The sequence below is a fragment of the Pongo abelii genome, chromosome 5 (assembly GCF_028885655.2).
Source record: "Pongo abelii isolate AG06213 chromosome 5, NHGRI_mPonAbe1-v2.0_pri, whole genome shotgun sequence".
NCBI classification, from domain to species: Eukaryota; Metazoa; Chordata; class Mammalia; order Primates; family Hominidae; genus Pongo; species Pongo abelii.
Genome location: NC_071990.2, coordinates 134,406,597 through 134,478,685, shown reverse-complemented (window position 1 = coordinate 134,478,685; position 72,089 = coordinate 134,406,597). Strand labels below are relative to the sequence as shown.

Genomic DNA, 72,089 nt, shown 5'->3' with positions numbered 1-72,089 from the left:
CCACCCTACTGAGGTCAGCCTTAGCTACAATGCTGCAGAGCCTGTTGGTGCCCCAGACTGCGGCACCTGTTAAATGACTGGCGGGCCCCCTGGGCCAGGTAAATCCTACTGTTGACATATTGGTGGCAATGCCCTTGGAACACCTTTGATCCATTAGCATACTCTCTCCATTCAAGGGTGTATTTTACTGTGTGTTGAATAAAAGCAACCAGGTACAGAGGAGTGAAGGAAACAAAGTGAGCTCCTACTGGAAGAATAAGCCATTTATACTTCTCTGCAGTAGATATCAGGTCTACTAGGACATCAAGTTTAAGGCAAATAAAGCCTTGAGAATTCCACTCTTTGGAAAGAACCACCATGGGGCCTCTGCTGCCCTTGAGGTGGTCAGTAGTAAACTGCCTACGAACCTGCAAGCTCACTAAAAGCCATGCTTTCACTGCTGAATGGCCTTTTGGCATGGATTTCTTTGCTTTTCCTTATCATCGCTTTGTCATTCTGTAAAAATGTGAGCTCTGTCGGCACAGTGACTGTTTAAAACAACCTTGAGTACTTGAATACACTATTACATAGTAATAGTGCCTGTAGTATCTGCTTGTATTTTTTAAGAGGCTGATAAAAGATCATATTCAATATAAGGGGGTGGGGGATTTCCTTTCCTTGATGCAATTAAGTACATAAAAATGTGCCAGATGGGAAACGCTAGATATCTGAATAATCATTTTATTCATAGACCGTCAAATGGCATCAGGCAATAATTCCTTAAATGTTCCCATTTTAAACCCTGCAAACATGCCACTCTCAGCCCTGACCTGGAGTGACCAGGTTAGATGGTCAGCGCTCTCAAATCCGAATGCTGATTCAGGCCTTCTCTCTCTGCTGCCAATAATAGTTTGTCTAGGTGCCAAATTCAGTGGTGGTTTCTTATGATGTGGATACCTGTCCAGCAGGAATTGGACTGTGACCACAAGCCATTTTCCTTAAGCCACAGAATAACTGTCAGATGGTAACTGCTGATAGTCACTGCTCGCCAGGCTCAGCAGTTTCCAAGTAAAAGACTTTTGCGCCCCCTATTAATCCCACAATTAAACAAATTTTGTCATTATGTAGAAATTCCCTGGGGTGAAAATTCAGTGTCTGATCTTCAATTATTTCAAAACAAAACAAAACAGAGCAACAACAACAAGTTCCCTTCTTTTCTCCCCCATGGCTTGATCCTTTTCTTCTTACTCTTGTGTTAATGATTTTCTGTTAAGCCACATCAAATTCTTTTGGGCATCACTGAGAATTAGAGTTTTTCAAATTACAAGTTTTATTCATGCATTGCATTCTTCTGCGAGTGAAAAGTATTTTTGAAATGTTTCTTGTACAGGTTCTGTCTTGTGTAGGCAGAGTACAATTTTCCTCCCATTTTGTAGAAGAGGGATCCAAGATACCCTCTCTGGAGTAGTACCATGCTAAGCAGAAGGTCATACTAGTAGTAAAGTGCCAAAACAAGAAAGCAAACAAAATCAGAGATATTGCATTGCTACTAATCATTTTAAGGGATGCTGAGGGCTCTACATGTACTTGTATTCTTGAGTTGAGCCCAGCAGACTTGGACAATGTGTTTCAGGTTAAGTGTTAACATGAACAGACAGAAGTTTACTCTGGGTAAGGCTGACTTCCTGAAGTAAATTTCCTAGAAACCCCATATTGTACCAATTTCTGTTTTATTTCCCATAAATGAATAGCAAGCATTGTCATGTATGCTAATACCTAAAAAAAATAGTGTTCCTGAAGCTACAAAGTAGCATAAGTTCTTAGTAGTTAAAACGTTTCAAATAATAAACCAAACACAAATATGCAAATATAACTTGTGTATGTATATGTATGCATGTGTGTATGAAGTGTGTATGTGTGTGTGAGTGTGAGTATGAAGGAAAACAGTAAAATATGTTTGTAACTGGAATGATTCACATTTGGACTCTGAAGTCTAGCGCACACTCAGTGAGGAAAGTAAACAGTACATTAAGCTTCCCCAAAATGCGAAGGAAGACTGTTAACCATTTAGAAGCTATTGTACTTTCCTTTGACTGAAATTGGCAGTCTTTCTTGAAATAAAAAAGTGTCACTATTTTTTATTAGAATAAGCTTGAATCTTCACGATATTTTCTCTCAGAAGCAAATGCATAATTGTAAAATTTCTGTATGTAAAGCACCCTGTCTTCCTGACCTTGTAGAATTTCGGAACTGAGGGACCTTGAGCTTCATGCAGGCTGACTCATTCATCTTACAAAAGAAGACTATGAGGCCCAGATGTGTGGAGAGAACTCTCCAAAATTCCATAGCTTGGGTCAAGACCCTGCAGGTGATGGTGGACTTCAACCTCTCCACTCTTCCTTCACTGGCTCACTATTTCAACAACATCATAAATGCTAAGACGTTGAGATTTCTCTGTCCCTGTATAACACCCATCTGGCCTCTTTTCTTGCATCTTCCCTGAAGAAAACCCCAATTTTAAAAAATTATGAACAAGCCCACTGGCTCCATAGATTCCTAGCTTGTTCCCCAAACTGCTGACTATAATTAATGTCTACTAATATTAAAATTGTCTTAAGCATAGACACCCACAAAAAGTTCTTCAAAGTTCTAAACCGTATAATGTACATTTTACCTGCCAACGCTGGAGTAATGAAACAGGGAAACAGACCGAGTTACCATAGGCCAAACTAGAGAATACATTTCAAGTGTCCTGAAAGTTTGAAGACTAAGAATGGGCTCCAAATGCCCTCTCTACATCCTCCTCTAGCACACCAAGAGTGTCTTGGAAATCAGTCTGATTTAGAATGAAAAACACAACCAGTTTCTGATAATCATTTCAATTGCTAAGTTTCCTTGGACACATTTTCAAAGTACTTGAATGGAGCCCCACATGCAAATTATCTTCCCTGAAAAGAAAGTCTTTGCCGGCAAGCAAGCTGGCTGTTGAGTTTTTGTGGCAATGGCATAGAGACACAAGGTATTTTTAACATTTTTGTTTTGTTCTTGTCTCAACTGACACTAGTAATTTGAGAGATGTTGAGGGTGTTACTGAATATAAATTTGAAAAAAAATAACTCTTCCACCTATATTATTAGAAGTAGAATGAATATTCAATCAAAGATGAATCAAAAAGCTTAGATTCTGTATATAGGCACTTACCTTCCTGAACACAGACTCTTCCCATGATCCTTTCCTCACATGGAGCATCCAGAAGAATCATACTGCAATTTGCAACCAATTGTGCTCTGGGTGACAGAAATCTGTCCCCACAATTCATTTGAAAGCTCCTTTTATAAAATTATTGCATTCAGAGCTAGAGATGACAGCTCTTTTGCAGAAGAGAAAACTGAGGTCCTGAGAGCAAAGCTATTTGCCTGAGGGTAAAGAATAAGTTAAGGCTTCTTTCATTTAAAGACCCAGATTCTAAACCCTTAGCTAAGAAACCACCTCTCCACCTTTCTAAATGGTTAACACCACCCATCTCTCATACTCAAAAAAGTTTTCTTCTATGTTTGTATTGAGTCGTTCATTCTTAAATTCATCCCTCTTCCTTCCTTCTTCTTTTCCACCTTCTTCTCTCCTTTCCTTCCTTCCTTTCCTCCTAGCTTCCATCCTTCCCCCCTTGGATTAATATTCATTTACCACATGCCAGTCATTGTGATGAGCTCTGGAAACTAAGAAAAGATATGATCCATGACTCAAAGAACTGTTCATTTTTAGAGAAGACTAACCTGGTTACCAACAGGTCCAAACTCTTTAATGTGGCTTACATGGTCCTCCACTCTCTGATCCCTAACCCATCATCTCTAGCTACTCTCCCTCTTCTCTATAATCCAACCTTACAGGATCCTTTGGGATCACTGAATAAATTCTTCCCAGCTGTGCCATCCCATATGTTCACTTCCTGGACATATGTGATGTCTCTCCCCTACCCTTCTCATTCGGCTGGCACCACGCCATCCTTCAGGTCTTAGTCTAGATGCTTATTCTCAGGGAGTTCCCTGAACCAAATGACCACATTAAGTCTCCCTGTTAATTTGCAAACATTTGCATTATGCCTTTCTATTTCTCTTCACCGGTGAGTTCAATAAGAACAATGATCAGTAACTGACTTATTCACTCTTATATGCCCATTTTCCTAGTTCAGGGCTTGGCACCTAGTAGAGACTCAATAAATGCCTATTGAATGAAAGAATCTGTTTAGCATACAGTGGGAACACAAATAAGAAAGTAGTTAATTCTATGTGGGGGAGCAGTCAGTTGGTGTCATCCATGTTTAATTCATTTGAAGGCTTAGAATGAATTTTATAAAATCAAATGGATACATAGCATGCCCAATTTCCCATCTTTCTGTTTTGGTAAAAATAAAAACCAATAAATAAGATGAGCTTTTGTTTACACTATGTGCCAATGATTTTACTAATATAGGTGCGCAATCCCTTCTCTACAATTCTAAAATCCAAAAGAAAATCTGAAAATAGAAAATTTTTCATAAGTGTGGGTAACAAACTTGCTGTTAACTGACATGCCGTTACAGTCTTTATTCTACTTTCTATGAATATTCATGCTTTTCTATAGAAATCAATATTATTAGTCTGTATTTATTCCATTTTGTATGAATGTTTGTTCTGGGCAGAAATGTTTTATTTTGTAGCTCCCTCAGGATGTCATGTAAATCCAAATTTGAGACGTGCCTGGCCCCCAACATTTCTGAGATGGAAATGTGAACATGAATTGCTATTACCACCTTGTGTTGCATATAAATTTAGCCCATTGAAATTATCTCTTTTTCCAATTTTTTCCCTGATTAAAATGCTTTCCGAAAGAGTATAACAGAACTAAGCATTACAGAATTTTAGAAACTGAAAGCCCCAGTAATAAGGCCACACGTATGAACCGTTGCTGGAACTGAGGTGGCCCAGGGTCCTAAATGAATGTCTGGAACCAAAAGGTTCTCTTCAGGCTTCATTTTTAAAGTTTATGGGATTAGTGAGATGGAATGTTCTTGCCCAACTGCCTCATTTTATGAGTAAAGAAAATTGAGTTCCACGCAGGAATAGTGACTTAAAAAAACAGCATGTTTACTGGAAACAAATCGTACCTGCTAGGTTCATTTATTACTTAGGGAGGTAACTCACAGACAATAGAAATTGTCCTATGAACAAAATGGATAAAACTTGCCTGGATGCTTTACAATGAAGTGGATTATCAATCAAGTGAAATATCAGCACTTAGCAATAGCACCGTGGAGGGAGGCCAGGGCTCTATTCTTAAGTCTGTCGTTTTTCACATTTTTATCAGAGGATGAAGTGATGAAGGTAGCAAATTTTCATTTGCTACAAAGCAAGTCAAGTGATACAGAATAAAATATTTTTGGAAAAGGAAAAATATGGCTTACAAAAAAACACAAAACTATCTAGTGGTTTAATTAAGTGGTTGGCAAGTTCAACATTCCCCAAAAGGAATTCATGCACCTTCACACAATTAGCACCCCCGAATGAGGGAGATATCATCCTTCACTGCTTTATTCTGATCAGACATTCCTGGGTCCTGTGCTCCTTTCTGGGAGCCATGCTGTAAGAGAGGCTGAATTCAGAGGGCCATAATTAGGAATAGAGACAGTGGTCAAAATTATATTTACTGGATAGCTGAGCAAGGTGGCTCACACCTGTGTAATCCCAGCACTTTGGGAGGCTGAGGAGGAAAGACAGCTTGAGCCCAGGAATTTGAGACCAGCCTGGGCAACATAGGGAGACCCCATCTCCACAAAAAAGTAAAAATCAGCTGGCTGTGGTGGTGCACACATGCAGTCCCAGCTACATAGGAGGCTGAGAGGCTGAGGTAAAAGGATCGGTTGAGCCTGGAAGGTCAAGGCTGCAGTGAGCTGTGTTCATGCCACTGTACTCCAGCCTGGGTCACAGACCTTGTCTCAAAAAAAAAAAAAAAGCAAACAAAAAATATTGGAAATTCTTAACCTCAAGGCAGGATTTCAGGAGGCTGTAATCACTGCCTTCACATAAGGGTTTGTCATGTGAGAAAGGGATTAGATTTGTTCCATGGTGTTCCAATTATCAAAACCTCAAAGAGACAGATTTTTGTTCAATACAAGCAAGTTCTCCAAGGAACAGAGCCTTATTGCCTATTTTCATCTCAGAGCTGGTAGCTGAACAGATCACTGGCTAAATGTACAGGAGTTTCAAACTGCAGTAAGTTATGCTTTGAGCAGAGATTTTTAAAGGATGATAGAGAATTGTGTCTCAATAAAGCTATTACCAAAAAGAACACGATAGAAGCAAAGAATTTGTCACTTTATCTTCCTTCTCTTCAAAATGTCGTGACTTAGTATAAAGAAATGAGATAAAATTATTACTGAAAAGCAAACAAAGTAAAAACAAGGTAGTCTAAAAATGAAGTGTTAATGTTAGGCTCTCAACTGTCTACCCTCAGCATGGAAACTGAAAACATGAACTATTGCTTATATTACTCCACCAGAGAAGCACAGAATGATTACTGGTCCTGTTGTTTGCCAACCCGTTTCTACAACACACAAAACCAAAGGCTACAAGAGTGTGAGTCTGATAAACCATTCATCCAAACTCCCTCTACACATAACTCTGAGTTACCTACACTAAATTATATTCAGATTTTGGCAGGCAAACATCTTGGAAATCAAATCGTTTTTAAAAGCACTGATTTTTCCATTAATCTCAAAGCATAAATGGAATTTTTTAAAATGTCAATCGAATGTCCACAGTGGGAACTTAAGAGCAACCCACACGTTTCCTTTAAATATGTATGTAAAAAGGGCTCCACGAATAAATGCATAATTCAAGAAATTCAAAGACGGTGAATTTTAAAAAATTTAAAAAAACTGTAGAGAAATAAAAGTGACAAATAATCTGCTCTGTTTTGTACAATTTTTAAATGAGACTGAATAAAAAATGCCACTTATTTAACATGCAACAACTACCAAATCAGTTCCAATACTAAGAATGTTGGCGAAGAAGATTATTTCTGCATCTCAGTCAATTTCTAAAAGAGAAACAGAAACTCTACAAAGTTCATTCTACCCTGACATATTTTTAGATTATGAAAGACGGCTGGGGGAAAAGGGGGCAGCCTTACTGTTATTTGATGAAGGTCATGAGTGGTTAGTAATTCTTTGTGGGAAACGTTATGGAAGATCCATTAGAAGAAGAACAGATTACCACATTCCTGTTGCCTCAAGATGGGTCAGCAATAATCTGGCCATATTTTCTGGGAAGAGAAGAAAACAGCCAGGCAGAGCCTTCTCTAATGGCAGTGTTTTCAGATGGCCAGAGAAGTCTCTGGGGCTTTCTGGTTGGCTGACGGCAGGGGTATTACAGAGCAGGGTATGCAGCCATGGATCATTACCGATTGGCACACCTATAGAGCGAACTACTGCGGTCCCAGATACGCTATGTTTGCTCAAAGACGTGCTCTGCAATATTCAGAACTGAGGGAATGGTAATTTATGGCATGAATCCATGTTTTTTTGGAATCACTAAATTTAAAATTCTCCAAATATATTATGAAAGTTCTGTAATATGTACCATTAGTTTCCCAAATAAGACTATATAGGTTTTTGTGTTTCTTTGTCTGAATGATATTTTTTCCCTTTTTTCTTTTTTTAGTACACTGGGCCAATAATGATAAAAATACACTGATAATTTCTGTCCATATTATAGTATTAATTATAGAAACAATGATACTCCAGAAATACATTAGTGAGATGGTCCTTCCCAAATGCCAGGCCAGACTGGTGCAAGACTATGATAATATTTTTACTAATACATTACAAAATAAGAAAAGTGTGGAGAATGTAGTGGTTTGTTTTAAAAGCTACATATATTCTAAGAGTTTATTATTTATTCTGATCATATATCAGTCCTATTTTGTTGGTATTTTAAAACAAAATCCCTCTAAGAATAGAATGATGGGAGTAGGGTGGGTATGCTATTTTGTGGCCTGAGGTTAGGCATAGCCAGGAAGTGGCAAATCTAGAATTCAAACTCAGGTAACAACACTACAGAGCCCACATTCTTAGTTAATATGCCCTTCTATCTTTTGTACCTCAGTTTCCTCATCTGAAAAATGGAAAGTGATCAAAGATCTCTCTCCAGGGTGTGAACATGACATGATTTACTATCTATAAGGTCCCTAGATAGTGCATGATACAATAGTGCAAGCTCTATATCACTGATTGTATTAAAACAACAAACAAATTATCATTTTATCCAAAGTCACACAACTAATAAGAGTCAGACCTGGGACCCAAACCCATGCAGTTTAGCTACAGCCTACATCCTTAATGTACATGCACTACTGCCTGGGAATCACACTGATTCACACCATTAAACACAAAATGAGTGTGAGAGGCCACTACTAAATTAACTTAGTAGCATACCCAGTTTCAAAAGTACCTGGGATAGAGATAGTCAACCATAGAAATGGGTAGTTGTCTTGTTAGCAACTAAGAGACTAAAATTTTCATCTGGGTGGGAAGAAAAGTATGGAACCAGGTGGGCTGTATTCCCCACCGGTCCCAGCACTTGTGCAGCTGTTCTTTGAGGCTAAGAGGCTGAAAATAGAATTGAGCACAATTGCCAACATGGCTCAACCCTGCTTCAGCCCCTGTAGAAAAGAAAATGTTTATAGAAGGAACATTTATTGATGATTTTTTTAAAACGCTAGATTTAGCATTAGCCATTGATTTGCTTCTAAATATTCATAGTCCTAAGAGGGAAAAGGTTGTTTCTCAAAAGCAGGTACATACACACAAAAATCATTTCAATCATCACTGAGGAGGCTCTATTCATAATAAAAGAGTAGAAAGCATGTTCCTGTAGATGTGAAAGGAAGAAAAGAGGTTTTGAGTTTTTCCCATTATCTTTCAACTTGGGAAGCAAACTGAAGGAAAAAAAAAAGATGGATTTTTTACAGGTTCCTGGTCCCATATCTCTCTATGTTTTGTCTATTACTTGCATTTCATCAGCTCAATGTAAACACCACTGCCCTTGCTCCTGCCAGGTTAGGAAAAACAATTTAGCCTTCCAGGAAATCACCAGGACTTTGAACTTATATCTTGATGAGTGAAAATTTGATGGAAGAATGAATCAGAAGGGCTGAGTGAATGTTTTGGAACCCATTATATTTTGTTATTCATACAGTTGATCATACCAGAGAATGATCTTGCCAATTAGCACAGCCCTTGCAAAGCATCCCACATCAGGGAAGCTGGCTAGTTAGCATCCTCTCCTGCAGCCTCAAACCCAAAATATGGCTCAAGTCTTTCATCGCTTGTCGTACTTTTGTAAATAACTCCAACCATATGAAAGGGTTTTCTTTCTTTTGCTGGTAACCATGTTTACTCTATATATACTGTACAACATAAGTTATGACTTTTTGTTTTGGGTTCCTTTTTTAATTAGGTTTTCTGACCAGGGACCCTCTGTTGTTGAAACAGATGTTGTGGGGCCCAATAATAGCTCTCAGCTGCCAAAAGCAAAATATGAAACTGTGCCCAGACCACGCAGAACAAATGACTGTAACGAGGGGATGGTCGAGTCCAAACAATAGAGCTAGTTGACATTTCATATATATAGCAACTTATGTGTGAGCATACACAGGCTGTACTCTCTTCTCTCTTTTGAGTAACTAGCCTGAAAGACATGTACAAATGAGCTCCAAGGGTATTCCTTCCCAAAACAAGAGCGCTGATATGTACGCCCAGGAGCTACAGCTCAGCTAACTCACAAATTGAAACTCAAAGACCTTCCCTCACACCCTCACCCAGTCTATAAAATCAGACAAAGATAGCTCCATGAAACTAGTTCTGTGTTTTGGAATAACAACCAGCTTAGAAAAAAAAAAAATCAGTAAACCTAAGATATAAATGCAACATAGGTTCACCAGAGGAGTGTGATAGTAAATGTTTTAACAACAGGCTCTCTACGGGGTGGGGGTGGTGGGGGGACAAAAGTTGTGATGTGTAGCATTTTCCCATTTTCATGGTGCAATAGTCCCACCATGATCAATTTCAGGCTTTCAATATGACATCACTTAATGCAGAGTTGTTAAGAACCGTGCAGTAGGACACTATGTAATGGCATCAAGAGTGTCAGTAATTGAGAAACGTAGTAAAGTAATTAGTAAATAATGAGGTTGAGCATTTATTGCCTTTGTTTTTAATACAGTTTGCTTCATTGTCAGGTTATATAAATTAATTGTTAATTGACTGTGCTTAACAATAAACTCCCAAGACTCCTGAAAATTAGGCAGTTGGCTCTCACAATCCAGTAGAAGCTGATTCTAGCACATAGCAAGATCACCACCACCACCATATAAAAGGTCATTAAATGCTCTTCTATTCTGATTGTAATCCTCAGACCAGCAGCATGGGCATCTCTGTGGAGCTTGCTAGCTCCCTCCTCACAGCTCCTGAATCAGAATCTGCATTTGACAGAATCCCCAGGTATTGCTGGGCACATTAACATTTGAGAAACACTGAACTAAAGAACAACGTAAGTGGATACTGAATTAGGGAATTTTGAAAATATATACACAGTCGACCCTTGAACAACATGAGTTTGGACTGTATGGGTCTAGCTATAGGTTAATTTTTTTCAACTAAACACGGAGGGAAAAATATAGTGTCAGGGGGTGCAAAACCTGCATATACCAAAAGCTGACATTTTCTGTATATATTATATTTTGGCAGGGCAGACTGCAGACTTTGAGTTTTCGAGGATTTAGGTATACACAGAGAATCCTGGAACCAATCCCCTGAGTATACTAAGGGATGACTGTGCTCACTTTTGTACATGCTAGAAGCAAATGGATTTTTGAAGAAAGCCCGTAATAATCATGATGTTTCAAAGCAGCTGCAAAGAACTACTGCAAAATCCGTAATGTCCTGACAGTTTTGTTTGGGTGAATTCTGGATAAAATGTCTATTGGTCTCCCTATGGCTTTGGAGGCAAGGATTCTGCTGTTAAACCCCTTGAGTTAAAAATCCTCGTTTGCTGCCAAATTTAACAGCTGAGGGATAGCAGCAAAATTATTTAACCTCCCAGTACCTCAAATTTCTCATCTGCACAATGGGATGATATTAATAGTACCCATCTCATTAAGTAGTTGTAAGGAGGAATTAAAGTGCTTGCCCCAGTGCCTGGCATATGGTAAGTGCTCATCAAACTTTTGTAATTATTTATATTTCCCAGGGGAAAAAATTCCAAACCATTCTCTATGTATGAACCCATGTTTAAAAATAGAAAGGTGTGTTTTCCTTGGTATGCTTTCTGAGAATTCTGATTTTGATCAGAAACTTTTATATCATTTTTATTCCCTATGATTGATCATCGAAAATAACAATTAAAATTACTTCTAAAATATGTCCAAATTTCAGAGTGATTCATTCCAACTTCAAAAGTCACTTGTAGTAGTCCTAAGAAAAGGTCTTACATTCATAAAAAAGAGACTCAAAGAAGGTATGGCCTCATCTGCTCAATTTTGTCTCAGCTGCATGTGCTGCCTTGAACTCTGTAACTGCAGAGTTCAGGAGGGTAAAGAATAAACTGTAAGAACCTGGACTTTAGTGATGCCACTGAGCTCTGCATTACCAAACCTGGACAACTTGGAGCAGCTCCACGTGGGACATTTTGTTATCTGAGATAATAAATAGTCCTTAGTGTTTAAACTGAATTTTGAGTTATCTGAACTTATGCAAATTCCATCATGTTAAGGTGAGTTTCAAAGTGGCAGAATGACTTGCCCAAATTAGAAGTTCCTAATGGAGCCAGGCTTCATAATACCCATGCGTTTCAAGGTGCGTTTTTTCTTTTCTCTTTCTTTCTTCTCCTCCTCTGTCATCTCCTCTCTTCTCCCTCCTTTTCTTAATAAACTCACAGTAAATACCACCATTTCAAATTTTTTGAACAGCCAACATGATCCATCTGTATATGCAATATGTCCAGTGGTATGATCGAGGCCAAAAAGTCCCCAGGAAGCAATAGACAGCTCAACAGGCATTCATTCCAGATTCTGTGATTTGAGTAGACTTGCCCTTGGTAACTATGGGGGAGACAGCAACTGTGGTATAAAATTACACCAACACAAATCAAAAAATTACTCAGTTATTCAAGAAAAGAAATATATTAAACTGACTGTTTAGTATTAGGAAGGAAAAAACTTATTATTTTTGAATTGATTTGAGTATTTGCAATATTCGGCCAATATTGTTGGTATAACCTAGCCTTTTTTTCCCTGAAATATGCAACCCTGGGATATTTGTTCAACAAAGACAAACAAAAGCTACATCAATGAAGTTCTAACCAGGAAAAAAGGAAATTAATTCGAGTGATTTTTAATGCAGGGAACTGGTTCCACAGATGATAAAGAACCTGAGAAACCATGCTGAGGACAGTGAGAAAATCCAGAGATTAGTGACAAAAAGGATGTCATTGATTCGATAGACAGAGAAGATGCTATTGTAGAAGCCAGGCCACAAGACTATTCAGGAGAAGCTGGAATAATAGCAGGCAAGTCTGACAGGAGCTAGAGCCATGGAGGATACGCAGTCATTGTTGAAGATGCCACCAGAGGCAGAGAGCTGTCCTGAGAAACACCCTGGCTTTTCTCTCCTGCCCTCAGCTATCTCATCATAGCCACCCATTGGTCGAGCCCAGGTGGAAGCCAGCTGATATCTGCACCTGGGAAATGTTGCTTGCAAAAGTATCAGGAGCAAGCTCAGGAGCAGAGCACAGCACAGCAAGAGTGAGCAACGGATCTGAGGACCATGGACCCAGGACCCTCCCCGCCAAGGGCTTTAGGTAACACTTTTTTTTTTTTTTTTTTTTTTTTTTTTGAGACAGTCTTGCTCTGTCACCCAGACTGGAGTGCAGTGCCGCGATCTCAGCTCACTGCAACTTCTACCTCAGCCTCCTGAGTAGCTGGGATTACAGGTGCACACTGCCACGACTGGCTAATTTTTGTATTTTTTTAGTAGAGACGGGGTTTCACCACGTTGTCCAGGCTGTTCTCAAGCTCCTGGCCTCAAGCGATCCACCCACTTCGATCTCCCAAAGTGATGGGATTACAGGAGTGAGCCACCGCGCTGAGCTTTAGTAAACATTTTAAAACTCCCTGTAAGAACTTCTTTACTGATTCAATTTGCTATTACACTTCCTGTCAATGCAGTTGAAAATGTTTCAGAGGAGCATGTAGGTCAAAGATATTTTTATTCTACCTTATTAGGTTTCCAATCAGAATACTTAAGAATTCCTTCATTCTGAAGATGATGGTAACTAACTCTAGTCAGCAAATAACAATTCCATTTAAAAAGAAGATTTAGTAATGAGACTATTTTAATCAGACACCAACCTTCCTTCTGGTGGGTAAGTGAGTATTGTCCCAGGCTTAAAAACAAAATAAGGGTAGACACGGAGCACAGTTGAAACCATGAACTCATTCTCACATTCTCTCATCAAACCAAAGGGAGTGTTAAGAGAGGAGGAGAAGGAGAAGGAAGAAAAAAATCTGCATTCAAATCAGGATCATTTTATCTACTACACAAGTCACAACATGGAAGTTAATATTGAGCCTTGAATTCCCTAATAATTCACATTCTTTCAGCATTTTGCTGTCTGAAAGAAACCTATTTATTTTCCATGGTCTAACTAGATTTCTATTATCTGGGTTGAAACAAGTGGCTATAAACTGTATTTTTATATACTTGAAGATATCATGTACCTTTTCTATACGATATTTGTCTGAAAGCATAGTAACACATTTTCTGAAGACTGAGAATTTTCATTCCTCCCATTTTTCTCTTGCAGGGTGAGTTTGCTGGCTTGTAGTCCCACCTTAAAAAGACAGATTCCAGACTCATTCTCAGTTGCAGACTGTGTGGAGAAAAGTCCAATTTTAATTGAAATTTAAATCCCACAATTAGGCTAGAAGAGCACTTTCTCAGTGGATTCTTTGGAAGGTTATCTTTTTCTAAGTTGTATAACTAGGAAATGAAACGGATCATCAAGCAAATTCCTTAGTTTTTTTCATTGCCCATCAAGGAAATGTTTAGCTCATATATCAATTCACTTTTTTTTTCCTTTTTTTTTCTTTTGGTATTAAGTGATTTTTATCTACAAAACAAGACGACCCAAGGCACTACAAAATGACTTGTAAGTTGATATTAGAAAGTAGGGAAAAGAAGGAATTTTAAACAAGATGAGTGGAGGAGATTGAATACCAATTACTTGAATAAGGCACATACTTTTTACCCTACACAGAAAATCAACAATGTGTGTGTTAAAAAAAAATCCCATGTATTTAGTGAGTGTTTGGAAATGAAATGAGAATATTAAACTTTATAAAGTGTTTGGTTGGTTGCATTAGATGGGTACCACTATTTCATGAGATGGATTGATGAAACACCTTTATTGCTGTCAGAACTCAATACAACAGTTCTCATCGAGCAAGAAACACTACAGAAGTATTGTTTGGCAAGAATTTGAAGTCATGTTTCATATCAATAGAAATTATGCCTAAGGGCTTGTGTGTAGATTATGTATTAATTCCAAAAAACGTGTTATAGCTCTACCTGGAGAAGACACTCAAAACCAGGATATTGAAACACTTGAATGTTCACAAGAATATTAGTGTATAGGTGATTCCCAAGTAGATTGAGAAGAGAAGTAAGGAACAGGCCTCCTGTAACATTCTGAGCTCTTTTCTAGAACAGCACATAATGTAATGTTCTATTGTTTGTCTGTCTCCACTACTAAACCTTCAATCCCTTCAAATTAGGAGTCGTATCTTTTAATCTTTATCCCTAGTGCTGGCATACTCCAAGACACATTGGGAATTTTAATCATGGTTTTGAAATAATAGAATGACAACATAGTATGATGTTCACTTGCATTAAAACCTTTTATAAATGTAATTGAAAAGGAGTAACATCATGGAATCTAATTCTCAGATTTGATCTGAAACATTGGCCTTATAAGGGAGTGTCTACATTTGTTCTACTTGCTGAGGGAGTTTTCACAGCCTTATTGACTTTGGCCATGCAAATTAGCACCATGGATAAATACACAAGATTTGATTTTGCTTTGTTCAAGGAAATAATCAAATTTATAAATTGGGGCAAAATCTTTACTTAAATTTCTTATCTTGGTTTATGAATCAGTAAGATTCGTGACTTGTAATAAGATATTTGGAGCCACAGTGTAAGTCATAATAATTGGACAATGCAGATCATTGCCATTTAGAATGTATAAGTAATTCGAACTTTTAAATTGGTACAACATGGAAAAATTAATATTGCTATAAATTTTTACTCAAAAGATTTAGACTACATTATTCAAATTATAATCCTAAACGCTATTTTCCTATCTTCTTTGATGTTTAGTTTCTTAAAGATTTACATATTACATTTCTTGAAGCCAAAATGTATCATCTTGCCTATGCTGTGAAGAGTTTCTCAATGGCTTTTAAAAATGCACAGCATTGAGTGCTCAATGGTGTGGGTATTTATTATGCACCTGAATATCAAATTTACTATTGTTATTTGGTTATTTCAATGCCTAACTTTTCCTAAGCTGAGAAAAATAGGTTTCCCTATTTAATATGGTCTTATTTCCACTGCTTTCCAGATTTCTGATGTTACAGTCACACAGTGGAAATTCTGTTGTTTTTCCATGTTTTTTCCCCACTACTATTTTTCTTTTTTATTGAGGTAAAATATAGATGTATAATTTACAACTTTATGTTTTTTTGTTTTTTTGTTTTTTGTTTTTTGGTTTTTTGTTTTTTGTTTTTTGTTTTTTGAGACAGAGTCTCGCACTGTCGCCGGGCTGGAGTGCAGTGGCACAATCTTGGCTCACTGCAACCTCTGCCTCCTGGGCTCAAGCGATTCTTCTGGCTCAGCCTCCCAAGTAGTTGGGATTACAGGTGCGTGCCACCACACCCAGCTATTTTTTTTGTATTTTTAGTAGAGATGAGGTTTCACTATGTCGGCCAGGCTGGTTTTGAACTCCTGACCTCAAGTGATCTGCCCACCTTGGCCTCCCAAAGTGCTGGGATTACAGGCGTGAGTCACCGTGCCTGGCCCAACTTTACCATTTTTAAGTGTACAGTTCAGTGGTAATAAAATCATTTATATTCTTTTTGTTCCCTGCATGCACCACTGTCCCTACCCTTCCCAGCTTCTGGTAACCACCATTTCACTCTTTATGCTCATAAGTTTTACTTTTTTAGCTCCCACATGTGAGTGAGAACATGTGATATTTGTCTTTCTGTGCCTGGTTTATTTTAACATAATGGCCTCCAGTTCCATCCATGTTGCTGCAAATGACAGGATTCTGTTCTTTTTCTTTATGGCTGGATAATACCTCATTGTATATGTGTACCACATTTTCTGAATCCATTCTTTTGTTGATGGGCACTTAAGCTGATTCCATATTTTGGCAATTATGAATAGTGTTGCAATAAACATGGGAGTGCAGATATCTCTTTGATATATTGATTTCCTTTCTTTTGGATATATGCTCAGTAACGGAATTGCTAGATTATACAGTGCTTCTATTTTTAGTTTTCTGAGGAACCTCCATACTGTTCTCCATTGTGGCTGTATTAATTTACATTCTCACCAAGAGTGTACAAGGGTTCCCCTTTCTCCACATCCTTGTCAACATCTGTTATTGCCTGTCATTTTGATGCAAGCCATTTTGACTAGGGTAAGATGATATTCCATTGTGGTTTTGATTTGCATTTCTCTGATGATTAGCGATGTTGAGCATTTTTTTCATATACCTTTGGCCATTTGTATGTCTTCTTCAGAGAAAGGTCTGTTCAGATCTTTTGCCTGTTTTCTAATCAGATTATTTGTGAGGGTTTTTGTTTCATTTTGTTGAGACAGAGTCTTGCTCTGTTGCCCAGGCTGGAGTGCAGTGATGTAATCTCAGCTCACTGCAACCTCCGCTTTCTGGGTTCAATCAATTCTCCTGTCTCAGCCTCCTGAGTAGCTGAGATTACAGGTGGCTGCCACCATGCCTGGCTAATTTTTGTATTTTTAGTAGAGAAGGGGTTTCACCATGTTGGCCAGGCTGGTCTTGAACTCCTGACCTCGAGTGATCCATCGGCCTCCAAAAGTGCTGGGATTACAGGTGTGAGCCATTGCACCCAGCCTATTTGTAGGTTTTTTTTTTTTTTTTAAACAGTTGAGTTATCTGAGCTCCTTATATAATCTGGTTAATAATCCCTTGTCAGATAGGTAGTTTGCAAATATTTTCTCCTATTCAGTAGATGTATGTTCATTTAGTTGATTATTTCCTTGGCTGTGCATACTACCAGCTTTTAAAATTATTAAATCAATAGTCATAGGAAGTAAATACAGTCACTATATGATAGTTTTAATTGCCAAGTGTATGGAGAGTTGATCATTTCTTCATGCTTGCCTTCTAGGAAGCCATTGTAGGGGCATTGGCCTTGCTCCTAGTCCCTGGTTGAGAGCTGGCCTGGGTGACTTGTGTATCATGATACTCTAATCTGCCTCAGGTAATTGTATGAAGTGAGCATCTGAGCCAAGGATGATTAAGTCATATGCCTTCCAATAACATTTGACACGGCCTAGATTGAAGGGAAAAAATGATGGCTATGATCATTCAGATTTCTTTTCTCAGTGATTTTAAGTAAGAAGAAATTCCCAGAGAGCAGTTAAGTCCATGAGCCGGTTAACATAAATTCTGAAATGGCACCAGGATGCTGTGGATCACAACCAGCCAAAGCCATGTGTAAGCCAAAGTAATGTTAGGGCAAAATATGTGAGCCATAAAAAAGAGGACAGAGTGGTTGCCCAGCAGGAGCAGAGATGGCCCGAGACTGCACAGCCTGGAGGAAGCCTGGGCAGTACTGGTCTCAGCATTGCCTCCTTTCCATTTCCACTTCATTAGTTCCAGCCCATGCATGAATGTCTTTCCAGCAGTTTCCCACAAGGAAAATAGCTTCCTTACTCTTCCAATAGTAAACATAAGACATCAAAAAACAAACAAAAAATTTAGATACAATAAATAATTTTTAAAAATAAAAACCACTGTAATGCTGTGATTGTTTTATTGACTAACCATCTGGGCTTTTCTTTAGATATATTTTGGTATTCACATATGATTTTTCACAGCCGGTTTGTAGCTTGCATTTTTGACTCAAATGTCATGAACATATTTCCATGCTCATAAATATAGCTTTGCAGCATTATTTCTAATAGTTTATAGTATTCCACTGTATCCATATACTATCATGTCTAACAGAAATGTCTTCATGATAGACATTTATGTTGTTTCCAATTTTCCTCTACAACAAATAATGCTGAAATAAATCTATTTGAGTATTATATATATATATCTTATAGATTTATTTTTGTCTATTTTTGTAATTTAAAATTTTCAAAGTGGAATTATTATTAAGGTGCCCACTCTTTTTTACTGTTGATTCAATGATATGATTAGCAATTTACATTATGAGCTATTCACTTTCCTAAACCATTGTTAACACAAAACATTAATCTTTTCCAGTCAGAGAGGTGAAAATTGCTATCTCTCTTTTTAAATTTGCCTTCCTTGAATCATTACAATGTTTTTTGACTATTTGTGTTTCTCCTCTTGTGAGGTTATTGTTCATAAACTTTACCCACTTTGCTACTAGAGTGTTATTTTCTTATTGATTTAAAGGGTTCTGTATATATTAAGATCATTAATACTTTGTTTAGCATATATGTTGTGAATATTTTCTTAGTATGCTAGTTGGCTTTTAAATGGTTTAAAATATATTTTGCATTCAAAAGTTTAAGACATTTCATAGTCATTATCAACCTTTTATCAACCTTTTATGATTATCAACCTTTTATCAACCTTTTATGATTCCTGGTCTTCTTGTCATACTGAGAGCAACCTTCCCAAGAATATAAAAATATCCATGCTAATTTTCTTTGAGGATATTTATGGATTCATTTTTTGTATTTACATATTTGATCCCATCTGGAATTTATCTTCGTATGATTGAAGTAAATATTCAGTTTAATTTTCCCACAATTTTATAAAGTTAGCCCCGCACCACTTCTTGAATAACGTATTGTTTTTCCACTGGCTGATTTAAAATGCTACTTTTATCATGTACTAAATTCCATGATATACTGGAGAGACTGTGTAGCATAGTAGCAAAGCAGTTTGACACTAGGATTAGAAAGGTTTACGTTCACACCGACTAACTGTGTAACTTTGGGTGAGATACTAAATTTGTCTAAGCCTCAGTTTCTTTGTCTAAAATGTGGGAATAATAACGCCTCATAGGACTGTGTGAGGAATAAGTGAAAAAAGGTATGCAGAACACCCAGTCCAGAATCAGGCATTATGAAAATTTCAGTAGTTACTAGCTGTACCTGAGCTTCTCTCTCTCCGTAGTCTAGGCTGGAGTGCAGTGGTGTGATCATAGCTCTCTACAGCCTCCAACTGCTGACCTCAAGCAATCCTACTGCCTCAGCTTCCCAAAGTGCTGGGATTACAGGTGTGAGTCATCGCACCCAGCTTGATGATTTTTTTTTTTTTTTTTTTTTTTTTTTTTTTTTTTTTTTGAGACAGAGTCTCGCTCTGTCGCCCAGGCTGGAGTGCCGTGGCGCGATCTCGGCTCACTGCAAGCTCCGCCTCCTGGGTTCACGCCATTCTCCTGTCTCAGCCTCCCGAGCAGCTGGGACTACAGGCGCCCGCCACCACGCCAGGCTAATTTTTTGTATTTTTGGTAGAGACGGGGTCTCACCGTGTTAGCCAGGATGGTCTCGATCTCCTAACCTCATGATCCGCCCGCCTTGGCCTCCCAAAGTGCTGGGATTACAGGCGTGAGCCACCGCCCCCGGCCAATTACTCTTTAGAAAACTCTTCCCTTGAAGTAATTTGAGTGGCCTAGTTAAAACAATAACAATTACTTTAAGCATATACAAATTTGGTATAATATCTACTTCTTAGAGTTATGGTGAGAGTTGGATTCTAATATAAATAAATTGCCTAATAGAATATCTGAAATATAGAAGATATTCAATAATTGGCAATATTTTGATTGTTATGATCTCAATTTATTATCTGTCATGGTATTCAGGTAAATTATTACCATAATAACTTAATGTTCTAAAAAGTGGCAAGCAGAATTCTGCATTGCTACTAATTACTGTACAAAGGATGAATTCCAATAGTAAACTTAAACTTAACTACACACAAAAAATCTTGAAGATCATTGTGTTAGTCCATTTGCCTGCCTATAAAGGAATACCTGAGACTGTATAATTTATAAAGAAAAGAGGTTTATTTTGGTTCATAGTTCTGCAGGCTGTACAGGAAGCATGGTGCTAGCATCTGCTTCTTGTAAGGGCCTAAGGAAGCTTCCAATCATGGCAGAAGGCCAAGGGGGTGCAGACCTATCACGTGGCAAGAAAGGGAATGAGAGAGAGAGGGGAGAGATGCCACACTCTTTTTAAACAACCAGACCTCATGTAAACTCATTGCCACTCATTATTGTGGGGTAGGCACCAAGCCATTCATGAGAGATCTGCCCCCATGACCGTAACACCTCTCACCAGGCTTCACTTCCAACACTGGGGATCACATTTCAACATGAGATTTGGAGAAGACAAACATCCAAAGTATATCATTCTGCCCCTGGTCCCCCAAATCTCATGTCCTTCTCACAATGCAAAATACAATTATCCCTTCCTAATAGTCTTTCTCAAAGTCTTAATTGGTTCCAGTGTGAACTCAAAGTCCAAAGCCGCAAGTCTCATCTGAGACTCAAGACATGTTTCTTCCACCTATAAGCCTGTAAAATAAAAAATAAGTCATTTACTTCCAAGATACAAAGGTGGTACAGGCATTGCATAAACATTCTTGTTGCAAAAGGGAGAAACAGGCCAAAAGAAAGAGGTCACAGGGCCCACACAAGTCTGAAACTCAACAGGGCAGACATTAGACCTTGAAGCTCCAAAGTAATCTCCTTCGACTATACATGTCCCACATCCAGGACACACTGGTGCAGGAGGTGAGCTTCCAAGGCCTTGGGCAGCTCTGCTCTTGAGGCTTTGTAGGGCACAGCCCTCATAACTGTTCTCATGGGTTGGAGTTGAGTGCCTGTGGCTTTTCTAGGCTCAGGGTACAAGCTGCTGGTTGCTCTACAATTCTTGGGTCTGGAGGATGGCAGCCCCATTCTCATGATTCCACTAGAACATGTCCTGGTGAGGACTCCGAGTCAGGGTTCCAACCCTACATTTCTTCTCAGCACTTCCCTCATAGAGGCTCTCTGCATGGGATCTATCCCTGAAGTAGGCTTCTGTCTGAACACCTGTGCTTTCCCATATATCCTCTGAAATCTAAGTGGAAGCTGCCAAGCCTTCTTCATTCTTGCATTCTGTGTACCTGCAAGCTTAACACCATATGGAGGCTGCCATGGTTTATGGTTTGCACTCTCTGAAGTGGCTGCCTGAGCTGCACCTGAGGCCCTTTGAGCCAAGACTGGAGCCAGAGAGGCCAAGATTGGGGGAGCAGTGTCCAGAGACTGAGCACAGCAGCAGGGTCCTGGGCCTGGCCCCTGAAACCATTCTTTCCTCCTCGACCTCTGGGCCTGGGATGGAAGGGGCTGTCTCCAAGCCTTCTGAGACGCCTTCAAGGCCCTTTTCCTATTGTTTTGGATGTTAGCACTTTTAGTTATGTTAATCTCTCTAGAAAGTGGTTCCTCCATACTGTCTTAGATTCTTTCCCTGATAATGATCTTTCCTTCTCTGCCACAAAGCCAGGTTTTGACTTTTCCAAGATTTTTACACTTTACTTTCCTTTTAAATATAAGTTCCAACTTTGTCATTTCTTTGCTACTATATCTGATTCTATGTTGTTAGAAGCAGCCATGCTGTTTCTTGAATGCTTTGCTGCTTAGAAATTTCTTCTGCCAGATACCCTAGGTCATCACTCTCAAGTTTAACCTTACACAAAGCCTTATGGCATGGACACAAGGCAGTCAAGCTCTTTGCTAGAGTATAACAAGGGTGACGTTTGCTCCAGTTCCCAATATATTTCTCATTTCCAACTGAGACTTCATCAGCCTGGACTTTGCTGTCCATATCACTATCAGCATTTCAATCACAGCCGTTCAATCAGTCTCTCAAAAGTTCCAAACTTTTCCTTTTTTTCCTGTCTTCTTCTGAGCCTTCCTAACTCTTTCAACCTCTGCCCATTACCCAGTTCCAAAGCTGCTTCCACATCTTCAAGTACCTTTATAGCAACACCTCCTCCTTGGTATCAATTTTCTGTATTAGTTCATTCTGCATGGCTATAAAGGAATACCTAAGACTGTGTAATTTATAAAGAAAAGAGGTTTATTTTGGCTCATGGTTCTGCAGGTTGTATGAGAAGCATGGCACTGGCATCTTCTCCTGGTGACAGTCTAAGGAGGCTTCCAGTTATGGTGAAAAGTGAAGGTGAGGCAGGCATATTACATGGTGAGAGAGGGAGCAGGAAAGAGAGGGGAGAGGTGCCACACTGTTTTTAAACAACCAGATCTCACATGAACTCACTACCACTAATTACTGCAGGCAGGGCACAAACCATTCATGAGGGATTTGCTCCCATGACCCAAACACCTCCCACCAGGCCCCACCTCCAACAATGCAGATCACATTTCAGCGTGAGATTTGGAGGGAACAAACATCCAAACTATGTAAATCATACTACTAGAGATGCAGTTTTAGTACCACAGTTAGTGCATTGGAACATGTTGCTGGAGTAGGCAAAAGATGAGGAGGAGAGTGGACATTTCAACTTTCATTACTTCACTGGCCCAAGATAAAATTAAAATTTAGTGCTAAAATTACAAAGATCTAGGTGGTACTTTTACAGACCTTTATCCAAAGATATGTACACAAGGATGTAGATGGAGGGAAGATGTGCAGAGCATTTGTTATTTTTTATGATACTATGTCTAAAGGGGTAAATAAGAGTTTGCATACGGCCAGGCATGGTGGCTCACTCCTGTAATCCCAGCACTTTGGGAGGCCAAGGTGGACAGATCACGAGGTCAGGAGATCGAGATCATCCTGGCTAACACGATGAAACCCCGTCTCTACTAAAAATACAAAAACAAAATTAGCCAGGCGTGGTGGCAGGCACCTGTAGCCCCAGCTACTTGGGAGGCTGAGACAGGAGAATGGCGTGAACCCAGGAGGCAGAGCTTGCAGTGAGCCGAGATCACACCACTGCACTCCAGCCTGGGTGACAGAGCGAGACTCCGTCTCAAAAAAAAAAAAAGAGTTTGCATACTTTTTAAGGATGCTGCTGGACTCCAAATTAAAATTTGAGAAAACTAATCAATGGGCTATTTTCCTGAGAGTAAACAGATCTCTGGGCCCAATAATGAATATGGTTTTTTTTTCATTCGTTCATTCACTCACTAATACATTCAACAACCAGGGTCTCCTCTCACAAATTATTTTCTATCATTAGGAAAAAAGAAAATTCTACTGTCCTCCTTTACCTCTGATAGCGGAGAAAGGAAATAATTTCAGAACTCTAGTCAAGATAAATATAAATTTGTATTATTATTTTTAATGAGTCTTCCAGGGAAGGGGAGTTTCTCATCCAAACCTCCCACACAAAATACCTAAAGTACAGTATCTTCTCACTACAAGCATAAATCTACTAGTTAAAAGGGGAAAATGCATAAATAAGAAAAAAAGCCAAATTATTTTTGTTTGGTAATTTCCTATTTTAGCAAAAGCATTATAACCAATAGGTGTCTGATTTTAAGAGTTTAAAATGCCTATGATACACTGCATAATATGCCATCTGGGTAATTCTGAATGTTACAAGCAGTCACCTTACTTTTCGATTCTGAGGTTATGTTCATGAAGAGAACTGCAGTTGGTATCACATTGCACGAGCTCCCGGAGCTTGGGGGAGAATAATGACACGAATCAATAATGCTGTCTGGGAAATGACTTAGAATAAAATATTACAGAAGGGCACGAACATCACCCAGGGGGAGACTTTGGTCCTGATTAAATATGGCTGCCTCAGCTCTCGTCCATGCAGTGACAGATGGGGAAGGAGTGCTTACTTTGGCTTTTGCTACATTTTTCTGAACTAAGGTTACTCAGGTAGCATGAAAACAGGGTGGTGCATGCCAGCTTATTTAGCTTTGCTGCACTTGGATGCCCCCTGAAGGTCAAAATTGCACACATAGGAAAAGAATTTCTTCAGCACTTTCAACTGAAGCCATTACTTACAATCAGTTTCCAACTCTCTATTCTTTTCAAGGCATCTTTGCAAAAAGTGGTTAATACACAAAATAAAGCATTCACACCTAGACTTCTTCTTTTCACCCCACACCCCAAAGGAAACAAAAAAGATAGTTCATTTGTTCAAGTTAACAAAATAAATCGTGTATGAAGAATTAACAAAATGCTCCAAAAGAAATTCGGATTTTAAAACAATCTAGATAAATGTCAACTTTGAATCATATTTGAATGCATGAAAAAAGAAATAAACAAACAAATTTGCACTTCCAGGGCCAAGAAATCTTTCTTTCTTATTTTCTCCATGTGAGAACTGGTAAGTTTTGAAAACATATCATGTCACAAAAAAGAAACACAATGTTCTCCATTCCATCCAACTCTACTATGAACTTATCGTAGTGCTAAGCTCAAAAATTCAATACCATTTATCCTACAATAAAGTTTATTTTGGCCTTTCACAGAGGCAAAACAAACAAACAAAATTTAGTTTGTCCCTGAGAGTAAAAAATGTGGGTGGCAGAGACATTAGCCATTAGTAGTACAGACACTGAACTTACTGTGTGTGTAAATGCCTGTGTCCCTGGGTACTCTGTGATTGGAGAGACAGGTCCAGGAATGCTTGTTGCCAGCTCAGCTCTGTTATAAATTTGATTGAAACCATTAGCTAGAATATAATGAATTCCATGTGTCAGTCTTATTTGGCATTTTTTTTAAGATAAGATTTTTAGAACACATAACTGTGATAAATCCATTCCAGATAATTTATGTTTTTCTCTTTTTAACTAGGATTTTTTTCCCACATACATATTTTAAACAGTCAAATAGGTACTTACATATTAACTGTCGGTTATGACTCTGCTCTATAAATTTACACTTCAAACCACATTTTCCAGTATCTTTCTCCTTGGGAATGATTGAAGCATCTAGGAAAACAGATAACTTTTTTAGGCCACCGATACCTAAAAATTTTTTGTTGAAAACTAGACTTACTTGAAACTTTCTCTCACATGTATTCCCTGAGGTTTTTTTTTCTTTTTTTTTTTTTTTTTTTTGCTCTGTCACCCAGGCTGGAGTACAGTGGCACAATCTGGGCCCACTGCAACTTCCGCCTCCTGGGTTCAAGTGATTCTCTTACCTCAACCTCCCAAGTGGCTGGGATTATAGATGTGCACCACCACTCCTGGCTAATTTTTGTATTTTTAGTACAGATGGGGTTTCACCATATTGGCCAGGCTGGTCTCAAACTCCTGACGTCAAGTGATCTGCCCACCTCAGCCTCCCAAAGTGCTGGGGTTACAGGCATAAGCCACAGTGCCTGGCCTAAAATTTTTAAATAATTGAATAGAAAGTATTTTGTGCAATCTAAATCCTGAAAACTCAAGCATAATAAGTGTGTATTTCAACATTTTTATGTTCTAAAACCTTTATTTTAAAGCAATGACCAGTATTCAAAAGTTTGTTTCAGCCAGTACCATATATGAAAACTGAAGAAGAATCTACTATAACTCGTAAATACTAAAGTATCCTAAATCTAAATTAAATCGGCCACTCCCTAACGTTTCTAATTCAGATAGGTAAAGATACTAAATCACATCTTTTCTTTTTCTTTTTTTTTTTTGAGACAGAGTCTCACTCTGTTGCTTAGGCTGGAGTGCAGTGGCACGATCTTGCTTCACTGCAACCTCCGCCTCCAAGGTTCAAGCGATTCTCCTGCGTCAGCCTCCCGGGTAGCTGAGATTACAGGGGCCCGCCACTACGTCCAGCTAATTTTTTGTATTTTTAGTAGAGATGGGGTTCCACCATGTTGTTCAGGCTGGTCTCGAACTCCTGACCTCGTGATTCGCCCACCTCGGCCTCACAAAGTGCTGAGATTACAGGTGTGAGCCACCATGCCCAGTCTAAATCACATCTTTTAACAAAAGATTTCCTCCAAGCGTACGGTCATGGTCTTTTAAAATATGTACACACATACGTACACAAATAAAAGGAGATACAGACCTCTCCTGCGCAACTTCCATAATACATTCTTGAGAAACAGACATTCTTTGAGAAAACAGTAACTGAAAGTCAATTTCCCATTATTTGTAGTGGAAAAAGTTAAAATGTGCTATATACTAACCCCAAACCACCAACCAAATTATTAAAACACAATAAGACTCCTCTATATAAGTAACAAGACACCTCTATATAAGTAACAAACCAGTAAATTAGAATATAAACTGCTTAAAACATCAATTTTTAATTATCGAAGAATTAATATTGCAGTTAACACATGCAGTTGCTTTGTGTGGAGTACCATGGCCTTAACACCAGCAGCCTTTTACATGCCATTCTGTTACCAATGATATTTGGAATATAATATGAGTTTTTCCCATAGACTAATGAGTTTGGGGAAACAATTTTTTTTCCTTTAGAAACATCGGCTAAATAATATTGTTCTGAGGAGATATGCATGTTTGGTGATTGCAAAACAGAGGTCTTTTAGGAAAAATGGTCACCAGGGAGACCTCTGATAGAGTGTGCCTATGTGGTCATTGTCACTCAGTAATGCAATCAGCTGCCTCAGGAGGAACTGTTTTCTCTCTTCCTGGAGAGCAGCAAGCCCAAAATGAATGACCCCACGACCGCAACAGCACCCAGCCACTGTCATCAGTCTTCGTTTCCCGGAGTAGTAGTAACACACTGCTACAAACTTGGTGGCTGAAAACAACAGAACTTTATTCTCTTACAGTTCTGGAAACCAGAAGTCCTAAATCAAGGTGTCAGCAGGGTGGTTCCTTCTGAAGCTGGGAGGGAGAACTTGATCCATGCCTGTCTCCTGGCCTCTTGTGGTTGCCCACAACCCTTGGCATTCCTTGGCTTAGGAACACATTCCTCCAATCTCTGCCTCTGACTTCACATTCCCTTCTTCCCTGTCTTCTCCCCTCTCTTCTTTAAAAAGGACACTGTCCTTGGATTTAGAGCCCATCCTAATCCATGATGAGCTCACCTTGGATTCCTTAATTTAACTACATCTGCAAATACCCTTTTTCTGAATAAGCTTGCAGTCACAGGTTCTGGGTGGACAGACCTTTGGAAGGGAGGGGGACCCATTTCACCCACCCCACCATTCGAGGTTGAGTTTATCTGATGTCACCTCTACTGGAAACCAGATCTGCAGGGGCAAGGCTGTCATTTCCCACAATTCTCCTTCCTCTACTTCAGCTACTTTAGCTCCTACCTCTGTCATAATTATCATTAGCTGAGTTTCTTTTTAAAGGAGAGACCTGAACTTCACTTACATCTTTACAGGAGATAATCTGATATAACTAATTCTGCAGGATTTCTTTAAACTACCACAGTCTATATACCTAAAAATTAGCTGAAAGGGTCAGGGGCCCGAGGGTCTGGTATGAGTGACCCTGTGTCAGGCACCATGCAGGGGTCTCTGTGGAAACGTGTCAAGAATTCTTGTGGTTTTTCTGATTCCCTTGCCTAAAAACTGCTTCTAATTCACCTCCATTAAAGTGGTTAAATAGAAATCATTCTGACTGAGAAATTGTGTGTGAAAAAAAAAAGTGATCCAAAGAAATGGCATCTTTGATGGCACTGCAGATTTTATCACTTGCAACTAAGATGACAATTATAGTATTTGTAGCCCATCAAGAAAATGAGCTAACAGGCTTGACCCAGTTTTTATTCATGTGTAAAGTAAAATTAGTTCATGGTGTTTACAGATGTGGATGAAAAGTTTATACATTTTCACAAGCACATACATTTATGTATATACTACCTGCGTATAATTTATAAACAAATATTCACTGAAGTCACTGTCAAAGCATTTTGTTCTTATCAACTGATTTTCCCTTTCTGAGATTCCCCTGCCCCCGCTTTTCGCTTTTTCCTCTTTTTTATTTTTTTTAAATAAAGTTTTCTTTCAAGTCCTCTACTGTTACAGTGTTTCGGCCATCAAAGTCCTCTTCTAGCCATTTTCATTTACCTTGTGACTCTGACCCTTTGTGAAGCTGAGCATTTTCGGAGTAAACTGATCCCGTGGGTCCCCAAGGATGTTATTCTCATTTATTCACTCAGCCCTTTGAATGGAGCAGCCTTCACTTGGCAGGCGTTCAGCGGACCAAGATTCAAAGAGCACACAATCCTTTTTCTTCCAGGGGCCTTTCAAAACACGGCCCAAGGTTTGTCGAGGAGCTTTAATGGATGTCAGTCATTTAGCATGTTACATTTTATTCATGGCTGCCAGTGAACGTGGTGAGTAGAGAAGGAACAAAAGAAAACAGACAGACAATAGGGGAAAGGGATAATTTTCTGAGCCTTTTGTGACGTGACATCATAGAGGGCATTTTTGAGCTGCCATTACTCATGAGGAGGGAGTTAAAATAGAAGAGTTAATGTGCTTGTATTTAAAGCCCCACCGAAGCCTCCTAAACAACTTCAGAGCCAAGGTTTCAGGAAATCAGGGATCAATTTGAAACATAGATGCTCTGGATCTGAGACAGCTGCGGTGTGGGGCGGCCCTATTTTATCTCCCCAGGTGGGGTGATGGAGGGACGGAGTCCCTCTTGTGCCATCTGCGTGGTCACCTCTGACAGCTGCCTCTCGTTTTCTGGACTTCAGGATGTTTGGAGGCAGTCTCTGGGGACCAGCAGGAAGACAGGGAAGCTCAATGACAGTCCCAGAGGGCAGAGAAGCGGGGACAGAGGCAAAGGCTTGGGGCTGTGCACCTCTGTACCTGCCAACTCGTGTGTCATAGTTGGGCTAAAATTACTGGCTGATCAGTTATCTGATTAAAGAAAGCCTTTCATTTGAGGCTTTAAAAAAAAATCCAGACTGAAATTTAAACCTTCTAGTAACTTACCAAAACTTTTTTTTTTTTAAACTTGGGCATAATCAACGTTTGGGGGGGAAATGATAAAAAGGCACAGAGAGAAACACTTTGTTACTGGCTACAGGCCTTAAATTGTTCTGAGATTCTTTTTCTTTCTTTCTTTCTTTCTTTTGTTTTTGGTCCAAAAGCAATGTTATGTACGTGAAACTAACTGTTGGCATCAGATTTAATCTTAGTTATCTTCACACACATACACATATACACACACACACACACGCACACACACACAGCTACCAGGCCAACTGTATTTTTAAATTAGTAGAATCAGTTGATTAAATAAGGTACCAGCGTTCCCCAAAAGCAATTCATTTTTTATTAGTTTTACAATTGCATTGAAATCCCTTTAAATTATAGAGTTCATGAATTATGCCTCTGTCAGGCAGCATCAGAACTACATTTTTATGGCTCTTGGATTCCACAGAGGCTGTTGTGGTTTGAAAATAACAGAACAATGCGCTGCTGCTTCACCAGCCGGTTAATGACCTGCCTCATAGTTAAAGGCCTTAAACCACACAGGGCAAGCTGGGCTGAGCCACCGGGGCCAAAGCTGCCTGGCTGGATCCAGGCAACAATAGGGAAAACATTCCAAATTTCATTATTCAGTCCACGCTGAGTTGACTTCTTGAAATTTTATTAATAATTTCTCCACAGGTTAGGCTGTCCTGTTTGCTTTACCAAAAGGACATTGCAAAGTTGTAGAGTCACTAAACAGCAAAGCACAGGAAAAAGGTGAAATGCCAGGCTGAAACCAAAAGCACCCTCTATCTGTATGCTGAAGACTGGGGGGTTTCAAGGGTAGAAAAAAAGCATGCCCCTTTGTTAGGAAAAGAAAAGAAGAAAATGAGGAGGAAGAGAACAGATGGGGGAGCTGGAGAAGGGAGGAAAAGGAGGAGGAGGAGGAAGAAGACGATGGAATAAGGGAAAAAGCAAAAGAGGGAGGAAAGGAAAGACTTGTCACCATCTCTCAATTCATAAATGTAGGACCTATCTTTAGATATCAGCATGAGTGAAGGATTTACAGTAAAGAATACCATAGTCACTAATACATATACAGAAAAAGCTTTAGAAAACTGTACAAAGATGGATGCTGACAACAGCAATTTTTAATCTGTTCTTTACATGTAATGTTTCTACCCTACGATTCCCAAGAAAACACAACGCACCTTTGCAACACGATTTTTGCCATCAAGGCAAACATTATTAGTGTTTACCTCTTACTCTGTTTCCAGTATATCTTTTCCCACACAAGGTACAAAGCAACAACCTGGTTGATGCATGCCAAGCTAGATCACGAGCTATTGCAGTTAGAATCAGAAATAAACCTTGGGAAAATATTTCTGCTATGATTGCTGAATGTGACTTTGATTCAAATGTATTTTACTGCCACTTGGCTACCCATCTTGACCTATTTTATCCCAGTTAAGAGATGGTAAAAGGAAGAAAGATATAAAATACACTGTGTGTGTGTGTGTGTGTGTGTGTGTGTGTATGTATGTGTGTGTGTGTGAGAGAGAGAGACAGACAGAGAGAGAGAGAGAGAGAGAGAGAGAGCCATTTTCTCTAAATGCATAAAAGAATCCTGAGTGGGTCATCGCGGATATGAAGACGGACTTCAGTTTAAATTTGAAAGAGAAAATTTTGCCCTAGATCCTGACTACGCCTCTTACAGGGAGTACACGAAAGGATCATCATAGATTCTGTCTCAGACTCCCAAGAGCCAGCAGCCCTCACCCTCCCTCCTGCTGCTCAGACGGGTGGGTACACAGGTCACTCCTGGTGGCCAGCAACTTGCCACTATTGAGTCAGCCTGTTCACGAATAACTGTAATTGTTAGAAAAGCATTTTCTTCTGGGAGCCTAAACTTACCACTCTGTGATTCCACCATTCATTTTAGTTCTGTAACTCTGCGGAAAAGTCTACACCCCTCTTCTACCGAACAGCCTTTGAAATTGTTAACACAGCTTGTCATTTTCTCTCGCTAAATGAACACATTCCCCCAGTTATTCCTTATATGATATGGTTTCCAGACCCTTCACCGTCATTCCTTTGAACATGTTCCAGTTTGCTGTCAACTTCTCCCTAAAAATGTAGTGCCCAGAACTCAATACAGCACTTCCTGTGTGACCAGCAGCAAATGAGGTTAGACTAATAATTTCCTTGATGTGGACACTATATTTCAGCTAATAGACAATAAAACTGAGTTAGGTGTTTAGCGGTAGGTCCACACTCTTGGGTTAGATTAACTTGCATTAAAATATGTAAATTTACCTTCCATATGCTACCAAATCAAATATTCACTATTCTCCACACAAGAAATTGATTATTTGAACCTAAATGTAAGATTTATGTTTATCCTGTTGAATTTCAACTTATTTGTTTCAACCACTCTTTCTAGCTTATAAAGTTATTTTAATGAATTATTCTCCCCCAACAAATTAGCTATTACTCCTCATTTTGTATCACTTGCAATTTTGATAAAACTTCCTTCTTTGTCTAAGGCATTGAACAAAAGAGGAGAGTACAAGTGCTTTTACAGATAAAGAGTTCAATAAAGAGCCTGACACCTAGGATTCAATAAATCTTAGCAATGCTTATCATAAAAACCTTTCAGAATCCTTCCTCTGGCAGGCATCCATTCCTTCTCTCAAAATAGTAACTTATTGGCCAAATGCGCTGGCTCCCACCTGGAATCCCTGCATTTTGGAAGGCCGAGGTGGGTGGATCACTTGAGGCCAGAAGTTCGAGACCAACCTGGCCAACATGGAGAAACCCCATCTCTACTAAAAATACAAAAATTAGCTGGGTGTGGTGGCAGCCATCTATAATCCCAGCTACTGGGGAGGCTGAGGCAGGAGAATCACTTGAACCCGGGAGGCGGATGTTGCAGTGAGCTGAGATGGCGTCACTGCACTCCAGCCTGGGTGACGGAGCTAGACTCTGTCTCAAAAAGCAAACAAACAAAAAAACAGTAACTCATAGAAACTTGGAAAACAAACAACAGCAACAACAACAACAACAAAAGAAATCTTATAAAGAAAAAGGAGAAGCAGGAACATGAAAATAAAGACTCTCCCAGCATATTTGCCCTTGAGAAGGCAACACTGCCGTAGCCCATGGCTGGGCAGCTGGTGACATTCAGGAGTCTGAGACAGCTCGTGTCCTCAGAGTTCCCTCTGAGATGTGCTCTCATTTGCTCCTGGCTTTTCCTCTCCACTATTCTAGTTTAAAAAAGAAAGAGCTAGTAAATTTGGAGTGTAAGTCCAAGACTTTGCATTTTATTTCAATGAACAATGTTTCCATCGTGTCCACATCAGTAAAATGGTGGTTAGAAACGAATGTTATAAGAATTGTTTATTTGTGGTTTAGGAAAATAACCAAATAACCAAATGTGTTTTACTGTGGCAGGACAACATACGATAGAAGGTTTCCTGCTGACTCCAGTTGCATCTATAAGCATTTCCTTGAAAGCAATTCCCTTCAGTGAAACATAAAAAAGTATAATATTACACATTCTTGAAATATATGAAAAAGTATTATTAAAACCACTGAAAAAGACAGTTCTGAAATCTGGTAACTGCTGTAAATTTTTTCTTCTGTTTCCTCAATATATCTACATGTATTCTTTATTTATAAAGTAAATAAATCAACCTTGCACGGTGGCTCACACCTGTAATCCCAGCACTTTGTGAGGCTGAGGTGGGTGGAACACCTGAGGTCAGGAGTTTGAGACCAGCCTGGTCAACATGGTGAAACCCCGTCTCTACTAAAAATACAAAAATTAGCCAGGCATGATGGTGCACGCCTTAGTCCCAGCTACTCGGGAGGCTGAGGCAGGAGAATCACTTGAACCTAGGAGGCAGAGGTTGCAGTGAGCCAAGATTGCACTACTGCACAGAGTGAGACTCCATCTCCAAAAAAAAAGTAAATAAATAGTCTTTATAATGTATGCTTCTGGTGTACATTAAATGATTTCAAATAAATGAGGGCTTTATAAAGCAACATACTATCTCTTCTTTTCTTGTCTATGTTCCCTAATTGCTTATCTGTGTTGTGGAGAAAGGCAAAAATAATAATTATTTTCAGGAAAACAGGATTTATAAAATAGAAGAAATATAGATTTTATATTTATAAAATATAAAATTTCATATTTATATTTTTAAAATATAGCCATATATTCTATAGCAAAATTAATGTAATCAGGATGCTGGAAGCAAATCGAGGAGGTGGATGATTTTGCATATCCGATCGTAAGTGTAAAATTTACATTTCTGCTACCTTCTCATATTTTTTACTATTTTAAGGTACTCAAGGAACTCATTTTTAAGAGACTGATTTTTTTTGCTCATACCTATATTTTCCATATGAAAAATAATTTTATATGGAAAAAGTTCTAATTATGTTACATTTGAATTCATCACAGTGACTTCTTAATCAGTTTATGAGAAACAAACAGGCATGCATCAACACCCTCAGGTCTGATAAAATAATGTTAGAGAGTTGTAAAAATACAAGGATGTGATCTTTTTAAGAGACCCCCTTTGACTCTGGAAATATTTTATAAATAGGAAAAAACTTAAAAAGATCCCCATAACAGAGAGATATGGTGAAAAGGGCTCTTTATCAGACCACGGCCACATGTCATGTACATGGAGAACAGGCTGTGCCCTCGTTCTCTGCCCTCTTCTATAGTCCATGAGTGACCAGGCTCCCCACTGTGACTTCAAGGTCATTAATCATGTTCTGTCTTAATCACCAACCCAGGGTCCTACAGTTACTGAGGCATGAGTGAATGAATGGGAGTGAATGGAGAACAGGAGTCCTCACTGGTGCAGGTCCTTCCCACCAATGCGAACACCATCAACTGAGAGATGAAGCATCTGACAGATGAGGCTGTTCACTGCACTGGCTCCTGCCTTCCCTTACTAATGGTTTTGTATATGTGTGAGTGACTTTGATTATTGATTCTTTGAAGGTTAGCTGACATCAGATACTTTAAATATCTGTCCACACAATGATGGCTGAGAAAACCAATGAGAAAGAAATTTTTCTAAGTTAAGACACTTGTCAAACACAACTAGCTTTAAGTAGACATCATTGCACTAGGGGACCACTTTGGTTTTTAAGCCTCTTTGAGAGACAGAGGGCAAGCCTTTGTTAGCTCTTCTGCTAGAAATCTGCTTCAGACCTGTTGATGTTATTTTTTTCCCTGACTTCTGTAAATGTTTTAAAATTATCAAAAAAAGCTTTCTGAAGAATTATTTACATTTTTCTTCATGAAGATAAAGGACCTGATTTGTTCATGACTTGATGTTTACTTAGCAATTCCTATATTCTAAGCATTTTATTCTAGAGTTGAAAAACCTGTCCTATAATTTTTCTAAATGTTTCACATGTACTTTTATTTTACTCATTGGAATATTACCTTCTTTTCATTTAACATAAAAACAGTCCACATACCCCACCCCATCCCCAAAAATAGAATAAACATTACTTTTTTGAGAGTTTGCAGAGCACGGAGATGCTTCTATTTATTACTGCAATGATTTTATAACATAGATACGGTATTTGTACTCACATTATGAAATAGGATCCTGTGTTTCAGAGGGTTTGAATAACTTTCCCAAGATTACACAGCTAAAATATATGGAGCTAAGAGACAAAGTATAATTCTGTTCACAGTAATACTGATTCCCTTCTACACTTCCTTCCATCAAAACAGCTTCTCAAGCTCTAACATGAGCCTATATTTAACGCCAGCTTTCCTTAGTACATAAGGACCCTCAACTCATCAACCAAGGCTACAGTGATCATGCTCTACATAAGAAACGCCTGTATCTTCCACTGATATGCTCAGGGGTGTGCGTGTGTGTGAGTGTGTGTGTGTGAGCAGGAGGGGTAGGGGGCAGGTCTCGTTTTTGTATTACTTAAGTGCACTGGCACTGATGGTTATGTGCATTAAAAAGAACACACATAAAAGTGAAGACATATTTTTCTTTATTATCAGAAGAAAAAATAACTATCCATGTTACCTCAAAACCTATGTGAACATTACAATGTCAAACTCACCTTATTTTTTTCTAACATCCATTTGATTAGATCATTTTAAAATTTATTCTGACTACAGCACCATACTTTTATGCATCATTGTATATTTGAAATTAAAGGGTTTACTGAGTTGGCAATTATAGGGAGACTTCAGGCAAAAAACTAAACTATTATACAGAAGGCCCAAATTACAGTAGTGTCCAGTTGTACACCGATTTTATCTAGACCTCAAGGACAGCGCTAGACCTTAAAATACCAAACTTTTATTTGCATAGTCAGTTTCGAGTTAGTAAGAAAGATCAAATATGCACTGTATACAACAAAATCTAAGAGAATGTTTGCATAATGTCAGCAAAATATGACTGTAACAGTGACAGGGTAAAGTTACTATTAAAAGAATTGTATTTATTCATTTAATGCTTAAAGTTGTCATATGAGGTGAGTACTCATATACCCATTTTATAGGTGAGGAAACTGAGGCACCGAGTGTGTTGATAGCTTGCTCAAGATCACACAACTAGTAGGTAGTGAAGCCAGGATTTTGACTTAAGTAGCTGGTTATAGAGTTCCCGTGTTTAACCACTACACTACTTTGATAACACTAATATTGTTCTTATTATCCTTTTTTTTTTTTTTTGATACCAAATCTCACTTTGTTGCCCAGGCTGGAGCGCGGTGGCACAATCATGGCTTACTGCAGCCTTGATCTCCTGGGCTCAAGGGATCTTCCCACTTCATCCCCCTAAGTAGCTGGGACTACAGGTGTGTGCCACCATGCCTGGCAAAAAATAATCTTAATAAAAATGTTCAGAGTCCACATAGAAAAAACATCAAAATTCCACTTAAAGATGTATTAGACTGAATAAATAGAATCTTAACACATTTTTGGTGAGGATCTGAATGTTTTACCTGTGTAACTCTTTTATGTTAATGACTTCAATGTAATTTACATTGAATGCCATATAAAAATTGCTGTTAGTACTTTATTACTGTTCTCTTTTAGGATACCTCAATATTTGAATTTTACCATCATAATGTGATGTAGTTTTCTTAGTTTTTGTCATTCTTAAGATTCTGGCAAATAATTTTAAATAATTTATTTGTTACTAAAATTTGATATATCCTTAATGATCATTCAGCATATTATCAAACTATATAACCATCCTAAAATACTTGATGAATAAATTAATAAAAGTTAATGTTTCTTAAAAAAAAAAAGAAAGAAAAGAAAGAATGAACAGGTTCTGCGGACTGTATTGGGTCCTATGCAGGTTGTCATCAGTACAATATCAGTTAATGGCAAGAAAATATTGTCTTGCCATTTAATAAGGTATTACTCTAAATTCTGCTCCTTGCTCGATTGAGTTATTTAGCACTGGAAGGCATTTAATAACATCTCTTGGATCTATATATGTATATAAAAAAATAACCAGGGCCCTGAATAGTTTGTTTAAGAAAACATAGATGATGAATGGTTTAGCCAGATCCCAAACCAGGGCCTCGGATTCCCAGTCCAGTGTTTTTTCCCACTGCACCAGATTCATGTAAAACTCTAAGACACACATTTTAAACAGGATATGCAATTTGGAAAATTTACTTTGAATTATAACCTTGTGCCCTCATTATTTTCCACCACTATTTATCTTTGTATCTTTCTCTATCCTGAGGGTTCTCTCTTTTGGATCACTGTTATCTGATTTTTCTAAACATTCCTCCTTGTCTTTCACTTTCTCTTCATAATTGCTTTCCATTTTATAGGCCCTATCTCTACTTATATCTTTACTCTGAGTTTACTCTTTCTGCATTTTTTTGAAAATCCCAAGAGGAGCATTGTTTTGGTTTTGAAGGCACCAAGTAACATGTCTTTATAATCAAGAACTTGGATGCTACTTACATATTCCAGATATCTACAGTTATCCTTGAAATTGATTTCCCCTAATATTTATAAAGTTATCTAAGCCCTTTCATCCCTTTAAATATCTGTTTTGAAATTTGCTTTGTAGGCTATGAGAATTCTGTAGACGAAAAAAATAGAATGAGTGCGGTTAGGATAAAGAACAAGACGCTGGTGTGTAATCAATATGATTCAGTGGATAAGTAGAATTTCCGATTGTTATATCAGTTTTAAACCAAATTATGCATCGCCCAATTCAGGAAGCTTGATTCTTCCAACATGCTTGAACTACTTTCTGGCAGAGTTAGATGCTTTGAAAACAGAGCAAAAACCAACAGAGTTTATGGTGTGGTAGAGTCCTATGGCCTCAGAGTTTCTGAAAAACAAACATTGGCCCTTTAAAGACAAGGGATTTGCTCCACTGGATACATTAATGCTTACAAATGTACTGTTACCATGCTTGGGTAGCCAATATTTCATATTTTGACAACTTCACACATTTCAGAACTAGGATCAGCAAAGAATTTTGAAGGAGACAACCCTGAGTACAAGTTCTTAGAGTTTTATTTAACTTCCTGAGCCTCATCTGTAAACACCGCAAGGTTGTTATGACAATTAAAAGAATGTCTACAAAGGCCTGGCACACAGTGGGTTCCCAGTGAGTGATATGATGATCATGATGTTACTAAAATCCCTTATTGACTAAAAAAAAGGGAAGAGAAAACGATGCCTCTGGATAAATCCTCCCAGCAGATATAATTAATACCAAATAACTTATAACTGTAAAAATTTTAAAGGATAACAACAATTTAGAAATTAGATTGGTGATTCAATAAATAAGCCTGATAGGAAAAAAAGAAAAGTACTCTTAGAAGAAAACCCACAAAAGTTAATCTGGTCAATTTATAATGTTTATATTTGCCCTTGATGTAATCAATAATTTTAAAAGGCAATTTTAAAGAACAACACAAAGAGTCATTACTATGTTAAAATTATTTTTCCCAATGTCTTTCATTTTGCCATATATAATTAAGAGATCATAAAATATTTTTAAAATTCACCATTTGTAAAGTTTTATTATACAACATTGTATTTGTTTTGTGATTCTAAACAGTAAATGATCCAGGGAGAATCTGCCACCTGGTAAGGAAAGGCAGACATCTACTCTAGGTATTATGGTTCATACATAGAAATGCTTTATACTGCACTCAGAGACAATTTTAGAATAATCAAAAATCAGACTGACGAACAGGATAGCAAACCCTTGTGGAAAAGCAAATTGGTGAATCCACACAGCAAAACTTTCTCAGGTTTTCAGTTATGAAAGCAAAGTTCTCTATTGTTGCCGTGGGTCCCGTATTTTATTTGTCATCTCTAAGCCAGACATCACTTGACAGCAGCTAGTGGGCCCTCTATATGTGTTGATGCTTCACTTGTTTACCACAGGACAAGGGCCCTCCAGAAAGGGAGGCATGCTGGGTAGGTGGAGATCCCTTTGTGCCTCTTGCAGACTCAGCGAGAGGTGACTGATGCTAAAAAGAACAGCGATAACCCTTTTCTGTTTGCTAAAACTAATGTTGTTCCTATTATTCTAATTTTGTTTACTTTAAAAATTAAAAGTAGTTATTTGAATCAAGCAACATATTCCCAAAAACAGATGAAGTGGACATTTTAATATTGACTGCAGTAAAAGAAACATTGTACTGTAGCTCCCTCACATGGATCTTAAGTGTTGAATAACAGCCTCCAGATAATTATTACCTCTATCCCATACTCTTCTTCCTTTTGGGGTGCTGTCCAGGTAAGCAGCCAGTACTAAGTATCTGATAACATGCCTTGTTGGGCCATGTAGAATAATATTTTCTTCCAAGCCCTGTAATTTTGCCCCTCCACAATCTAAGGCTCCACGCCCAGCACATCTTGTCTCTTGGGAAACCCACAGCGTCTCAGTGGCCAATAGTTACACTATTTCTATTTCTTCCAAACCAAGACGAAGATGATTTGAAATTTCTGTTTGTTTATTGCCCGCTGAACATACATTCCAAAAATACTGGAGAAAATACAAAGATGAAGTATTCTCTGAATTAGAAGCCAAATGTCTCCTCAAAGCCAATTTTACTGGTTGGTTATATTATGTTTGTAAAGGTTATTTTACGGAATTAATTTACATTCACCTCTACTATCAAATTTAGTAAGTGTTAATTATATTTCTTATATAAGAGGAGGCAAAACTTTAATTTTTTGCATATTCTCTGCTAGGTATCGTTATTTTAGACACATATTGAATTTTTGTATTTACCTAAACACTCTAAGCCCTATTTTAGAGATTAAAAACTAAGGTTCAGCTTATATCCAAAAGACAGGGAATAACAAATGCTAGCAAGGTTGTAGAGAAAAGGGAACCCTCATACACTGTTGGTGGGAATGTAAATTAGTACAACCGCAATGGAGAACAATTTGGAGGTTCCTCCAAAAACTAAAGATTGAGCTAGCATATGATCCAGCAATCCCACTGCTGGTTGTATACCCCAAAAAAAGGAAATCAGGATATGGAAGAGATATCTGCACTCCTATGTTTGTCATGTACTGTTTGCAATAGCTAAGATTTGGAAGCAACCTAAGTGTCCATCAACAGATGAATGGATAAAGAAAATGTAGTCCTTACACGCAATGGAGTACTATTCAGCCATAAAAAGAGAATGAGATGCAGTCATTTGCAATGGACCTGGAGATCATTATGTTAAGGGTAATAAGCCAGGCACAGAAAGACAAAACATCACATGTTCTCACTTATTTGTGGGATCCAAAAAATCAAAACAACTGAACTCATGAACATAGACGAGTAGAAGGATGGTTACCAGAGTCTAGGAAGGGTAGTGAAGGGCTGGCAGGGAGGTGGGGATGCTTAATGGGTACAAAAAAGAAAATAGAAAGAATGAATAAGGGCTGGGCATAGTGGCTCACGCCTGTAATCCTAGCACTTTGGGAGGCTGAGGCAGGCGGATCACTTAAAGTCAGGAGTTTGAGACCAGCCTTGCCAACATGGTGAAACCTCGTCTCTACTAAAAATACAAAAATTAGCCAGGGATGGTGGTGCACACCTATAATCTCAGCTTCTCTGGAGGCTGAGGCAGGAGAATCGCTTGAACCAGGGAGGAGGTTGCAGTAAGCCGAGATCATGCCACTGCACTCCAGCCTGGGCGACGGAGCAAGACTCCATCTCAAAAAAAAAAAAAAAAAAAAAAGGATGAATAAGACCTACAATTTGATAGCACAATAAGGTGACTATAGTTCACTGAGAACTTAATTATACATTTTAAAATAAATAGTCTAACTGGATTGTTTGTAACTCAAAGGATAAATGCTTGAGGGGATGGATACCCCATTCTCCATGATGTGCTTTTTTCATATTGCATGCCTGTATCAAAACATCTTAGGTACCTCATAAATACATACATCTAGTATGTACACCATAAAAATAAATAAAATTCTAAAAATTTTTTAAATAAACTCTAAAAAATCAAGTTTATTAAAAATTAGTACTCACACTAAATATATTGTTGCTTTGATGCTAAGAATGATCTTTAAAGTTTATGTTGGAAGATGTCTCACCCTGAAACTTTTTTAAAAAATCTTTTTCTTAAACTGCCAGTGACTTCTCCTAAATGGTATTTGGGAAAAGGTTCATGTTGCTTGGGTTGTTGAGTTCTCAAAGGAAAGGTGAGGGATGGAAAAAATTCTAGGTGTTGGTTTTTTCTTCACAGGCTAGCGGCAGAGAGAAAAGGAGAAGTAAAAATTAGTATTGTCTTGATATCAAATTGGTATTTGATAATTGTATGCTTACGTTGAACAAAATTTGGGGCAATTTAGCTTCTCACATAGTGTTCCAACCAACTCAACACCTTCCCCACTTTTGCCCAACTGTTCCCTTGACCTCACTAATGCTTTATATGAAGTATATACCTCAGTTGTGACTTAGAGTACTCCTAAATAAACCTTTCCGCAGATTGCATTTGTGTAAATCAAATCACATTCATCATCCTGCAGTAAACGCAGTCTAAAAGGACAGATTCCTCAGTGCTGTGCTTAATCACACCCAAATTTACAAACCCAATAAATCAAGACATCAGAAGACTCTGATTGTCTTCTGGTGTAGAACACGTGTGCATTTGCTTCCTAGCAAGTTCATGGTGCTCCAGTACTTGACATAATAAGTCTAGGAGCCACAAAGAAGACTATCTGAGGAACTGCACATCTGAAGAGAAGATGTGGGTGTAAACTTGAATCAGCTGGAATACTGGGGGTCAGGAGGAAACGAGGAATGAGACTTGTGTTGGGACTTTGTGAGAGTTCTGCAAATATTCAGAAACAGTCTCCAATCAGCTGGAATACTGGAGGTCAGAAAGAAATGAGGAATGAGATCTGTGTTGGGACTTTGGGGGAGTTCTGCAACTACTCAGAAACAGTCTCCAAAACAATCCATTTTATTTCAGTAGAAATTTCTAAATCTCTGAATTTCCCAAAGAACTGATGAATAAGGTGATAAAGATAGATATTAGACAAACTAGGGTGAGGAATAACTTTTAAAGTTTCTCTCAATTATTGAGCATTTTAGATGCCCATTTTTTTTCTGCCACAATTCAACTCAAGAAATATAAACACCACGTCTCCCAGATGACATATGTAAGTCACATTCATTATGTCCCCAAACGCTTATATAACAAGCCTTCGGTTTCACAGCAAGTGGCGAAGTTGATGGTAAAATGTTGTTTCTATTTTCCTCCTCCTGGTAGATGCTTGTGTGAAGTGATGGAACTCCGTATCCTACCTTTTATATGCCGTGGCATGTGGGAATGCAGTCATAGCAGAGATGACTTGAGTATATTGAGTGAAGGACCTTAGGTACGGAGAGGTAGAGGACTGGTGAAGGAAGCAGGAAAATTAGTAAATGGCCTTCCTCTCCTGTACTCTGCACTCTAACTTTCAGGGAAAAGTAGTTGTAGTCAATCTCTCAGGGTATTGGTTAATTCTTCCTTCCAGTTTAAATGGTTCATGGGTCAACTGTTGACCTCCTCTGCATAAGACAGCCTTGAGCAATAGCCTCCTGAGCAGCAGGCTGGGCAAGGTTCCACATTCCATGGTCCTTTGCTGGAGGAGTGGGACACAGGAAGAGAGACAGAAAGCATAAGAGACTGCTTGCAGTCCCCTAAGCCAAGAGCACTTTTGCTTCTGCATATCTCAAACATCTGAAAGCCTGTGCAGGTTTCTGTTTACGGGAGAAACTATCAAGGATGCCAGCAAAATACACACCAGTTTCCTAATTTCCAAGTGTCTATGGCAAAGTAAGAGCTTTCCATTTCCAGCACCAAAATACATAACATTGCATCTGATGTGCTGCTTATTTATTCTTTTTAAACTTTTAATTCAGAAGCTCAACTTGTCTTAAATGGCTTAAAGCCCAAACCAACACAGCAGTTACAGCTCTCTGACATATTGTTTGTAACCAGAAAAATCAGCAAAGCCAGAATCTTTCTGCTGTGAGCACTTTTGTTTCCCCTCTTTTGTTTTATTAACCTCTCCACAGCTGGTGCAGTTGAAAACACTCTTTCATCACATGCTTAGCAGAAGTTCAAGTGTAGCAGAGAATGCAGCCAAGAATCCGTCTGCTGGATTCACTGTCAGAATGTCATGTTTCACTTCTAACTTAACTCCTATCTGATACAGATGACGGAAACAGACAAAGCAAATCTGCAACAGGAAAGGCTCTCTCTCTGGACCCTCTCAAACTGATTAATAATCCAAGGATTCGAGGACAAGTCAAATAGCAGAGTAGTAATATTTTCACATTAATATAAGAATTCAGGATTCACAGGATTTTCTGCTTGTCCATCCTTTTTTTTTTTTTTGATGTAGTCAACAGTCTACAGATCACAAAGCTGCTGAATTATGAAGCAATAATGCACTCTTGTCTGATACTACTTAGAATTTATAAAATAGATTAAAAATTAAAATAGTACCAAAAATTTACCAGACTCCCAGTTTCCTTCTTTATTTTAACGAAGCATTTATATTCCTACTCTTTGTACATCAATATCTTTTTTGTAGGTTAGGGAGTATTTATCAGGATTGGTTACTATTCAGGTAAATACACACTTATATACTATTGCTACAAGGTGATTATTGGCTGTTAGAATTTTTTTTAATGAAATTAGATGAGTACTCAAGTTACTTTTCTTGGAGAGAGGATACATTTTCAGCAGCATTTCCCAAACTGCCTGGCTTGGGTAAAGGTTTGCCTTTATTATAACAGAAGTATTTTAGCTTCTTTCCTAATATGTTCATAATTATAAAAATACTTCAAATTTAGTGAATTATTGTTGGCTCCATCTCCCAAATGTAGGAAAACACAATCCTTTTTCTGTTGTGACATTCAATTCATAAGCACATTAACAGAAATTAAGTATCTCCTAACACTTGAGAAAAGGTGATACCTAGGTGATGTCTCAGCCATCTTATCCTTTCCCCCAGAACTTCCAAACTGTCTCAGGACCCAGGGATCAAAGTGTTAGCACCTGGCAGAGCAGGAAACTTAAAGAACTTCAGAAGTCCTGCCGATGGTCCAAGTTCCTGCCATATATATTTCTAAATATTTTTAATATCACTGCTAGTATCATAGTGGAAATATTCATTTTACAAATATTTATTGAGGACCTATGACATACCAGATACTGTTCTAGGTCCTGGGAATGCTAGTCCTAAATGAAATAGAGAAAAATACCTGCAATGAAAAGAAGTGGCCAGATTCTGGTTGTGTTTTTGAAATAAAGTAATCAGGACTTGCTGATGGATTTGGTGATGTAGAGAGAAAGAAAACAGAGAATTCAAGGAAACCTCCTAAGTTTCTTACTCAAGCAACTGCTAGATGAAGGTGCTATTTATTTACATGGGGGAGAATGGGAAGGAGTGGGTTTGCAAAGGTACGCTTCACAGTAGACTTGAATTCACAGAAACATATATGGTAAAGCCTATGAGAAAACTTTCAAAAGAACACAGAATCACTTACCCTAGCTATGTGCCAATTCTTCATCTATAAATCTGGGACATTAATATCTACCACACATAATTCAAGAGGTTGTGGTAATAATCCAACAAGGTAACAGATATGAAGTATTGTTATTGTTGGAGAAACATGGGTCACTATCACTAACACCATCACCCAGATTTCTGGGAACCATTATATTTGGTTCTTCTAGGCTCTCACCAGATAGGAATGTGGGTGGTGGAAGCTCATAGAACATAGAAGAGTTGTAACAGTGGAAGGTAAGATCAGCAATTAAAATCTCCCCAAAATTAGGAGACTGTAGAGATGGTCTGTATATCAATTACAACATTTCAGAAATGGTTTCTCAACCAATCACTTTTTTTTTTTTTTCTTTTTGAGATGGAGTCTAGCTCTGTCGCCCAGGCTAGAGTGAGGGGGTGTGATCTTGGCTCACTGCAACCTCCACCTCCTGGGTTCAAGCGATTCTCCTGTCTCAGCCTCCCAAGTAGCTGGGATTACAGGCACCTGCCACCATGCCTGGCTAATTGTTTCACCATGTTCGCCAGGCTGGTCTCGAACTCCAGACCTCAAGTCATCCACCTGCCTCGGCCTCCCAAAGCACTGGGATTACAAGCGTGAGCCACCTTGCCCAGCCCCACTTTTCTTAACATTAGTGAAAAACTGGACCAATTTGGACATTGTTTTACATTAGATAAATAGTATTAAGATAAATTGCAATTGGATAAATTGCAATTAAACTGTCTTATCTAATATAATTATGAAAGGCAAGATAAAGGGCAGAGAAAAGGAGCAAATGATGTCATTCATATGCCTCACTCATTTTCACATTTCCCCACTCATGACTTTGGGCAAGTTGAGTCTTTGCATCTATAAGACATGGATCATGAATGCACTGCTTACACCTTACTGAGTTGTGGAAAGAATCCAAAGAAACAGTGCATGTGAGCATGCTATTCAAATGGGTGTTGTTATTTTACCAGCAGAACATATAGAAGGTACACAGTGGAAAAACTATTTGCAGGCTACAAAGAGTTAATTATTTGTTTTATATCTTCTTACTTCACCCCATGGCAACCACAGCATCTTGTACTTATTCCAAAGCATTTACCACCCTTCACTGGATTAAATGAATTATTATTGAAGGTAGCAGATGACAAAAATATCATGTGTCTAATATACTGTACCTAGAGGCTTAAGTTCAAAGCTTTGGCACAATTCCTAAAGTACTTTGCACCTTCCACACCATACCAAACAACCCTTAAAATTCTAAGTAGTTCAAATTCTATGCCAATATTTCTCAGCTTCCTCCTTTCCCTTCTGTTAAGAAATGAATAATTTAACTTTCTGAAGCTTAATAAAAAGTAGACAGCATCGCATAGAATTAGAGTTAGGCTGCTTGGGTTTGAAACCTAGTTATATGACTAACTTTTAGCAATTTATTTAACCACTTTGTACTCATGCAAGATAAGGAAGCTGATAATACCCATTCCATTTCCAGGGTTGTCGTTAGGAGTAAATAAGTTGTTACTTATTTAAAGTGCACAGAACAGTGCTTGGCACCTAGTATGAATTCAGTAAGCATTAGATGACATTATGTCCTCAGAATATGATATGGCATCTATAATAGAAAAAAAATTAGGCATGGATTTATTCATGTGACTACATCTTAATACTATTGTGTAGAAAATTACTACGGAAGATCCTTGTCACTAAAACAGGAAAGATTTAAAGCTCAGTTAGAATGTTTACATGCAAAATGGATTGATTAAACAAACATTTGTGAGACGTATACCAAGTGCCAAGGATTGTGTCCATGTAGGGAGTATAAAAGCAAACATACTCAAACCCTGTCCTTGAGCAATTCACACTGCAATCAGAAGAATCAGTTAGAATTATTAAAATTAAGTGATATTTATTTGTTTATGCTAACCTAATTCCAAACTTTCTTATATAAGTAACACAATGTGAAAGGTGCTAGAACAGACAGAAGCACAGAAAACAGTGTTGTGGAATTCTGAGGAGGTGGCATAACTTGGGGGAAGCCATTTGCAGAGCTGTGAAAAGAGGAGGAATTGAAAACTGACCTATGGTACTAGATAAAATGGATTAAAAGCACTTCTAAGAAAAGATGATGCTAGGTCAGAGTCTTAAATGATAAGAAGAAGCTTTATTAGATCAGACAGAATTGGGCAGCAAAGGATAGGTATTTACAGGTCAATAAACAAGAAGACGCATGAAAGGATGATGTAACCTGGGGGTCTGTGGAACTAAATATGGCAGAAATGAAGAGTGCGTCTGCACACATGGAAGGAGTTGAGGGTGGAGAGTTTGTCAAGGGTCAAACTATGCAGGGTGGGGTACATTAGGTTTAGAAGTGTGGTCTTAGTGCTGAAGTAATGAGATAGCTTTGAAGGATTTGAGCAAAGGGACATTATTATCAGATGCATGTTTTTGAAATATCTGACTCTGACAACACCCTCACCCCATGCCCAGGCTTCTTTACTCCCCCTCTCCTGCTCTGTATTCCTCCATGGCAGTTAACACCACTCGATATATTATTTGATGTGTTGGTTGTCAGTCTCCCCCAACCAGAAAGTAAGCTTCGTAAGGACAGATAATAAGTACCTCTCTTGTATTAAACATTTAGTGAGGAAATAAATAGCTGGCATATGAGGCAGATTCCATACAATTTCGTACCTTCCCACTCACCCACTTATTTAGTTTACTTTTCTTCTGGAGAGCAAGCTTTTTTGGTGGAGTAGCCAACATTCTGTTAACATGAGAATTAAAATCTTAAGCAGGACCAGGTGCGGTGGTTCATGCCTGAAGTCCCAGCACTTTGGGAGGCCAAGACAGGAAAATCATTTGAACCCAGGCATTTGAGACCAGCCTGGGCAACATAGCAATATCCCATCTCTGTAAAAACATGTAAAAATTAGCTGGGCAAGGTGGTTCACACTTAGCTATCCCAGAGGCTAAGGTGGATCCCTTGAGCCCAGGAGTTCGAGGCTGCAGTGAGCCACGATTGTGCCACTGCACTCTAGCCTGGGCAATAGAGTGAGATCCTGTATCTAAAACATAAAATAAAGTAAAATTTTAAGCAGGATTCTCATGGTTACTCTTTTCAATTAGCATTAAGAAAAGCCACTTAAATATCAATAATCCATTGTGACTATTTCCTCAAATAAAAAGGTTAAGCATCGGCTGGGCTCGGTGGCTCATGCCTGTAATCCCAGCACTTTGGGAGGCTGAGGCGGGTGGATCACAAGGTCAGGAGATCGAGACCATCCTGGCTAACATGGTGAAAACCCGTCTCTACTAAAAATACAAAAAATTAGCTGGGTGAGGTGGCGGGCGCCTGTAGTCCCAGCTACTTGGGAGGCTGAGGCAGGAGAATGGTGTGAACCCAGGATGCAGAGCTTGCAGTGAGCCGAGATCATGCCATTGCACTCCAGCCTGGGTGACAGAGTGAGACTCCGTCTCAAAAAAAAAAAAAAAAAAAGAGGTTAACCATCTAGCATTATCCAAAATAGATTTCAAAGGCCATGTGCTTTTAAAAACAGGTAGAAATCGTGTGATAGAATAGCGTTATTTAACATTTCATTTCAAAGAAATTAATAAAAGCTCATCATTTCTACAGTTTTGTTTTACTCTAATACCTTTAGGAAGAAATATAATGCAATGATTTCTGAATTAGGACACCTTGACAGTAAGAGTGTTTTTGTAAGCTATAACTTTAATCCCTTAAATGTACATTAAGCCAGGTGAGGTGGCACGTGTCTATAATCCCAGCAGTTTGGGAGGCCGAGGCGGGTGATCACTTGAGGCCAGGAGTTCACAACCAGCCTGGCCAACATGGCTAAACTCGGTCTCTACTAAAAATGCAAAAATTAGCCAGGTGTGGTGTGCACGTCTGTAATCCCAGCTACTCGGGAGACTGAGGCACGAGAATCACTTGAACCTGGGAGGCAGAAGTTTCAATGAGCCGAAATGGCTCCACTGCACTCCAACCTGGGCAACAAAGCAAAAACTCTTGTCTAAAAAAAAAAAAAAAAAAAAAAGACAAAAACAAAAAACATTAAATTCCTTAAATATATAGAATGTCTGCATACTTAAATAATTATTTAGTTAATTATATTTAGTGAAGTTTTAACACAGGCAATTCAAGAGGGCCATCTAAGATCCACCAGGTTCTCCTGAATTAGGCATGCTTTCATTGCTTCATTGTTTCCTGAAATTTTCTTACCACTTGGGTGAAATCAGTTGGATTTCACTGTGCCATACGCGTCATGAGTCTGAGCTGCTTTGGGACCTTTATTTATTTCTGGCCTTTGATCACCAGTCTTGTCCCCTCATTTTGAGTAGGAAAATTCCATGCTTGATTCTGTCAACCCACATCCTGCAGCCCTGAAAGCACAGGATGTAATTTTCCCTTGCCATCTCCAGAGCATTTTAAGCTGCTCATGTCTCACTCCTTGATGACTTCCAAGACCCTCTCTGGTTGTATCTCTTGAAAGAAGCCAGCTGGGGCTTCCCTGGCTGCCCCCATTGACTGACCCTGGTTTCTCCTATGCCTGTCCATGCTAGGTCTCATTTTACCAAGTCTAAATTTGGTAAACCACAATGGGCCCACTCTCCATCGTCAGTTCAAAGCAGTCCCCTACTTATCATTGCTGTCACTTGCTTAATATTTAGGGGACTACTTTAGATTTCTTTTCTTTGAGAAATTGCTCAGCTGGAATGTGATCTCCAGAGTTTAAAATTCAATCCATTGCTTGCTGTGACTCAGAAGCAATTACTATTCCCACCCAGAAGAAAATTTTTCTGAAATAAGTACCCTTTAGAAAAGACAAATTTAAGAAAAGTTGTCCTTTTTAAAAGCCAAGGAAATAATTTAAATACTATTACTGAAAGACTTTAAAGCAAAATGTGTGTCTTAAATGTTGAATAAAAAAATTAGGTGTTTAAATTCAATCCTGAAAGTTAAAAATAACAAAATAAAGAAGGAAGAAAAAATAAAAGGAAAATGATTAGAGGTAAAAGCAGAACTCCAAAGAATAAGTAAAGAGTGCCTTACATTTTTCCATGATATTAAGTGACTGTGCTGATGTAGCTTTTGAAATGTCAGGAACTGCGAAGGGTCTGGGATGTTTAGACCCCACTTGTAAGTTAAGTTAGCTTAGACACAGTTCTGTAAATGTCAGAGAACATGAGACTTCTGGGTCAGAGACAAAAGGCTCTGTTACTCACAGCACAGCAGGCAACATGGGCTTCACACTCCTGTTGGTTCCACCTTGTCCCCCAAGTGGCATGGGAGTGATGCAGGTAGACCTAGGTGAGTGCTACCCAGAGTTAGTTGGTCTGTGTTGTAACCGAGGAATTCCAAACTTAGGAAAACCCTAATCTAATAAGGGCTGCTAACAAATCCTCTTATCCTTTTCTAGTGAGAGCTATTATCTTTATTATCCTAGTCAGAAAGAAAATCTTCCATCTATCCCACAGGGATCTCTATCTTTCAGGGATGTTTGCAAACATGCATGGCCAACAGCCTTGAAAAGGTAGTCTGAAAAAAAACGGTCAGAAGATATGTAGAAATGATATGAAGAAGTGACCTAAACAATACCTGTACCTTGATGTCATTTTTAGATATATAAAAATTTTGCTGAAATTTTACAGGAACTATCACTCAAAATTATAAAACTTCATTACAGAGTTCATCAAAGCACAAACATAACCACCATTAGTTCAACAAATATTTTGAACCTCAAAACTAGCAAAGAGTCTTTAAAAGCAATTTAAAAATATGACATATTAGGTACTTTTTACATCTGGCAAAACATAAATTTACTTCATAAGACAGGTTGTTCAACTAATCTATATGACCTGACATTAAGGCATAAAAACATCCATGGGCTGATACAAAGTAAATGAACAATAAGGACAATAGTGAGGATTTTTACAATTATGTACATTTCTAGGGGTAAGTGTTTTTATCTTTATATAGAAACTTGAGTCCGGGAACATTGGCTCACGCCTGTAATCCCAGCACTTTGGGAGGCCAAGGCAAGCCAATCACTTGAGGTCAGGAGTTCGAGACAAGCCTGGCCAACATGATGAAACACTGTCTCTACTAAAAATATAAAAAATTAGCCAGGTGTGGTGGCACATGCCTGTAATCCCAGCTAGTCAGGAGGCTGAGCCAGGAGAATCACTTGAACCTGGGAGACGGAGGTTGCAGTGAGCCAAGATCGTGCCACTGCACTCTAGCCTGGGCAACAGAGTGAGACTCTGTCTCAAAAAAAAAGAAACTTGAAGAGAAAACCTACTACATTAAAAATGTAAAGTTGGATATACAATGATGGTTTTACATCTTTTCCTTTCCTCTTGTAACTTAAGCACCATCTGCGTGCTCCCCACTTTTAGCTAGTGTATCTCTTATTTCAATGAGAAAAGAGAATTGATTAAATGAGAACGATGTCATTTTCCATCAAATTTACCAGCCTACCTATCCATATCTGTATCCTTTGTCTTCCTCCTATTAACTGAATTGAATCTTCCCTCTCTCTTTTAAGGCTATTTTATACCCCAATCTCACCCCTCTTGAGCTTTTTCAGAGGCTTTTTCTTGCAATTGTCCCCTCCCTCTCTCCCGCATCATCAATTCTTTCATTGTTACTGGCTCATTCTTATCACCATGTAAACGTGCTTCCAAAATGTCTTGAGAAAAACCTCCCTTGGCTTCAGGTCCTCCTTCAGCTTCCTCCCAATTCCCTACTTCCTCAAAAGAGTTCTCTAAATTGTCATTGTCTATACCCCCTCACCTTCCTGTCTCCTCACCCAGTGATTCTTCCATCCACCACTTCACTGAGGTCACAATTGTATAGGTCAACTTTGTTAGTAGCATATAGATGAAATTCCAATTCATGATGCCAGTTTATAATAAGTAAACAATTGTACTCAAAAACATAACAATCAGCTGTCTAATTTATAAAATACAGACAATCCTGTCTTCTCTAGCTCACAGGGTTGTGAATCAAATGACATCATGAAAGTAAATATTTCAATAAGCCACAATGTACAACATATGTAAGTGTTATTATTTTCAAAGGCATGGATTTTTATAGTTCTTATCAAAGGCATGGATTTCTATAGTTCTTATCAAACCCTACTGTAACCTAAGAAACTGGAAAATAGTACATTGTCCACAGACTTTTTTTGAACAAATAAATGAATGAACGGAAACACTTGGTTTCATGGAGAATTGTGGCTGGAAATGACCAGAAGCACCCAACTAGAGTGATGTTAAAGAACATAGCAGAACCTAGAAACTATACTTTTTTTTGTTGTTGTTGAGACAGAGTTTCGCTCTTGTTGCCCAGGCTAGAGTACAATGGCGTGATCTCAGCTCTCCGCAACCTCTGCCTGTCGGGTTCAAGAGATTCTCCTGCCTCAGCCTCGCAAGTAGCTGGGATTACAGGCACGCGCCACCACACCCGGCTAATTTTTTTTGTATTTTTAGTAGAGATGGGATTTCTCCATGTTGGCCAAGCTGGTCTCGAACTCCTGACCTCAGGTTATTTGCCTGCCTCGGCCTCCCAAAGTGCTGGGATTTCAGGTGTGAGCCACTGAGTCTAGCAGCACCTAGAAACTACAAGCAAAAAAGTTATTCCTTCCATAGTAACATGCAGAACACCCATCTAACACCTTGAATAACAAATAAGCTCTCGTTTTGTTGAAGAAATTATCTGAGCCTTCAAAGAACCGTTCTTGTCTAAGTTCCCATTTAACTGAGAAGCTGTCTCATACGGTCACACAGCAAATAAAGATAACAAATACACACACCTCTGTATTTGTATTTGTTACACACAAAAAAAAGAGATGCTTTTTGTGCTTAGCCAAGACTCAAACATCAAGGCCATCAACTAAAATAGCCAACGTAAAACATAACAAACTCAGTAAAAATATATTTCTTATCATCTGGTAAGTCATTGCTTTAGGATACAATTAAAATAAACTAATCAACATGTTGAGGCCCTGAGCTACATACATCATAATAGCCTACTTTGCAAAACCACACTTAAATTATCATGGTCTATCTACCAATATTTAAATTTTGGTGGCCCACATTATGATATTCTCCAAGTCTTTGAAAACTTTTCCACATAGTCTAATGAGGCACTTGGAGGCATGACTGGTCAGCATCAGATTGAAAATAAATGGGCTGTTTCCAGATATTTCCTTCAGGATTGGCTGACATCAGTCTACCATGTAACAGTTTATGGGGGAGAGCAAGAAAGCTTGACTTAAGAACAGCCCTGCTGCCAGAGTAAACAGTGCGACAAACCAAGGAAACTTAAAGCACATGGCTTATTGTCAAGTTTAACTTGTTTGACACACCCAAACGGCCATCCCAGCTTCTAAAAACTCATTTCTGTTTCAATAATTTATACTGAATCATGAAGATAAAACAAATACATTTGTTCACAAAAATATACGGTAATTATAACTGTTGCCAAAGAACTCAATTTGTCACTGTTCCCATGTACTATATGGGAAATTGTTAGAAGTAATAATAATGACAGAGAAACATCACAGAGAAATGTGACCAAAGCAATATCAGTCAAGAGCTAAGTATGACACATTCTGTTTCTTTCTAAACTACAGATAAAACTGTATGTACCTAAAATATAAGGTGTATCGTTTTGCCAATATATTTTCTCTCCTACATATCTTACATACCATCCTCCTGAGTTATAGTGTACAAATCTTTGAAAGACATGAAGAATTATACTTGAAAATTATAAAGAGAAAAAATAAATCACAAAGATTATAACATGAAAATTATTTCAATAGTGGAAAAATATATTTATATACAAATGTTACTATATTAAATAATATATATCTTATTCTTATATATACACATATGTACATAAAAGACTAGAATAAAATATACTATAAGTTTTTTATGGGGTTATGCTGCAGTGACAAATAATCCCAGAATTCTTTCATCTGTTATACCCTCATCTGTTATGTATTTGGGAGTGATATATAGTGATTTACACTAATAAAGGTTTAATTCTTGCTCTAGTTTCATGTCAGTTGTAGCTCTGTTTTGAGTCTTCTTTGTTCTACTTATTAGTACAAAGTAACAGCCATTTTTCAGTGCTTTGTTCTTCTCGTGGTCAAGAGAAAAAAGCTAAAGAGAAACCAAGTGCTGACTTTTAAAGGTTGCACTCAGAAGCAGCCCATCATTTCCATCACATCTCATTGGCCAAAGCAGGTCCCATAGACAAGACTCACTTTACTGGAGCAGCAGGAACAATCCCCTCACAGGGAGGACCCCACACATCACATGGAGAAGTAGCGACTACTAGAAAAAATAATATAATTTACAGCAATATCCATTATCTCTTGGTGGTGATATTAGGGCCATTTTTCTTTTTCTTTCTTATACTTGTATATTGGTTCCTTTTCTATATAATGAACATGTGTTACTTTTAAAAGAAGAAAAAGTAAATGTCACACACAAAAAGAAACCTATTGAATCATACCACATCATTCACCTCCCACTTCACTTTCCTCCTGTCATCTGTGATGAAGTGTGTTCTGATGTATCATTGGCCGTGGGTGTTGATCTGTTGGGCTGTCCATTCTTTCTCACTGAGTCATGTGTAGGCTTCCTTTTCATGCCACACAGCACTACAAAATCGACCTACGAACAATATCAATTACATTACTGAAGAGTGGATATTGGTGCGTAGCCCAGTGGTTCTCAGCTCAGGACAATTTTGTTTTCCAGAGGTTATTCGCGATGTCTGGAGACATTTATGATTGTTACAACTTGAGGGCAGGAGGTGCTTTCGTATCTAGTGGCTAGAGGAAAGGGATGCTGCTAAAGGCAGCCCCCCCAATGTAAAATTATCTGGCTCAAAATGTACAATAAGTACCAAGGTTAAGAAACCATGTGGTCCCATGATAACATAATTCCTACTTTAAAAGACCACTGAGAATCTTGCAAGGGCTTTGACACTCAAGTCCTTCAGCCTTCAGGCCATGCATAGTGATTTCCTAGAGGCTGACTATTACATAAACGTGATCTATGGCTGAAGATGGTGCTGGGAGCTGGATTTATTGACAAATCAAAGCACACAATCATATAGCTTAAGGACTTTTGCCATCAGGACTTAGGGGTTAATACTGAAAATTATTTAGAAATAGTGTCTGGGTGATGACTGTGAGATTGATTCTTAAGAGAAATTGCTCTGGTATTTTGCACAGGAAATTGTTGCTGACATGAGGAAGAGTATTTGGAAATAAGCAAAAAATGTTGTGACAGTTTGTCAGTCATGAATAACTGGAAATCATACAATTATTACCATCATTTGTGTACATGTCTGTCACTTTACCTTCATCTGTTATGTATTTGGGAGATGGAGGAGAACAAGAGTGAGATCACCACAGTATTTAGAGGTATCTTGTAACATTTGTATTACACATTGTGTTCTCAAAGGTTATTAATTGACTACAATCAATTCTAAATTTAAAACAAATGTTACACAAATTTCTCAATTTAAGAGATTATTTTATAAAAGCTCCTACTTATAAACATTATTTTGAAATAATTAAAATGTGATCTATGTCCTCTTCATCTTGCCGTATCTTTCTCTATGCCCTATACTAGAAGTTTCTTCCCACCAAAACTCAGTGCCCTCTTTTTGCCATCCTTCCTATGCCAGAATTCCATATCCTCACAAAATACTCACTCCTTCCTACCTAGTATGTGAATAAGGATCGCTATGCCTATAACGCTGCCCACAGTGTTTAACTGTGTCTTCCCAGTAAAGTATGGCCTCTAAAAAGGAGGCCACTTTGTAACCCAGCTGTTTATGTAATGTCCAGTACACCACAAGTATTAATTGCTGATTTTATGTTAATATATCCTTTCAATGACCAGATTTCTTTGTAAAGGAAAAATTAATCTGAGGTTTTTTTTATATTAAGAGATGAATAGCCTTTCAAAAGAATCCATATGCTGACCCAAAGGAATAAATATCTAATAGTAAAGTTCCACCCAGAGAGATAGTAGAATAGGAAATAAATTTTGAGGCAAGAGAGGCTTCCTAGGTTCAATTCATTACTTAAAGGCAATGGCCTACTCCAACATGACCAGGCCTTGCTCTGCAATAAAGAACTAAAGCTACATCTAGCATATTGTCCATTACTTGGGTTCCTGAAACTAAGAAATAGTTTTCTTAAAATTATAGCTGATGAAATTCTAACACATATTCCAAGGAGATGGCCAGAAAAATATTTATCTGCATGTTAACAACACCAGCTTGATTTAGGATATATTTGTCATTGATATTTTTAAACATATACCTAAACACTACACAGAATTCTTCTCAATTTCACAGTTTATTAAGTTATATTTTTATAAAATAGTATGATATTTTGATTGCTGCTTTTCTGGGAGGGGGGATTCGATTTTCATTTGAACTTTCTAACAATAAACACTCTGGCAATAATTGCTATATCTTTCCCCTGATTGCCCTTAATCTTAATGGCTACACTTAATTTTTGGTGCTCTTGATGATATTTGATTTACCATTTTATCGTGTACTTTCTTCTGTTGATAACAAATAATGTTTTTGACATATGTCATCTTTTCCACTGGAAGTTCCTTGAGGGAAGGATTAGATTGCAGACAAGTGTTATCAGTTCACCAATGGGTTGTGTTTCCAAAGTCCTATCTTTTCAACGGATATTTATTGATCAGCTATCCCATGCTAGATTCTGTGCTAAACATTGGAATAAGCACAGTTACTTAATTGGAAGTTGATTTGTTAAAACTCAGAATGCATTTTTCCATAAAAGCACTACTTTAAAAGGAAGTTAAAATCCTACATGATCCCCACAAATCAATTATATATGTCACATGATTCTATTGCATTCATTTTATGTTCCTATTAGGTTGGTGCAAACGTAATTGTGGTTTTTGTGTTGTCGAAATTTGCCATTTGACATTGGAATACATTCTTAAATAAATGTGGATATGTTATACATCATTTTGATGCACATTTCTCATTTTTTTTTACTAATATTTTATTACTTGCTGTTTATTTTATATTTATTTTAGACTTTGGAAATGATGTTAGACAAAAAGCAAATTTGAGCGATGTTCTTACTCGAGTTCAAAATTGGTTGTAAAGCAGCAGAGACAACTCACAACATCAGCAACGCATTTGGCCCAGGAACTGCTAATCAACGTACAGTGCAGTGGTGGTTCAAGAAGTTTTGCAAAGGAGACGAGAGCCTTGAAGATGAGGAGCATAGTGGCTGGCCATCAGAAGCTGACAGTGACCAACAGAAAGCAATCATCAAAGCTGATCCTTTTACAACTACACTAGAAGTTACCAAAGAACTCAATGCCAACGACTCTACAGTCATTCAGCATTTGAAGCAAATTGGAAAGGTGAAAAAGCTTGATAAGTTGGTGCCTCATGAGCTGAGTGAAAATCAAAAAAATTGTCAAGTGTCATCTTCTCTTATTCTACACAACAACACAAACCATTTCTTGATTGGATTGTGACATGCAATTAAAAGTGGATTTTATACAGCTGACTATGACCAGCTCAGTGGTTGGACCAACAAGAAGCGCCAAAGCACTTCCCAAAGCCAAACTGGCACCATAAATAAGTCAAGGGCACTGTTTGGTCGTCTGCTGCCAGTCTGATCCACTACAGCTCTCTGAGTCTCATCGAAACCATTACATCTGAGAAGTATGCTCAGCAAATCGATGAGATGCACCAAAAACTACAACACCTGCAGCCGGCATTGGTCAGCAGAAAGGGCCCAATTCTTCTCCACAATACCTGACTGCTCTTCACACAACCAAGGCTTCAAAAGTTGAAACAAATGGGTTACCAAGTTTTGCCTCATCCGCCATTTTCACCTGACCTCTTGCCAAGCGACTACCACTTCTTCAAACCACTTGACAACTTTATTCAAGGAAAACCCTTCCACAACCAGCAGGATGCAGAAAATGCTTTCCAAGAGTTCATCAAATACCGAAGCACGGATTTTTATGCTATAGGAATAAACAAACTTATTTCTCATTGGCAAAACTGTGCTGGTTGTAATGGGTCTGGTTTTGATTAATAAAGATTGTTTAAACCTAATTATAACGACTTAAAATTCATGGTCTGAAACCACAATTACTTTTTAAAAATTTTTTATTATTATTGTACTTTAAGTTCTGGGATACATGTGCAGAACATGCAGGTTTGTTACATAGGTATACACGTGCCATGGTGGTTTGCTGCACCCATCAACCCATCATCTACATTAGGTATTTATTCTAATGCTATCCCTCCCCTAAGCCCCCCACCCCCCGACATGCCCCAGTGTGTGATGTTCCCCTCCCTGTGTCCATGTGTTCTCATTGTGAAACAGCAATTACTTTTACATCAACCTAATAAAAGAAGAAAATTTAAATTATGGCACATCAAAATGTTTTCTACAAATGGTAGAAAACAAATAGTGTTATAATATTGCAATGAACAAAAGAGGAGATGAATTTATCCCCCACTCCCTACTCCCAGGGTGGATCTTGTCTCCTCTGAGTCAATCGGCATGTGACATTGCCCTGACTGTTCTCTGTGCTTCAAAGACTGAAGGGAAAGATTCCCTACCCCTTCTGAGGCAGGGAACTCTTCCTTTCTCCATTGGAAATGACCCAGGAAGGGACAGTGCTGATTCCCCCTGGCTGTTCTGTCACACAGGAGAAATAGCCTGGATGGGCTGGGTGTGGTGGCTCATGCCTGTAATCCCAGCATTTTAGGAGGCGAGGTGGTGGATCACCTGAGGTCAGGAGTTCGAGAGCAGCCTGGCCAACATGGCAAGACCCCATCTCTACTAAAAGTACAAAAATTACCCAGGCACAGTGGCACACACCTATAGTCCCAGCTACTCCAGAGGCTGAGACAGGAGAATCGCTTGAACCCAGGAGGGGGAGGTTGCAATGAGCCGAGATGTTGCCATTGCACTCCAGCCTGGGTAACAGAGCAAGACTTTGTCTCAAAAAAAAATAAAATAAAATAAAATAAAATAAAAAAGAAAGAAAGAAAAAGAAAGGAAAAAAATAAATAGCCTGAATGGTCCTAGGCAGGGTACGAGAGAAACAGAGAATATGGGCCCTTGACATGCAGACAGCAACATGGGCCATCTCCATGTTGCTAAACTCACCACCCCTGAAGCCTGACTTATTTCTGGGATTTCTAGGATATAATATAATAATTTTCCTTTATGTTAAGCCAGTTTGTGTCAGGTTTTTATTACTTGCAGCTAAAACTATCTTAAACAAACCAATATCAAACCTTTGGGAATAGAGAACACGGTACTGTTCTATTCTTCTTATTCTAATCCTGGCAATAAGACTTCCTCTATAATTTCCAAGACCTAATTTTTTTCTGAGACATCACTGGGCAGATATCTTTTTGCTTATAGAGGAATCATTCCTGATTCCTGCTACAGCCCATGGTGCCTCACTTTTTCCCCAAACCAGAAAGAAAAAAAAAATCTTCAGATACTAAAGGAGGCAAATGGCATGAAGCCCAGAGACAAGCTATTTTTCTTTTTCCACTTCAAATAATGCTCAAATCTCAGCCAGTTTCTTTTCAACTGTTCACCACCACATCTAAAAATCTAAACGTGTGCTGTATTGGTAGTTGTCTTGAATTCCAAATTACCCTGAACACCCGTTCCTAATCATGGAGATCTTGATTGGAACTAAATTTGTTCTCTGTGTAGAAATCACTCATGCTCCAAGAGCAGTTTCTCCTCTGGTCAAATTAGCTGTGTAAATATTACAAATAAAAATATATGTAGGGGCAAGTGGATTACAAAAAGGCATTTCCTTATAAATGATCCATACGACCCCAAATTAGAATGTGTCTTGCAAATAGGGAGAGCCTGGGAAAGATTATTAGACCATAACAACTGGTACCCATAAACTGCCTTAGACTTGTAGGCCAAATTCTCACCAGTGTAAAGCTTAAAAAAAAAAGGATGGTGGGGAAAACACAGGAAAGAGAGAGAGGAAAGTTTTAGGTATAAAATTTAAAAATCTTAAAATACAGGCCAGGTTTTGAAAAAGAAGGGAAGGGATAGTTTGGGAAGAATGCATAGATTGAGGATTTCCTTGCCTTTTTCCAAATTTCTGTCTTTACTCTGTCTCCATCCTATTGTAAGCAATTTAATTCATCCTTTCATAATTTTATAACAACTTGTATTTAAATTTGGATAGTGCTTAGAAAGAAAATAAACAAAACACACTCAACATCTTTTATCATTACATTAAGCTTAGGGATGACCTTTAGTGTGGTGTTTTCTTCTCTTATGAAGATAGTCAACCACATTATAAAAGGCTTAACGGCATGAAAATACACACTTATAGTGCCATGATATTCTGCTGTTTTTCTAGAGAAAATCCTATTTACCCTATGCATGAGTCAGTCCCATGGAAAAAAAACTGTGAAATTTTGGACATCAAGTCTCAATACAGGGGAAAAGTTCAGCAACAGAATACAATTGCTCCTTTTCCTTTGTCTCCTTCTATTATAACATTGAGTGGGAATTTGTTCATTTGATCTTCATCTAAGGAAAAGAAGTAAACAAATCTTGCTAAGTGTTAAGCCTGTTTCAAACCAACACTCTGACTATCAGGTGTTAGACTCTCAGGCAACAATGATTACACTTTGATGGTATAATTTTCAAAGAATCCTGTGGGCTAAAGGAAAGAATTATATATATTTTGTCAGGAGAACTTTCTTTTTGAAATAGAACCACATATATGCTTTATGCTATTTGTGTGTGTGTAAAATAAAACTATTACTATGAACAGTGTTCATTATAGGTAACATGTAGTGAATTGATTGTAGCTTAGAATAAACCATCTTACAAGAAATAAGAATATAGATACAAATCATAGTTCAACACTCACCTAAAACAGTTGTTAAAGCCATAGATCAATTCCTCTGAGTTTAGATGTTACACAAATCAATAATTTATAGACCGCCACATAATAAATCATGCAAGTTCAAATTAGATACTTATTATTAAAATACCCATCCTATGAAACTCCTAGACACCATCAAAAAATTACTCCATTTGAATGAAACTGCTTAAAAAAGGACTCAGTGTGTGTATGCGTGTGTGTGTGTGTGTGTGTGTGTGTTTCCTTCTTCAAAAAGATGAGGCATCTGTTAGATAAATGTGAATGAGGAAAGACATTCCTTCTTGACCATATCACATAATGTCTCCATTTTAACGAAGTATTTTACCATATCATGTCTAACTTTCTCTGCCTTCATTTTAAATGTTCTCCCACCCTCCACTAATCCATCAGATTTTCCACTAATCTCAAACATTCCCTTCCACTCCAGGAGGGTCTTTAAATGTATCCCTCCAGATGCCACACTCAATTCTGCTATTATGATGGTGATGACTTTGTTCTTGCTTGAGGAAAGCAGAAAAGTTTAGCCTCACTGCCACCACTATTTTCACACTTGCCCTAATCCTTTGCATCTTAACTGCCTCCTCTCTCAGCACTCCTCTGCAGCCTGACTGATATGTCTCATATCTCTTCATGACAGAATCACACATAAACAAGTCCCTGGTAACTCAGGTCTCACTCACTTCGATTAACCAGTATTATCATTCTCTTCCCAACCACACTGTAGACCTACTGAGAGCAAGCAATTTTGTTGTCTCATAGAACAGCAATGTAAGCTACCAAAGTCTGCATGTTGATTGATTCTTCCTAATTTTTTTTCTGTAAATCCTAGCTACAGAAACTTGTTCCAGAAAATACTTTAGTGGAAAAAAGCAAGTAGCAAAATAGTATACTAGAGTACACTATAGAGTATAATTTGATTTGTGCTAAAAAAAAATGATACACTTAACATATGTTTCTATAGGCTGTAAAAGTTCTAGAAAAATGTACCTCGAACTGTTCTCAATAATTACCTCTGGAGAACTAATAGGTAAACAGGGCTTAGGTGAAAAGGCAAGAAGTGATATGGGTTATAAGAGGCTTTAACTTTTCCTCTAAAATTTGTTAATATTTGTAGGCCACAGTGGTTCATGCCTATAGTCCCAGCTCTTTGGGGAGCCGAAGCAAGTGAATCACCTGAGGTCAGGAGTTCGAGACAAGCCTGGCCAACATGGTGAAACGCTGTGTCTACTGAAAATACAAAAATTAGCCAGGCAAGGTGGCACATGCCTGTAATCCCAGCTACTCAGGAGGCCGAGGCAGGAGAATCTCTTGAACCCAGGAGGCAGAGGTTGCAGTGAGCTGGGATGGCACCACTGCACTCCAGCCTGGGCAAGAGAGTGAGACTCTGTCTCAAAAAACAAAATTGTGATATTTGCTTTTACAGAATGAGCATTATCATTTTTATAATTTCAAAAACCTGGAAAAAGCAGAGAATTGATAAGTACAAACATTATACCATGTGATTCACTTCAGTTTTTATGAATATTCCATGTTTTCAGAGGTGTTACCCAGCAAGTTTAAAACACACGGCCAGATCCTGCTACCTGGAGACCTTTGAAATTGGCAGTCCAGCCAATTCAGCCACTTTTAATTCATTCAGTCAATTCGGCCACTATCAATACATTCGAAAAACTTACCATGTCCTAGCTAACTGTTGCTTCTTTGAAGAAGTGCCATATGAAGATAAATATATATTGATAGTTCATAAAATTTGAACAACCTCTCTCTTTATTTGGTTGAATCGATACCTTATAATGCAGGGAAAAATATAAAAGTCATCAATGACACCTCCCTCGTTGGGTAATCTTTTTATACTATAACCTGGATGGATTCCCTCTGAGACTAGGCCTGTGCATACTCTGGCTGAGAAAGGTTTGACTGAGTACCATTGCCTTAGAGAAATTTGAGACTTGCTGGACTGTGATGGTTCTCAAACTTTAGCAGGCATCAGGATCACCTGAAGGGCAAACAGAGTGTTGGCCTCCCCTCCAGAATTTCTGATGCAGTAGGGTTTGGGATGGGGCCCCAATATTTGCATTTCTAACAAATTCCCAAGTGGTAGTGATGCTGAAGCTGCTGCTCCAGGAACCACATTTTGAGAAACACTTTTCCATGGCTACTGAGGCTAACCTTTGTTCTTTACTTTCTCTTTTTTTTTTTTTTTTTTTTTTGAGACAAGGTCTCACTGTCAGTCAGGCTGGAGTGCAGTGGCACAGACCTCGGCTCGCTGCAGCTTCAACCTCCAAGGCTCAAGCTATTCTCCCACCTAAGCCTCCCAAGTAGCTGGAACTATAGATGCCCACCACCATGTCCAGCTAAATTTTAAAATTTTTGTAGAGACGGGTTTTGCCATGTTGACCAGGCTGTTCTCGAACTCCTGGACTCAAGTGATCCACCTGCCTTGACCTCCCAAAGTAATGGGATTACAGGAGAGAGACATCACACCCAGCCTTGTTCTTTGCTTTTCAAGTAACAAGGAGACTCCTTTTCCCAACTTAAAGTCTATAGCCATTTTTATTCAAATAATATTGATAAAAAGTAGATTGGCCAATTAATATTTCAATACTTAGAGTAAAATCTCTGGAGCTTTATAATCCCTGGGATTCATTTTTCTTCATCAGATCATTTTCTCTGCCTTACCACAATCAACATTTCTAAATTACCATTTATCTTCTCATTCCCTTCAATTTCTTATCAATTAACTAAAACCAAGAATCCTTGAAATCATATGAGTAGGTTAAAAAACGAAAAAAATTTAAAAACAACACACCTAAAAACAAATCATTGTCATCTTCATTATCACCTAATTGAAGGCATAGATATTTCCTGTGAACGTATGTGCTTAAACCCAAAGAGTTTTCTCCACAGCACTTAAAGATTCTGGCAGGTTTCTTGGTCAATGATAGAACAAATTTATTCAAAATGAATTGTAGCCATTTGTTGGATGAAATAATTGGTTGTAACATGAAAATCATATATTCTCGTCATGTTCTTAAGAAGATTTTACTGACTTAAATGATGAGTTAGCAGTTACAAGATGCCTGGTGTCTAGAGTTAGCAGTTACAAGATGCCTGGTGTCTATGTTAGAAACATACCAGTTGTCCAGGAAGGCAGATTTTCCTGGCCTCCGCTTAACAGAAATATCTCTTTTGGGACTCATAAAAAAGACACTGATAAACAACAATCTTAAGAACAAACTTCAACAAAAACTACAGTCATTTCTTATGACTTCTTCTCCCTGCTTTCCTCAATGCCTGCTGAGGGCATAATGCCAAATGCAGTTCAGTAAAAACAATTCCACAAGGGGCCAAAGCAATCTGGTCAAAGCATGTAGCTGTCTGGTAGGCTGGCAAATATTAGAAAAATTGGAGAAGTAAATGGAATGCACATCCTTTTGGTACTGCTCTTCATTTTTTTTTTTTTTGTTTGTTTGTTTGTTTGTTTTTGATGGTGTCTTGCTCTGTCGCCCAGGCTAGAGGGCAGTGGTGAAGTCCTGGCTCACTGCAAACTCCGCCTCCTGGGCTCAAGCAATTCTCCTGCCTCAGCCTCCTGAGTAGCTGGGATTGCAGGTACCCACCACCACATCCAGCTAATATTTGTATTTCTAGTAGAGACAGGCTGGTCTGGAACTCCTGACCTCAGGTGATGCTTCCACCTTGGCCTCCCAAAGTGCTGGGATTACAGGCAGGAGCCACTGCACCCGGCCTGCTATTCAAATATTATTTCTAGAGACAACTATGGTAAGAGCTAGGCAGCTGAAAAGGAAGAGGGGAAGCAGTGTTACGCACCCAGTGAGAGTGCAGGGGTGTATGTTGCTGCTAGTGCCGCTGGCGTGGTTGTGGGTGGAATTGTTGCTGTTAGAGGTATTGCAGTAGGTGGCAGGCAGCTTGCAGTGAGAGAAGAAATGATTTCCTCCTCCACTTATCATAATTTTGCAAATATGCAGGTAGCCCTGGCCTTGTCTGCAGTCCCCCTCCATCTTTGGGCTCCAGCGGTGCATACTCTCCATGGGAGAACTGCTAAGTTTCCAGCCGGCTTTGGTGGGGCTGCAGCTGATTAAGTGGCTGATTTTCCATTGACCTGCCTGTTAGCCCTAGTCCCATCTCTCAGGAAGGGTTTTTCCTGTGTAAACCCTGCAAACTGGAAGGTAACTAAAAAGACATCATGCCATGGCTATCCAGGACACTTTCAAATCCGTCATATTGACTTTTATAGGAAGGCTTAAAGACCTGCTCCACGCGTGTTTCAATATGATCATATGTGCCTTGAGAAATACAAAAAGGAAAGAATAATGCTATATTCTGCCACTGTTTACATACATTAAATAACATTTAAACTTTGTATATGTTGTAAAGAAGTGGGAGGATGTTCAAGAAGGACTATGTGCCTTTGTAAATAAAATATAAGTGGATTCAGAAATGTCTGTGAAGAGGGGCAAAGAAACAAGATACCACCAAATGGTGTACCATAAAATGGGACTATCTTTTTGCCACTCTTTCAGTCCCTCCCTCTCAGTTAGATGGATCCACACAGGGAAATGAAGCTTTCAGTAAACAGGGGTCTACAGTTATCAAGAGTACTAGCTAGCTCTTTTATTGGCATATAAACAGAGAAAGAGCTCAAATGCCCAAACTGATTGCTGACGTCTTAAATATTTCCTTTCCTCTGGGAAAGCTAACAGGAGAGTTTCTTTAGGGTCTGCTTCTCTTTCCAATGTCTACTCTTCTAATAGCTCTCCTCTCTTTCCAAGATAATCAAAAAATAAGAGTTTCTTAATTTTTGTGTTTGGGGAATTTGAGAATCAATTTGAACTTGAGAAGTTTGGATTGGATGCACACTGTATTCCAGAAAAATAAAAAAATCAACCTACTGCTTTGGAAAGGCCAAAGTAAAAATAGATTTTTGTCTTGTTGAATTGTAGTCCTCTGAGTTCCCTTTTAGCTTGTGATGAAATATACACATTTATGGGACATACCTACTTAGACACGGAAATTAGACACTGAATTAAGTATTTAAATGATATTTGAAAACTCCAAAGAAAATCAAACAAAAATTAACTTCTGAGATGACTTATCATGTCAGTTCTAGTATATATGGTGTAGTAAAAATGTCAAAGCAAAGTACTGGAACATTTACCATTAAGTTATACTTTGTGTAGAGCTTATTTCTCTTAAACTTTTCAAATAGAATCTTATTAACACAAAATTTTGTTTTGGCAGTATACATTTCTGAAAGTTAGGAAACTTACCCCATCCTTATTTGCATCTTACAGAAAACTGGTGTGAAACACTAGCTTAAAGCCAAACTGCCTATAGTTTATTATTGGCTATGCAATTCTTTTGCTGTTGGAGCCAGCGAGTTAGATTATTTATGCCTCAGTTTCCTCCTCAATAAAGGAAGATAATAATGGTGTCTATATCATAGATTAGTCTAACAGATTAGTCCAATAGATTAGTCCACTGACTAACTTTTCCATCTGTCAGTGGAAAAATTAAGTATTTTAATTCTTGTGAAAAAATTAGAAAAATGCCTAGCATATGCTCAAAAATTATTATTACTACTTTATAAAATCCATATTCCTTAGACACTGCATCTCCTTTTTTTTTTTTGAGATGGAGTCTCGGACCGCCACCCAGGCTGGAGTGCAGTGGCACAATCTTGGCTCACTGCAAGCTCCGCTTCCCGGGTTCACGCCATTCTCCTGCCTCAGCCTCCCGAGCAGCTGGGACTACAGGTCCCCACCTGGCTAATTTTTTGTATTTTTAGTAGAGACAGGGTTTTGCCATGTTAGCCAGGATGGTCTCGATCTCCTGACCTCGTGATCTGCTTGCCTTGGCCTCCCAAAGTGCTGGAATTATAGGCGTGAGCCACCACGCCCGGCCTGTTTCTCCTTTTAATCCATTTTGTGCAAATACTTTGTTAAATCCTCTTATTTGGCCACAAATTTTTATTATACCTAGGACTGCAATAGTTAAATCAGATAACTAAGTAATATATGGAAAAATCAGGATTCTTAGATTAACAGTAGCAAATGTGCATTCTTCAAAGGTCCTGACCTTGGACCTGGGGATTCAAGGTGTCCAAAGTAAAGCTTTGATCTTTAACACAGGATGTACCATATACATTTGTATAAACAAAGGAGATAGACAGATAGACAAACCTCTCCAGCAATCTTGTTCACCATTATAAATTTTCTTTAAATTGGCCTCTACTCCCAAAACAATGTCTGGTTGGGCAGAAAAGAAAAACAAAAATAAGAAGTACTCTAATTGAAAAGTGATTGGGTAAGAGGGGGCTCTTCTGATCGTTTTCACATTCATCCCAATATTATTGCTGTCCCCCTATGTCCCCTCCTCCAAAGGGGAAAGAAAAAGTTACCACAGGTGGAAAATTGCTTCTGGCATTAATCCTCCTAGCTCAGATCAAGAAAATGGACATCAGTAATCTCTTCTGGAATAGCTGCCATTATTCATTTTACTATCATGATGAAAATGCATAGGGAAAAAAGGCTCTTTGGCCACTTTCAAAGAAACTCACTGAAGAAATAAAATGAACAAGCTTATCTGTGCATACTGAAATCCCAATTTCATCCAATTTGATTAGAAAGCAGAAGTAAGACTCCGTTTTTTTATTTTTATTTTTTTAGCGTATTTTATTCCCTTAGGGGTTTTGCCAAAAGGCAGACTCCTAAGTTATCAAACTCAGAATTTTCCCCAATCCCTTATTTTTCCAGTTTGCTTCTTGCGGTTAACTCCATTACTAACTTATAGCGATAAACACCTGGAGTCCATCAAAAACAAAGAGAGGCTTATTCAGTGGGTACAGCCCGGCCTGGTGAACACCCTGAGCAGACACAAACTACATAATATAAGACTTGAGCAGGAATATGTTTTTTATGATGTGCCAGCATAAGGGGGATCAAAGGCTAAAGCCAAATAAATAGCAACTGGGCACCAGCAGAGGAAACATATTTAGACTTTAAAATAATCAAAAACAAACCCAAAGAACACTAACACCCTCCACTTTCGGCAGTCATATTTCCCCTCTTTTTAGACATGGCTTAAACCTGTCAAGAGTTTTGAAGCTAATCACTGAATCTAAAGAAGAATCCTGCCTTTCATTGAGGTTGTGACAATCACCAAAAAAGACTGGGCCTGAATAGATAGACCCTCCCCCCTCTTCCCCCACCCCCTCAGCCTCTTCATGCCAACCCCCTCCTCCTTCCTCTATTGGCCTATTATTAAATTTACCTTGGCCACGTTATGGAATTTGCCGGCTGACATTAACCCATTTATTAAGCTTGACTCCTCCTTATCTAAAACATCTCTAGGCAAACTGAAACAATCTGTCTGCCATCCACTGATTGGCAGGGGAAATTTTTCCAGGTGGTACAACTAGCTCCCTTCAAATGACTCGCCAACGTTATTTTAGCCTGGCAGAACGATGGAAAGAAGGCCTGAGCAACCCGTATTTGCTGCCATGTTTGGTACCCCCAATGTATTTACATAAACAATTTTGAAAGATGAGTAGTACTGAAAAGAAGTTGAGGATGTGGGGCCCAGCACCAAGGGGAGGAGGTAGATACAAGAGCCGAGAATTGACAGGCTCACCCCTGAGGGCAAAAAGCTACATCTGTATTTGATTTGTCAGGGATTTACATTAGTGAAACTTTAACTCTGCAGATGATACATAAGATTACACTTACAGAACAAGCTTATGCAAATATAGCTTAAACTCCATGGTATGTGGCCCAGACAGTGAATTTGGCAGATTTCATTGAGTCTGGTGGCTGGATCTAATAAATTCATTTACATGACGGATCAGGACATCTGGAAAAGTAGCATGGTGGTTTATTGAAACATAAATAACATTAATTGAAAGGTTACAGGTATGCAAAACACTTCATGTAGGCGATACAAAATGTTATAAAGTTGCTTCCCTATTCGAATAAAGCAAAAGAGAAGACTATCTTGCTAACATAAACAGAAAAGGTAATTTCCAGGATCTAATTTAAATGTCACTTTACATAGTGAGAGTGAGAAAAGCAACCCATTTTGTTATCCTGCCTTTGTAGTAAACCCTCTTTCGAAACCTACACTGGGCTGCCCTCCTGATACATATCTTAGGCACTAGTTAGCAGCAGCAAAGTAGTAATATAATTAAATTTCTTTTCAGCTAGAAATCCCCAAACTGTCATGCCGTTTTGTAGACAGAAAAGCATAGTTGAGATCTCAAGCTATTTCTTCCGTGAGTTTATTTTTATTTTAGTGCTGTAATGTATACTCACTGGTAATGTGGATTGCCGGTTAATGTCTCATGGAGTTGGTTACCATCAGCATAATAACAAATTACCCAGAGGAAAATGAGCAAAGATTGATATCATATGATTTAAAAGCTGAGAGGAAAGCTCAGGTGGTTTACAATCATTTGAGTATCTCAAGATTAATTTATAACTTGGTAACCCATTCAAACACCCCTTCATCATTTATTCTCAAATAAAGAGATGACTTAACTGTTCAGTCATTCAAAATGCCTCCTGCCCAAACCAATAGCAAGCCATTCCTTTTAAAAGGACTGTTTTCTGTAAGTCATTATCAACATGCTGACTTTGAGAAGTCATGCAAATGAGGAAGCAGGAAATCTGACATTCTCTCAGGTATGGTAATGGAGTGGAGCCCACTCCAGAAACTCTATGTAGGTTTGACATAAAGTCATCACGTAAAGAGCTGTTTGACCCAAATTGAAAGAGGAACTCCAACAAAAATTGTTTTTAAATGAAATAAGATTTAATGGAGTGATTGATATACTTTGTAGAATAACGAGATTTTTTTTTTTTGAGACGAGTCTCGCTATGTTGCCCAGGCTGAGTGCAGTGGCGCAATCTCAGCTCACTGCAAGCTCTGCCTCCCAGGTTCACGCCATTCTCCTGCCTCAGCCTCCCGAGTAGCTGGGACTACAGGTGCCCGCCACCACGCCTGGCTAATTTTTTGTATTTTTAGTAGAGATGGGGTTTCACTGTGTTAGCCAGGATGGCCTTGATCTCCTGACCTCATGATCTGCCAGCCTCAGCCTCCCAAAGTGCTAGGATTACAGGAGTGAGCCACCGCACCTGGCCAGCAAGATTTTTTTAAAAGAGGCTAATATCCTAGATGACCTTTCTTTCCATTATATAATAAGAAATTAGACAACATGATTTTTGTTTTTAAAGCAGGTAATATGATTAGAAAATGAAACAACTTTTTACTGACCATTCACATTTCAACTCTTTCTCCCATGAATACAATTTAAAGAATTTTTTTTTTTTTTTTTGAGACACAGTCTTGCTCTGTTGTCCAGGCTAGAGTGCAATGGTGTGATCAAAGCTCACTACAACCTCCACCTCCCGGGTTCAAGAGATTCTCCTGCCTCAGCCTCCTGAGTAGTTGGGATTACAGGCACCTGCCACCATGCCTGGCTAATTTTTGTATTTTTAGTAGAAATGAGGTTTCATCATGTTGGCCAGGCTGGTCTCAAACTCCTGACCTCAAGTGATCCACCAGCTTTGGTCTCCCAAAGTGCTGAGATTACAGGTGCGAGCCACTGTGCCTGGCCAAGAATGTATAAAATTTTAATACAGTTGCTGATAGGGTTTCTGTCAGAAATTAAACTTAACTGATAACTGAAATTTGTCAAGTACAATACATTGTCACAATAAATTTCTTCCCCCAAAATGGATGTTTTTTCTTAAAAAAAAAGCATTAAAAAAGAAAAGATTTTTCATAAACAGCTAAATGACAATAGACACATTGAAAAAAAAAAGCAAATCATGTTTATTGATTCCTATGGCTCTCCAAAGAACAAGTTTGAAGTTTTTATACAGAAATGTCAGTTGGTTGCACAGTGACAGAATGCAAACATTTGAATCTATTTCAAACAGATTGGCCTTGTGGATGTAGTTCATCCAATAGGACATCTCACTGCTGCTCCTCCCATGGCACAGCTGGCCACCAGTGCTGCTGGGATGCCAGAAAGCACTTCTTTACATACACGGATAGTGGCCAGTCTGAACATTTTTTAAAATTTTACTTTAAGTTCCGGGATACATGTGCAGAATGTGCAAGTTTGTTACAAAGGTATATGTGTGCCATGGTGGTTTGCTGCATCTCTCAACCCACCATTTAGATTTTAAGCCCTGCATGCATTAGGTATTGGTCCTGATGCTCTCCCTCTAACCCAATGCAAGGAAGCTAAGAATCTTGATAAAAGGTTACGGGAACTGCTAACTAGAATAACCAGTTTAGAGAAGAACATAAATGACCTGATGGAGCTGAAGAACACAGCACGAGAACTTTGTGAAGCATACACAAGTATCAATAGCTGAATGAATCAAGCAGAAGAAAGAATATCAGAGATTGAAGATCACCTTGCTGAAATAAGGCATGCAGACAAGATTAGAGAAAAAAGAATGAAAAGGAATGAACAAAGCCTCCAAGAAATATGAGACTATGTGAAAACACCAAACCTATGATTGGGATACTTGAAAGTGGCACAGAGAATGGAACCAAGTTGGAAAACACACTTCAGGATATTATCCAGAAGAACTTCCCCAACCTAGCAAGACAGGCTAACATTCAAATTTAGGAAATACAGAGAACACCAGTAAGATACTGTTCGAGAAGAGCAATGCTGAGACACATAATCGTCAGATTCACCAAGGTTGAAATGAAGGAAAAACTGTTAAAGGCAGCCAGAGACAAAGGTCAGGTCACCTAAAAAGGGAAGCCCATCAGACTAACAGCAGATATCTCTTCAGAAACCCTACAAGCCAGAAGTGAGTGGAGACCAATATTCAACATTCTTAAAGAAAAGAATTTTCAACCCAGAATTTTTATCCAGCCAAACTAAGCTTCATAAGTGAAGGGGAAATAAGATCCTTTCCAGACAAGTAAATGCTGAGGGGTTTTGTCACCACCAGGCCTGCCTTGCAAAAGTTCCTGAAGGAAGCACTCAATATGGAAAGGAAAAACCAGTACCAGCCACTACAAAAACACACCAAAATGTAAAGACCAAAGACACTATGAAAAAACTGCATCAAATAATGTGCAAAATAACCAGCTAGCATCATGACGACAGGATCAAATTCACACATTTGATATTATTAACAGTATTAACAATATTAACCTTAAATGCAAATGGGCTAAATGCCCCAATTAAAAGACACAGATTGGCAAATTGGATAAAGAGTCAAGACCCATCGGTGTGCTGTATTCAGGAGACCCATCTCACGTGCAAAGACACACATAGGCTCAAAATAAAAAGTGGAGGAATATTTACCAAGCAAATGGGAAGCAAAAAACAAAAACAAAAACAAAAAAAACCAGGGGTTGCAATCCTAGTCTCTGATAAAACAGACTTTAAACCAACAAAGATCAAAAAAGACAAAGAAGTGCATTACATAATGGTAAAGGGATCAATGCAACAAGAAGAGCTAACTATCCTAAATGTATATGCACCCAATAAAGGAGCACCCAGATTCATAAAGCAAGTTCTTAGAGACTTACAAAGAGACTTAGACTCCCACAAAATAATAGTAGGAGACTTGAAATTTTTTTTAAATAGATCCAATACTTGGAAGAAAAGTGATGGCTTTCTGACAAAAAGAAATGTATTGTTCATATTACTATAGCAGGCCCCAGTGGTCAGAGTAAGTTTTGATGTAATTAGAATGGCCAGCAAGTCAATGAGTTTAACTAGGTAGGCTTCAGTCATTCAGAAGGTTCGTTTTCTTGGACACTTCCAGAAAGACTAAGA

At 38.5% G+C, this 72,089-nt stretch overlaps 1 long non-coding RNA gene across 2 annotated transcripts; it reads right to left on the bottom strand.

Annotated features, from left to right (window-relative positions):
- Nucleotides 1-20,138: 20,138 nt before the first annotated feature.
- Nucleotides 20,139-54,705, bottom strand: LOC129060070 (uncharacterized). Of its 2 annotated transcripts, XR_008526449.2 has the most exons (5): nt 53,796-54,705; nt 25,192-25,281; nt 24,916-25,022; nt 23,946-24,013; nt 20,139-20,898 (listed from the first exon to the last, which is right to left on the bottom strand). It is a non-coding gene; the product is annotated as an uncharacterized LOC129060070 (long non-coding RNA). The 2 variants fall into 2 exon arrangements; XR_008526448.2 differs by lacking the exon at nt 20,139-20,898 and having other exon boundaries at nt 23,401-24,013; nt 24,916-24,994.
- Between the last annotated feature and the right edge of the window lie 17,384 nt (nt 54,706-72,089).